This window comes from Pan paniscus, chromosome 6, assembly GCF_029289425.2.
Source record: "Pan paniscus chromosome 6, NHGRI_mPanPan1-v2.0_pri, whole genome shotgun sequence".
In the NCBI taxonomy this organism is placed as follows: Eukaryota; Metazoa; Chordata; class Mammalia; order Primates; family Hominidae; genus Pan; species Pan paniscus.
In genome coordinates, this window is record NC_073255.2 from 162,542,021 (window position 1) to 162,614,109 (window position 72,089).

Sequence of the window (72,089 nt, forward strand, 5' to 3'; positions counted from 1 at the left end):
GTTGAGAGAGTGCTTGTATCACCCCTTTTCCAACCCCAACTGCACAGGTAAATTTCTAAGGATTTTTACTCCAGTCCCTGGTTCCTGGATGACATCTTTGGACTTTCCCAGGGCCTGGGGAACTCGCCACCTTGAAGGGAAGTCTACAAGCCTGGCTGGATTGACCACCTGCTTATTGTAGAGCCCAAGGGACTTGGGTAAACATAGATTGTAGCCAGGTAGTGGTTATGGCAGGCCTTGGGTGAAACCTAATGTTGGTTTTACCCAGTGCAGTACCAGTTGTAGTGGACACAGGGGTATTTGTGTCACCCCATCCCCAGCTCCAGGTGGCTCAGCAGAGAGGGAGAGACTACATTTGTTTGGGAGAAAGTAAGAGAGGAAGACAAGAGTCTCTGCCTGGTAATCCAGAGAATTCTTCCAGATGTTATCTAAGACCACCAAGGAGGTACCTTTATAAGTCTACAAGAACCACAGTGTTACTGAGCTTGGGGTTCCCCCTAATGCAAATAGCTTAAATCACAACACCCAAGTCTGTTTGAACACTCAGAAAGCATTCCCAAGAAGGATGGGTACAAACAAACCCTGACTCTGATGACTAAAATAAATACCTAGTTCTTCAGTGCCCAGACACACACAGACATTTGCAAATATCATGATAGTGAGGAAAATATAACCTCAACAAATAAACTAAATAAGGAACCAGGGACCAATTCTGATGAAACAGAGATATGTAACCTTTCAGAGTTTAAAATACTTGTGTTGGGGAAACTCAAAGAAATTCAAGATAACAAAGAGAAGGAATTCAGAATTCTAGCAGATAAATTTAACAAAAAGATTTAAATAATTAAAAATTATTAAGCAGAAATTCTGGTTCTGAAAAATGCAAATGACGTACTGAAGAATGCATTAGAGCCTCTTAGCAAAATTGATCAAGCATACGAAAGAAAGTGAGCTTGAAGACAGGCTATCTGAAAATGCACAGAGGAGAAAAAACAAACAAACAAACAAAAAGAATAGAGCATGCCTACAAGATTTGAAAAATAGCCTAAAAAACCTAAGATGTATTGGCCTTAAAGAGAAGACAGAGATATAGGAATAGAAAGTTCATTTTAGGGGATAAGGACAAACATAGAGAAAGATATAGTCCCAAATCTAGAGAAAGATATCAATATCCAAGTACAAGAAAGTTAGAGAACACCAAGCAGATTTAACCCAAAGAAGACTATCTCAAGGCATTTAATAATCAAACTCCAAAAGATCAAGAACAAAGAAAGGATCCTAAAAGCAGCAAGAGAAAAGAAACAAAAAAACATACAATGAAGCTCCAATATGTTCAGCAGCCAACTTTTCAGTAGAAACCTTACAGGCCAGGAGAGAGAGACATGACATATTTAAAGTGCTAAAGGAAAAACAAAAAACAAAAAACTTTTACCCTAGAATAGCACATTCAGCAAAAATATCCTTCAAACATGAAGGAGAAAGAAATACTTTCCCAGAGAAATAAAAGCTGAGGGGTTTCATCAACACCAGAATTGCCCTGCAAGAAATGCTAAAGGAGGTAGTTCAGTCAGAAACAAAAGGATGTTAATGAGCAATAAGAAGACATCTGAAGGTATAATACTCACTAGTAATTAGTAAGTAATAGAATAGCACTGTCACTGTGGTGAGCAAACTTCTCATCTTAAGTAAAAAGACTAAATGATGAACCAATCAAAATTAATAATTATAACAACTTTAAAAACATGGACAGTATAATAATGTATAAATAGAGAAAACAAAAAGTTAAGTTGGGGGACAAGGTTAAGGTGTAGAGTTTTTTTTTGTTTTGTTTTGCTTCTTTTTTATGTACATAATGTTGTTATTATCAGCATAAAATAATGGGTTATGAGATAGGATTTGCAAGCCTCCATAGTAACCTGAAATTGAAAAATGTACAATGGATACAGAAAATATAAAAAGCAAGAAATTAAATCATACCACCAAAGAAAATCGCATTAATTAAACAGAAGGCAGGAAGGAAGGAAAGAAGAAAGAGAAGACCAAAAACAACCAGAAAACAAATAATAAAATGGCAGGGTCAAGTCCTTATTTATCAATAATAACATTGAATATAAAATGGACTAAACTCTGCAATCAAAACACATAGGGTGGCTAAATGGATTGAAAAGCCAGACTCAATGACCTTTTGCCTACAAGAAACACACTACCTATTAAGACACACATAGACTAAAAATATAGGGATAGAAAAAGATATCTCACGCCAATTGAAACAAAAAAAGAGCAGGAGTAGCCATATTTATATTGGACAAAAGAGATTTCAAGACAAAAATGATAGTAAGAGACAAAGAAAGTCACTATATAATGATAAAGGGGTGAATTCAGTAAAGGGATGTAAAAAATTTAAATATATATGCACCCAACACTGTAGCATCCAGAAATATAAAGCAACTATTGTTAGAGCTAAAGGGGGTGATAGAACCCAGTACAGTAATAGCTGGAGACCTCAACACCCCACTTGGAGCACTGAACGTATCTTCCAGGCAGAAAATCAACAAAGAATCATTGAACTTTGTCTGCATTATAGACCAAATGAACCTAATATATGTGTACAGAACAGTTCTTCCAATGGCTGCAGAATAAACATTCTTTTCCTCAGCACATGAATCCTTCTCAAGGATACCATATGTTAGGTCACAAAACAAGTCTTAAAACATTCAAAATTTGAAATAATAACAAGCATCTTTTCTGAACACAATGGAGTAAAACTAGAAATCAATGACAAGAGGAATTTTGGAAACTATACAAACACATGAAAATTAAACAAAATGCTCCTGAATGACCAGTGGGTCAATGAAGAGATTAAGAAGAAAATTGAAAAATTTATTGAAACAAATGATAATGGAAACACAACATACCAAAACCTATGGGAGATAGCCAAACGGTATTAAGAGGGAAGTTTATAGATATTATATACATATAGAAGACTATCTCAAGGCATATATATATATATACACACACACACACACACACACACACACACACACACATATATATATATATGGAGAGAGAGAGAGAGAGAAACTTCAAATAAACAACCTAATGATGCTGCCTTACAGAACTAGAAAAGCGAGAGCAAACCAATCCCAAAATTATTAGAAGAAAAGAAATAAAAATCAGAGCAGAAAGAAACTAAATTGAAATGAGGAAAGCAATACAAAAAATCAATGAATCATTTATTTTTATTTTTATTTTTTTATAAACCTAATTGAAAAGCCATTAACCAGACTAAAGAAAAAAAGAGAAAAGATTCAAATGAATAAAACCAGAGATGAAAAAGGGACATTATAACTGATATCACAGAATTTCAACATATTATTAGTGGCTACTATAAGCAACTATATGTCAATAAATTGGAAAATCTAGAAGAAATATGTAAATTCCTAGACAAACACCAAAATTGAACCATGAAGGAAAAAAAAAAACCTGAAGAGACTAACAACAAGTAACAAGATGTAAGTGTAATAAAAAAGTCTTTCAGCAAATAAAAGCCCAGGACCTGAAGACTTCACTGCTAAATTTTACCAACATTTAAAGGATAAATAGCATCAATCCTACTCAAACTATTGCAAAAAATAGACGGGGAGGAACTACTTCCAAACTCAGTTTAAGTGGTCAATATTGCTCTGATAACAAAACCAAAATACATTTAGAAAACTACAGGCCAATATCACTGATAAATACTGATGCAAAAATCCGCAACAATATACTAGCAAATCAAATCTAAATTTACAATAGCCACAAATACAATAAAATATCTAGGAATTAACTAAAGAAGTGAAAAATCTTTACAATGAAAACTATAAAACATTGATGCAAGAAATTAAAGATTATACAAAAATGGAAAGATATTCCATGATCATGGACTAGAAGACTCAATACTGTTAAAATGACCATTCTTCTCAAAGGAATGTACTGATTTATTTCAATCCTTATCAAAATATCAATGATATTCTTCAGATAAATAGAAAAAAGAACCTTAAAATTTATATGCAACCCAAAAAGACACAGAGTAGCCAAAGCTATCCTGTGCAAAAAGAACACAACTGGAAGAATAAAATTACCTGATTCCAAATTGTACTACAGAGTTATAGTAACAAAAACAGCATGGTATTAGCATAAAATCAGACACATAGACCCAATGAAAATAATAGAGAACCCAGAAATAAGTTGATACATCTACAGTGAACTGATTTTTGACAAAAAAGTGCCAAGAACATACATTGAGGAAAGGATAGTCGCTTCCATATACAGTGCTGGGAAAACTAGATATCTATATGCAGGAGAATGAAAGTAGACCACTATCTCCTGTCATATCCAAAAATCAAATAAAAATAAAGTCTCAAATCTAAGACATCAAACTATGAAACTACTATAAGAAAACAGTAGGGACACTCTTCAGGACATTGGATGGAGCAAAGATTTCATGAGTAATAGCCCACAAGCACAAGCAACCAAAGCAAAACTAGACAAATGGGATCACATCAAGTTAAAAAGCTTCTTTGCAGCAAAGGAAACAATCAATGAAGTGAAGAGACAACACACAGAATGGGAGAAAATATCTACCCAGTACCAGTCTGACAAGGGATTAATAACCAGAATATATAAGGAACTCAAACAACTCTATGGGAGAAAATTTAATAATATTAATAAAAAAATGGGTAAAAGGTCTGATCTTTTTTCCAAAAGAAGACATAGAAATGGCAAATGAGTACATGAAAAGTGCTCAACATCATTGATTATCAGAGAAATGCAAATCAAAGCTTCAATGAGATATCATCTCACCCCTGTTAAAAGGGCTTTTATCCAAAAGACAGGCAATAACAAATGCTGGTGAAGATGTGGAGAGAAGGGAACTCTTATACACTGTTGGTAGAAATGTAAATTAGTGCAGTTACTATGGAGAACAGTTTGGAAGTACATCAAAAAACTACAAATAAGGCTACCACATGATCCAGTAATCTCAGTTTCAGGTACACACCCAAAAGAGAGGAAATCAGTGTACTGAAGAGATACCTGCACTCCCATGTTTGTTGCAGCACTATTCACAATAAGCCAAGATTTGGAAGCAACCTAACTATTCATTAGCAGATGAATGCGTAAAGAAAATGTGATACATATGCATGATGAACTTCTATTCAGCCATAACAAACAATGAGATCTTGTCATTTGCAACAACATGGATGGAACTGCAGGTCATTATGTTAAGTGAAATAAGCCAGGCACAGAAAGACAAACTTCACATGCTAGCACAACAGTCTGACTGTGGTAGTAAATAATTTAATTATACATTTTAAAATAACTAAAAGAGTGTAATTGGATTGTAAGTAACTCAATGGATAAATACTTGAGGTGATAATACCTCATTTACTGTGATGTGATTTTAAGTTTTTCATGCCTTTATCAAAATATCTCAGATAACCTGATTATCAGATATTTTCATAAAGGCATTCTATATATAGATATATATATACACGCACACACATACATACATATATATATAAACATGTATATAAAATATAATATGTCAGAGGTAAGATAAAAGTTCATGTGAATAGATGATCACTAGAAGAGAGGAATTAAAATGTTCCCAACACAAGAAATGATACTCAAGTTGATGGATATCCTAAATGCTGTGACTTCATCATTACACATTCTATGCATGTAACAAAATAGCACATGTACTCCATAAATATGTATGAATATTATAAATTAACAAATAAAAAGAAAATATGATTAGGTCCTATTGTCTACATTGTGACTTTTCATTTTCTAGGAGCCATCTTAGTAAGAAAAAAATGTGATCAGTTATGTGAATGATCAGCTACAAAAAGTCCCAAAGATCAAAACAATGCAGTTGGCTATAAGAATTAAAATGCTGAACAATGAAAAACAGTTACTTTTGCTGATGTGTATACATATATTTACATATATTTTTGAATTATATACAAATATGTATATATAAATTTAATGCATATATGTATATATCTATATACTTATATTTACATTTAACTTTCAACAAAATAGCTGTCTATGAGAAGACTTCTTTTTCTGTAAATAGAATAACTAGAAAAAATGCTTCTGATATAGCAAATTATCAAAAATCAAAAACAGAATAAAGCAGTGAAGAATTGATGGGTCAAGATCGAGTAGAAAACTGAAATGTAAGACTTGAATTTGGATTTTGCTTTTTCTAAAAGCAGCTGCTAAATTCAGAAGAAGCTGAGCAGCTAAGAAACTTCTTTGACAGCCACTAGGAAATAGTGGTGCAAAAATGGACTGCAGAAGAAATGGCTGCCTTCCTAAATCCCAAGGATTTGGTTTCAATCCTGAAAGTTTATATCAGAGGGATACAATGGATAATACCAACTCTCACAAAGATTGAATACTGACTTTGAAATAACTCAGTTCACAAAAGTGGGTTGTGGTTATATAGATCGCCAGAGCAGACACATGGTGGAAGCTAATGTAACTCTTCTCTATGAAAAGATCCCTAACCTGAGGAAAATGAATCTGAATGATATTATGAGTTGAAGTGTGTCCCTCCAAAATCCATATGTTCAAGTTCCAGACCCTAGTACTTCTGAATGTGATCTTATTTGAAACTAGGGTCATTTGAGATGTAACCTGTTAAGATGAGATCATACTGGAAGACAGTGGGCCCCTAATCCAATATGTCTGACAATCTCATCTAAAAGGGGAAATTTTGACATAAACACAGGGGTAAGACATTGTGAGAAGACAGGCATCTACAAATCAAGGAATGCCTGAGACTATCAGAAGCTAGGAGAGAGACTGAGAACAGATCTTCTCCTAGTTCCTATAGAGGAAATGTGGCTCTGCCAACACCTTGATTTTAGACTTTTGGCCCCAGAAGTGAGATAATACATTTTTGTTGTTTTAAGCCATGTTGTTTGTGATATTTTATTTTAGCAGCCCTACCTAGGAAACCAATACAGATGAGCAAAAACATGGAATATTTGTTCTCACTAAAATCTCTAACTTGAATTGATAATTTTCTTCCATTAAGAATATAGGTAGAAATAACTATATTATTTGCAGTACATGAGACTTTGTCACAGATGAAAAATGTACATGTATCCATACTATTGTTCTATTTTATATAAGTTCTGGGGTACATGTACAGGATGTGCAGGTTTGTTACATAGGTAAAAGTGTGCCATGGTGGTTTGCTGCACCTATCTACCCATCACCTAGGTATTAAGCCCAGTATGTACTAAGAATTTTTCCTGATGCTCTCCCTCCCCCTGCCACCCGCCCTGACAGGCGCCAGTATGTGTCGTTCCCCTCCTTGTGTCCATAATAGTGTTGGAGATATCTATACGTAATACTTATGCACATCATTAGTTTATTTAGAGTAGTTATTAGAATGACAGTTATTTTTATATTAAATAAGCATATTAATCAAAATATGTATTAGTATAATTTTGTTAATGTGTTGATACAGTTTGACGCTGTGTCCCCACCCAAATCTCATCTTGAACTGTACTCCCATATTCCCAAGTGCTGTGGGAGGGACCTGGTGGGAGATAATTGAATTATGGGAGCGGGTATTTCGCATGCTGTTCTTATGATAGTGAATAAGTCTCATGAGATCTGATGATTTTATAAGGGGGAGTTTCCCTGCACAAGGTCTCTCTTTGCTTTCTGCCATCTATCTAAGATGTGACTTGCTCCTCCTTGCCTTCCTCCATGATTGTGAGGCCTCCCCAGCAACATGGAACTGTAAGTCCATTAAACCTATTTTTCTTTCCAGTCTTGGCTATGTCTTTATCAGCAGAATGAAAATGAACTAATACATATGTTAATAACTATTTCAATATAATTTGTTCCCTCTATAAATCTAAGTAACTTATAATGCATATTTTAAAAGATTAATCTGATAAATTTATGGGCTCGTAAGACTTTCAATAGTTCATTGTTATAAAAATTATTGAGAACTTTATGCTGAAAGAAAGAAATATTGTAGACTGCAAATTATTTCCACAACTATTTCCATTCAATACTTGACACTGAATTACAAACTAAAAGACACATAAAAATCAAAACAATAGACATACAAGCAAAATATGAAAAAGTAAGGCAGATGCAGTATATATTTAGCTAATAGATCCATCACACATTGCTTTGAAAACACATGTAAAATATTGACCAAAAAACGTTTGGGAATTTTAGAACCTAAAACCATGAAAATGAAAATATAAGTACTGAAAATGATATCTCAGTGAAATATTTTAATATGAGGTTAGGCAAACTTGAAATAATTACTTAGCCTTCAGAAAATAATATACAGAAAAAAATAGGGAAAGACAAAAAAATACATGAGAGTTTAGAAGATGTAAGAAAAGCACACCTAGACACATCTGGGTTAAACTTCCGATTAAAAGAAAACAACAGGATATCTTAAAAGCAGAAAGAACAAAGGTAAATTATCTTCAAACAAACAAACTGACTTCTCAACAGTATCAATGAAAGTCTAAAAATCAAGGATTGATTATTATAAACAGATAAAAGAAATTAATAGCTAACTAGGAAACTTATACACAGCAAAAAAAAAAACTTTAACAATTACTTACTACTATTCAAGATGGAATAACAGAGTTTTGCCTTCTTATCTGAAACTACTAAGAAATTGAATAAAATACAGCAAAAAACAATCTTCAAGATGGGAATATCAGACATCAAAGACAGTGACCTCTGAGAGACAGAAAACAAAGTGAGGCCTGCAATAGTTACAGCTCATTGCCTGGAGATAATTTTCAGGCTGAGGTGTGGGAAGTGGAAGCCAGGAAGAACCTGGAGTTTGGGGAGGCCAAAGACACTGTGTAGAGAGTGTAACTCAAGTCTTTAATGGAGTATTGAGCAGTGTATGCATGTGAGAAATTCTCTGAAGCCAGGGAAAGAACCACCGAAAGAATATGAGCATAGATGGGGTTCTCAGGGGTAGAGATAGTTCCTATTCCCACCAACCAGAATGGAAATCTTCATCTTCACAGGTGTAGGTAGAGGGCTCAGAAAGGTTTTGCCTCAGTATTCAGTGATACCTGCTTACAAAGCAAGGCTTAAAAAAAGTAAAACTGAAGAAATAAGCCTAAAGAAATAGAACTCTTAATAAGCAAGTAAACTTTTTTCCAGAACAAATCTAAAAAATATTAACAAGAATCTAAAAACAACCAGTACCAAACTAGGTCAAACCCCAATATGTAGCATCATTTCAGAATTTGTAATGCATGCAAAGAAGTGAGAAAATTTGATTCATTAATTAATCAAAACCATATAAAATCATACAGGTAATAGAATTGGTAGAAAGGACACTGAAATAATTGTGATAACTGTATTCTATATGTTCAAGAATCTAAAGCCGGGATAAGTATTTTTTTTCTGGAAAGAACCACATAAAATAAGAGGGTTAACAACTTTCACAACTATTAAACTATTAGCTTTGCTGTTGTAGCATAGATTAGAGAAACAGGTAGATAAATAGATAAAAACAAATATGGCTTTTTCTTTAAAAAAGGGCTGTGGACTGTGTTTAGTCTATGGACTATAGTTGGCTAAGGTCTGATCTAGAAGAAATATGGAGCATATTAAGATTAATAGAAGGTTTTTGTTTTAAATCAAGAGATAGAAACTACAATGCCTAAAATATAAAATACATGGTATAAAATTAACAAAAAATTAAGCTTAAAAAACATAGAAAACTATATGATTTGAAGCAATTTATTATATATGTAGCTGGAGTCCCCAACTTTTTAGGGGGACAGAAAAAAATGATTTGTAGTACCAATTATGACAAATTTTCCAAATTTGATGAAAACTATAAACATATAAACTTAATAAGTTCAAAGAACCCAAAACAAAAGAAACATAAAATAAACTATATGAAAGTTAAAACTTTAAAGGTTTTGGAAGAAAAGTCAGGTCAATATATTTGTGAATAAAGATTAGGCAAAAATGTGCAGATTGAAAGCAAGTAAAGTACTTAACATAAAAGTGATTAACAACTTGGACAACATCATACAAATTATAATTTTCTGTTCATCCAAAGACACTGTTAAAGTGAGAAGTCAAGCCACAGACTGGGAAAAAATGTTCATAATGCATTTGAAAAAGATTACATTCAGAGTATTAAAAAATCCCTACAAAGACACAATAAAACAAATATCAGTTAAAATGGAAAGAAAGACTTGAACGTGCACCTTTGTTTTGTTTTAAGAGAAGATCTTGCTCTGTTGACCAGGCTGAATTATAGCAGTGAGATCAAAGTTCATTGCAGTATCTACTGTTACCATTTATATTTAACACTGCACAGCTATGTCCTAGCCACTGCAATAAAGCAAGAAAATTATATATATATAAAGCAGGAGTCCCCAGCTTAAAGCACGGTACTTATCTGTGTCCTGTTAGAAAACGGGCCACACAGCAAGAGGTGAATGGTGGGGCAAGAAAGGATTACCACCTGAGCTCTGCCTCCTCTCAGGTCAGCGGTGGCATTAGATGCTCATAGGAGCATGAACCCTCTTGTGTACTGCCCATGTGAGGGATCTAGGTTGCAGCACTCCTTATGATAATCCAATGCCTTATGATCTGTTACTGTCTCTCATCACCCCAAATGGGACTGTCTAGTTGTAGGAAACCAAGCTCAGGGCTCCCACTGATTCTACATTATGGTGAGTTGTATAATTATTTCATCATATATTACAATGTAATAATAATAGAAATATAGTGCACAATAAATGTAATGTGCATGAATCATCCTGAAACCATCCACCCCAACCCCAGTCCATTTAAAAATTGTCTTCCATAAAACTGGTCCCCAGTGCCAAAAAGGTTGGGGACTGCTACTATAAAGGAAGAAATAGACCTGTCATCAGCTCCAGATTATATGGCTATGAACTTGGAAAACCGTAAGGGTTTTCAGAATAAACTATTAAGTTAACAAAATAAATCTGGCAAGGTTGAAAAATTAAGTTGCATTTTTATATGCCAGAAACAATCTCAAATTTTAATTATAAAATGTTATAACTAAAATCACTGGAATAAAGCTAACAAAACTATTGTATGTACATACATATATATTATATATAGACATACACATAGATATAATTGCACATTTGGGATAAATCAAAGATAACAAAGGGAAAATATCAGGTTTCAATAAGATTCAAGGTTTAAAGATGTCAGTGGTCCCAAATCAATATTTTCAATGAGTTTCTAATTAAAATTCAAAAGTTTTCTTTTTAAGTGTGGACATCAACAACCATTGGGAGATATACCTAATGCTAGATGACGAGTTAGTGGGTGCAGCGCACCAGCATGGCACATGTATACATATGTAACTAACCTGCACAATGTGCACATGTACCCTAAAACTTAAAGTATAATAATAAAAAAAAACAAAAACAAACAAACAAACAAACAAAAAAAGTATATAAAAATGCAAAAATCCAAATACATACAAAACAACCTTGAATAAGAGCAAGTTGATAGGAATTGCCCTACCAGTTACCAAGACTGTGTTCGTTACCAATTTACTGTCTCTCAGCTTCAAATCTACCCATCTTTTCCTGATTTGTGACACTAGCTGGAGCCCATAAATATTTCGTTTTTGTCAGCTGACTTGATATTAGGCTTTGATGATATTGGGTGCTAAAGGGATACTTCCAAGGCCAGAGAAGGAGAAGGTGTTTCCCTGGCTTTTACTGGTATTTGTGTTTCTTATTTTGGTTGTTGCTATTATTGCTTTTGTTTTTATTGTTCCATTTTTTTCTTTTTTCCCTGCATGGCAGCACTCAGCTAGCACTCTACCATCTTTTTCGCCACCATCTCCTCTGATACTTCTTTAGCCTGGAAGTTGTAGCTGCTTTCTGCATTTGCTATTTTTAGATCTTCTGGAACTCTTTTCATCTCTTTTATTTGTTAATGATATTTTACTTGTTAACAAATCTTTATGATAAATTCACCCTGTTTCCTGAATGGATCCTATATAAAAATAAATCATAAATGTACAGTAACTAACATGAGTCTTACTGGCTCACATATAAGCAAACAAATCAAATGAATAGCATAGAAAATCCCTAAGTTGATACCTGAAACTAAAGAATACTTGTTTGAAGCACAGGTGACATTTCCGAGCATTGAAAAATAGAAAATGTGGTCTTTTCAATAATTTGTCCTGGGGTTATTTGGAAATAAATATTCAATTTGACCCCTACCTAAAATTTCTCAAAAGTCAACATCAAGAGGATTATTGATCAATATGTAAAAGCAAATCAATATATCCTCTAGAAGATAATCTAAGAAAATATACCCATGAGGTCAGGTGAGTATTTCTTAAACAGGACACAAAAAGCACATTCTAAAATCAAATACAAAAAGGAGCCAGTGAGAAGTAACTGTAAACTATATTGACAATGTAACTAAACAATAAAAACACAATTAAAAAATAAACTTTGAACACTGTGCCCTGCTTTTACATGCTTGGATGATTTTTGTCAAACATAGATGTGAATATAAATTGTCTAATAATTTAATCAGAACATCAAAATCAACAGTTTTATTATAGTTCTAATGTTGTTGCTGAATCATGATTAAAAATTTTCTTCTGGACGAACACATTCACTAATATACTCTGGGATAGTCAAGTAATATTTTAGTTAATTTATTCAACAAATATTAAGTGCAAACTAGATACTAAGATTATAACTAGTCCAGTAATAGGCAGAAATCATTGCAAAGCAGTGTATCAGTTATCCATTACCACAAAATATATCCCAATGCAAACTACAAACTCTTTGTCACGTTAGCTCATTTGTCCCATGAGTTTGTGGATTAGCAGGGGTCAGCTGGACATGACTAGATGGCTCTACTTCAAGAAATGAGTCTAGGTGAGCTTTTCTCTGAAGTGAGGCTTTATGTGCACCCATTCTTTTGTCCTGGACTTGAAGCAGCAGCTACCCAGGAAGGTCTTCTTATGAAGATATCAGAGTCACGCAGACATAACCTGACTGCATGTGCACTTTTGCTATCTGATAGCATTCCATTGGTCATAGCACGTAACATGGTTAAACCTAAAGTGAAGAAGTGGTGAAACATCCTCCACTTATTTAGTGGAGGAACAGCAAAGTCACATGAGAAAAGACATAGATAAAGTGATGCTGAAGAACTGGAACCCTTCAGGCAATCTACTACAGGCCGTTAGACCACATAATATATATAATAACATAATTCTAACACCAACCATAGTACAAGAAACAGGACTTCAGTGTCTGTAGGGCTAAACATATGTTTAAATGTTTGTAGTAATAAGAATTTATTAGCCCATTATTTGGGGTGCTGGTTGTATTTTTTAATAGTTAAAATAGAGCTTGAGTAAATTGCATCTATCCTATTGTAATCCTTGGATAAATTGTACCGTGTTGCATTTTTCCGAGTTATGTTTATAGCTAACTGGTGTGTGGCATTGGTGACTCAAATTCAGCCACCTATCCTATCCAGTTTCTGTGATGAAGCAAAATATCTTTCTTAAACTGTCATATGATTTTTACTTCAACATTTAATTTTCTAATTATTTTTGCAATTGTGCTAATTAGTGCTTTTTAAGTGTAATTTATTCTTCTCATCCTACCTATTTCTATCACCACTGATGAAAAGCCAATATACCTAAGAAATATTTACTAACATCATAAAATCATAAAAACAATCAAATTGCCATATGGCATTGAAAGGAATGCCAAATAGCTCAGCAGTCTTTCCCTGGTCCTTTTGAAACAGAATAAATATCCAATAGATCTTGGGCTACTTTTTAAGAATTACATAATCCTGCCTGAAGGCTGGGGAATGAATTCAAGGAGGTCCGTGGCTAAAGTGATTCATAATAATAGAGTGATGGATGTGAACTGACAGCTTACATCTATTTTTTTCAGTTGTCATAAAAAAATAATTGGAAGTCAGTGTCTAGCATGGCTGCCAACTCAGTAAAATCAACAGGCAAAACATTAACAAAAACAGATGACAAATTCCCTGTGGAAATGCATTTGTTTGGCAGCTACTGTAGGTAATGTTGATGAACAGACAAGGCAGGAATAGAAGCTTGCAGGAAGTGATGCATGTGAGTGGGCTCCTTCACTTACTGTACTCTAGTGTGTTTCTCTTCAATCACAACATCTATAGCTTTGATCATAAATTTTATTTTAAATCAATCATAAAATAGCAAGCTACTGTGATCTAGTTAAAACTTGTCTCAAAATAAAATATCTAGTTTTTTGTTTGTTTATTTTTCCTTAGGAGGCAGCATGCTTGAATAATTCCTTTGCCTCTTCCCCTTTTCCCTAGGCTATGTCAGTTTCATCTTCACCACATTCTATTAAATGTCATGTACTGGCAGTAAATAAGATGATCTCGTTTGTTAAACTGAAAACAAGCTTTATCATTAGAAATGTAAGAGATAATTAAAATAGACAATTACTGCATGGACAAGTTAAATACTTCTGAACCCATTACTTTAAAAAATGTGAATTTTAAATTAACGCATTTAGTCTTGGTTAAGGGTTAGATATATTAACAGTCATTCAGTAACATAGAAACAGAACTACAAACATATTCCTGACAACTTTTCATCAACATAGCAAAAACATGCAAAATTTAAGTGGATTTGAATTTAAGCAACTATGCTTCAATTGCTTCTTTTATCAATGTTACTAGCAGAACTTACTCCAGATGATTGTGACCAGAAGTGAGATAATAAATATAAACTACTTCATGTGCTTAGTATTTAAAAATATTATTATTAGAATTCTTATTGTATATATTATTATATTATAATAAATATCGTGTCCCTCTTTTAAATTAGAATTTTTATTATCATTCTTCAAAATTTACAAGGCATTAATCAACGGTTGAATAGGAGCAGATCCTATAGAGTGCATCTATGTCAGATAATATGACTAGTGATCAGGTTTTTTAAAGAAATATTGTTACATATGCCATCTCCCTGAAAAACTTTAGCCAAAGCTATGACACACGCACACACACACACACACACATACAGACACAAATAATTTTTCTCTTATATACTTTTAAAATTTATTTTTGGTTTGGTTTTTATCTTGCAGATTAGCAGGGGTCATTTCTTTTGGCATTTCCCAATTCTCATTCTTTTGGCATTTCTCAATTCCCTAGCATTTGTAAGTAAACGAAAGAAACCATAGGGTTGGAATTTTGAGATATCAGTGATAGGGGAGACAGGGAAGTGATAAAATATTAAACATATGGAAAATAAATGTGACTATAATTAGAAAAAGGGAGGGGAGAGCATAGTTGTATACTATATACAGATATATATATTATATATATACACTTATCAGAAGTATATATATACTTTTATATATATGTAAATACACACATTCATATATACGTGTATATATATATAGAGAGAGAGAGAGACACACACACACACAGAGAGAAAGACAGACAGAGAGAGACAGAGAAAGAGAAGGAGATTTATTACGGGAATTAGCTCACTCAGTTGTGGAGGCCAAGAAATCCCACAATATGCAATCTGCAAGCTGGAGACCCAGGAAAATTGGTGGCATAATTCAGCTTGAGTCCAAAGGCCTGAGAACTGAAAGGGCTACTGGTGTACATTAGTCCCCCCTTATCTGAGTGGATGTCTGAAACTGTTGATAGTACCAAACTATATACTATTTTTTTCTCATATATATAGGCCTATGATAAAATCTAACTTATGAATTAGGCACAGTATGAGATTAACAGCAATAATAATAAATTAGAACAATTTTAACAATATGCTAGCATCCCTACTCTTGGACTTTGAAGCCATTATTAAGTAAAATAAGGGTTACTCGAACAGAAGCACAACAATACTGTGACAATTGAACTGATAAGTGAGCTAGCTATTTAGTGACTAATCAGCAGGTAGCTTGTACAAAGTAGATATGCGAGGAAAGGGAAGGATTATCATCCCAGGCAGTACAAAATGGGCTGCTACAGGACTTTATCACACTACTCAGAAAGTCATGCAAGTTAAAACTTATGAATTGGCCGGGCGCAGTGGCTCATGCCTGTAATCCCAGCACTTTGGGAGGCCGAGATGGGCTGATCACTTGAGGTCAGGAGTTCGAGACCAGCCTGGCCAACGTGGTGAAACCCCATCTCTACTAAAAATACAAAACAAATTAGCTGACTGTGGTGGTGCCTGCCTGTAATCCCAGCTACTTGGATGGCTGAGGCAGGAGAATCACTTGAACCCAGAAGACGGAGAGTGAGTCGAGATCACGCCACTGAAATCCAGCCTGGGCGACATCTCAAAAAAATAAAGTATGAATTGTTTTTATTACTGGATTTTACATTGCATATTTTTGGATCGTGGTTTGCCACAGGGAATTGAAACTGCAGACAGTGAAACCTTGGATAGACTATTGTAGATGTCCGATGTCCAAGCGCAGGAGAAGGTGGATGTCCTACTGTAAGGAATGGAGGATTCACTCAACTTGTTGTTTTGTCCTTGCTTTCAAAGGGTTGCATGGTGCCTGCCCACATTGGTAAGGGCAGGTGGGGGCTCTTCTTTATTCAGTGTAGTGATTTAAATCCTAATTCCTTTCAGAAACACTCTCAGAGACACATCCAGAAATAGTATTTCACCAGCTATCTGGGTATCCCTTAGCTTAGTCAATTTGACACATAAGTTAACAATTACAGTAGCTCATTAGCAAGATTGTGTTCAATGCTCATTTGTGCCTGTATTACTTTCCTATTGCTGCTGTAACATGTTACCACTAACGTGGTTGAAAACAATAAAAATTTATTATCTTACTGTTCTGGAGTTCAGAAGCCCCTAAAATGGATTCTTCAGATGGTGTTCTTTCTGGAAGCTGTAGGGGAGAATCTGTTTCTTTGCTTTTCCCAGCTTTTAGAGATCATGTGCATTTCTTGGCTCATGGATCCTTCCTCTATCTTCAAAGCCTACACTATAGTATCTTCTCTCCTCTATGGCATCTGCTTCTATCCTTACATATCACTCTGATTCTGATCCCCTCCTGCCTCCCTGTTAAAAGCACCCTTGTGATTACATTGGGCAATGCAGACAATCCAGGATAATTTTCTCATCTCAACATTCTTAACTTAACCACATTTCCAAAGTCTCTTTTTGCCCCAGAAAGGTAGCATGTTCACAAGTTCTGGTTTTCAGGATGTAGATTTTAGGGGGATTATTATTCATGTTATTATAGTATTTTATACCTTATAAGTTGCTATGGAAGGCAAAAACAAATAGAAATAAAAATATTTAAACAGCTGTTATCAAGCTCTCAGTGGAAATTGAGAACTAAATGTAGTATGAAGTTAAAGATATGGCAAATGTGAGCAGGAATAGAGATGTGTCCTTTGTCAATGAAAATTCAGAACACAGTCTGAAGATTAAGCTCTGAATAAAGCCCAGTTTATTTTAAAAAGGAAGGAAGGAAGATAGGAAGGAAGGAAGGGAGGAAGATAGGAAGGAGGGAAGGAAGGAAGGAAGAAAGGAAGGAAGGAAGGAGGGAAGGAGGGAGAGAAGGAAAAAAGAAAGGAAGAAATAAAGGAGGAAAGGAAGGAAGAGAGGGAGGAAGCAGAAGTAAGAAGGGGATAATCAATATTAAAAATATTTGTATAAATAGTGGCATGGCAATTGGGAAAATCTGTAATATGTGGACAATTTTTGAGAATTTGGGCAATTGTCAAGAACTTGTCAAGAACTTGGAATATTTAGTTTAGAAAATGTGAGCAATTTTGGAGAATTTGCTGTGATATATCCACTTGTATAATTTACCATTTTATTTTTCCTTGCATAAAATATGAGAAATATGACAACATAAAGACCTATTGCCTTTCTCTTTTTTTTTTTTTTTTTTTTTTGAGACAGAGTCTGGCTCTGCCGCCCAGGCTGGAGTGCCGTGGTGTGATCTTGGCTCACTGCAAGCTCCGCCTCCTGGGTTCAGGCCATTCTCACGCCTCAGCCTCCCAAGTAGCTGGGACTACAGGTGCCCGCCACCAAGCCCGGCTAATTTTTTGTATTTTTAGTAGAGACGAGGTTTCACCGTGTTAACCAGGATGGTCTCAAACTCCTGACCTCGTGGTCTGTCCGCCTTGGCCTCCCAAAGACCTTTCTCTTATGGAAAGTTTGCCTCTCTCAAAATAAGCAAGGTGAAGATCTGGAGTAGATGAGTAAATCTTCTAACTTCCCCAATTCATTCCTTCATTCTAATTCATTATGTCAAGGTGGAATGCCAAAATGGTGTACTAGTTTTTTATATATATATATAAAATATATGTGTGTGTATATATACAGTATATATATTATATATTATATATAATAACTAGTATACATAATACTGTGTGTATATATATATACTGGTTATATACTGGTTTTATATATATATACACACTATATAGAGAGCATTGTATATATAACTAGTGTATATATATACACTATACATAGAGCATTGTATATATAACTAGTGTATATACACATACACACATACATATATACATATATACACACAGTCATACACATATATATAGCTACTTATATATGTGTATGTATATATACACTTCAAATGTCATGTGAAATATAGATAGCCAAAAATGAAGTTTTATGAAGAGACATTATTTGACATAGTGGTTTTTATCACTAATCCAAAAAATATGTCCAGTGCAAATGTGGCAATACAATCTCATTGTCTGAACTTTGACATACTACTGTGTGTGTGTGTGTGTGTGTGTATATACGCTAGTTATATATACAATGCTCTATGCATAGTGTGTATATATATCCACTAGTTATATATACAATGCTCTATAAATATGTATATATATACACTGGTTATATACTGCTTTTATATATATATAGGTTATATATATACACACACTATATATAGAGCATTGTATATATAACTAGTGTATATACACATACACACATACATACATATATATACATATATACACACTCGTACACATATATATGTAGCTACTTATATATGTGTATATATATATATACACTTCAAATGTCACGTGAAATATAGATAGCCAGAAATGAAGTTTTATGAAGAGACATTATTTGACATAGTAGTTTTTATCACTAATCCAAAAAATACGTCCAGTGCAAATGTAGCAATACAATCTCATTGTCTGAACTTTGACATACTACTGTGTGTGTGTGTATATATATATATATATATATATATATATATATATATATATACTGGTTATATACTGGTTTTATATATATACACTATATATAGAGCATTGTATATATAACTAGTGTATATACACATACACACATACATACATATATTTATACATATATACACACACTCATACACACATATATAGCTACTTATATATGTGTATATATATATACACTTCAAATGTCATGTGAAATATAGATAGCCAAAAATGAAGTTTTATGAAGAGACATTATTTGACATAGTGGTTTTTATCACTAATCCAAAAAATATATCCAGTGGAAATGTGGCAATACAATCTCATCGTCTGAACTTTGTATTTCCCAGTGAGTAATATTCACTAAGAGCTTCCAAATGGTGAGGTCAAACCAGTTGCCATAGGGAGATTAGAAGACATCGAAATGTGAGTGTCATTATTATTTTCTGATAGAATATTAGAACAGAAAAAATGATCTTGTTAAATAGATAAATTATTTAATTTTCCATATAAGTAACTAAAACCAATATCAGTCATACTTGCCAAACACTTTTAGAACAAGTTAAATATATTTTTTAAAATTAAAAATATGTAAGAGCTAAACATTGTACTCCTAAATTAGTAGATTCTCAACATCTTTGAGGAATACATGTAGCTTTTTACTTGTGTTTATTCTTTTAAAATAACTGCTGTATTTCAAATTGTTGAGTAAATTTATGAATACAATAAACATCTATTTTAATATATCACCATGTCCACACTCTACAAGAGAGAAAATATTGATGTGGTTCAGTAAACACTGGATATACTTAGGACTGTAAATTTCTAGTTGTTTTTTCTTACATCTAACTTGTCATTTAAAATAAAGTTTGGTTTCATGAATCAAGGAAGACATAAGTCTTTCACTAGAAAATCCTGAAATGTTTCTATATAAAAACTCGGTATATTTAATGTTTTTCTTTCCAGTGCACACACTGTAATAACATACCAAATAATTTATAAATAAAATAAAGAAACAAAATGACACTAAAGCTTAATAAAGTAATGATGCAAATGAAAATTTAACACCACATCAAGTGCTTCAGCATACAAATAGATACACCATCAAATATACTGCTTTCTTTTGATCAACACAAGCAAACTTCAAGAGATTCATGGAAGGGAATGTAGTAGTTTTTTTTTTTTTTTTTTTGACAAGGTCTCAAGCTGGTGTGCAGTGGTGTGATCACCACTCACTACAGCCTTGACCTCCTGGGCTCAAGCAATCCTCCTACCTTCACCTTCCAAGTAGCTGGGACTGGAGGCATGTGCCACCATACTAGCTAATTTTTAAATTATTTGTAGAGACAGAGCCTTGCTATGTTCCTCAGATTGGTCTTGAATTCCTGTGCTCAAGGGATGCTCCCACCTTGATCTCCCAAAGTGCTGGAATTACAGGTGTGAGCCACTGTGCCTGGCCTGTAGCAATGTTTTAAAAACTCAATGTGATTTATTTTATTTTATTTATTTTATTTTATTTAATTTTAATTTTATTTTTGACACAGGTTCTCACTCTGTCACCTAGACTGGAGTGCAATGGCACGATCACAGCCCACTGCAACCTCTACTTCCTTAGCTCAAGGGATCGTCCCACCTCAGCCCCCTAGGTAGCTGGGACTACAGTTATGTCCACTGTACCTGGCTAATTTTTTAAATTTTAATCTGTTTTTTGTAGAAACAGGGACTCTCTATGTTGCCTAGGCTGATCACAAGCTCCTGGGCTCAAGCAATCCTCCCATCTCAGCCTCCCAAAGTGCTGGGATTATAGGCATGAGATACTGCCACTGTGCCAGGCCTATGATTATATTCTAGGCATTTATTTAGGGCCTTGAATATATTAACTCAAAATCTTCATAACGGACTATTATCCCCAGTTTGCATATGAAGAGAATAAAGTCAACAGAGGATAAGGAACTTGCTCAAAGTGATTCAAGTAATAGTTGAACTCAGGCAATCAGCTTTCAGGACCCATACTACTAGCTGTCTTTCTATTTAGGCTGTCCGTATACTGCACATGTACATAAGTAAAAAACAGTGGGAAATTTTATTGTATATTTATTATTATTCAATCTTGCTTAATATTGATAACTTCAAGATAAAATTTAAGGATATATAAAGAAATAAATATTATGTAATGTCGGCACCACTTTTGCTTTACCAACAGCATCTGAATACAGAAGCTGTGAAGAATTTTGTAGTCAGACATTCAGCATACTGTTTTATGTATCACGCATTTCTCTTTTCTATTTCTGCTTTGCCTACCTTGGATTCTGTCAGGTCAGTTGAGGCATTTAAACAATTTCAAAGTATAGTGAACCATAAACTGAATTTCCATAAATATTCTAGATGGAGAACAGGTAAAAATAAAGATGTGTAAAAAATTGAATCTCTACAGATATCTGAGATGTATGTACTGAAATGATTTAACACATCCATAGGCATTGGATTGCCTATGATGAAAAATCATTTTCTATGAAGAAAAGTATATCATTATGGGCTTATTCACGCTCAGAATTGGGAAGAGTTATTTCAAGATATGACACATATAATTTACACATCAATTTACATTTGCAAAAACATATGATGTACTTATATTTGTAGGTCACTGTAAGAAGGAGCCATCAATTTTACAGGTTGAAGTTGCATCTGTAGATATCCAGTGTACATTGTGATCTAATTATATGATGCCTGTAATATAAAAGCTTTTGTATAATCATTAGAGTAGATGTGAAATACTTCTCACTTTCCCCCAAAATCTCAAATTATTTACATGGCTCTATCATACCATCCTGTTGATGTTAGAAAGTATTAAAGTGTTTACTAATGTTGTTAATGAAAATGAAGATGTGATAAATGAAGGTACTTGTGACATGGATCATTGTTCTAATGATCAATATCCTTAAGTTCCTAGATGTTACAGCTCTTACAAAAGAAAATTAGCTAATGCCAATTACAATTTATCAAGGTGTCATTGCTAGCTAGTGTTCTGTAAATGCATTAATGATAGCTTACAATGGGTTTGAATGTGAAAGTTCCAAATAGCCAGTTTGGCAATGAGATGCTAATTTAAATGTAAAGTAGTATGCAAATACTAAGACACATGAAGTAGCACTTTGAAAGAAAAAGTTTATATATTATATACAAGTATATATTAAGTATGTAAGTATATATTATGTACAAACATATACATGTAAATATGTAAGCATGAAAAGTGTATATATAGACTCTCTATATTCCATACATGTTATCTCTATATATTTTCTCTATATACTCTGTATACATATATTTTATATATATATATTTCCATTCGTTATTTTATATCAATTTTTCAGACAGATTTGGTCAGAGAAAGTCAAGTTCTGTAAATTCGAAAATTTATTCAAAATAAAGATAAGTCAGGACTAGATATGTATTAAGATAAAACCTAATGTTAAAAAATATTTTTTTCTACAGAATTTCTTAAAAAGCTTTTTGGCCGGGCGCAGTTGCTCACGCCTGTAATCCCGGCACTTTGAGAGGCCAAGGCAGGCAGATCACGAGGTCAGGAGATCGAGACCATCCTGGCTAACACGGTGAAACCCCGTCTCTACTAAAAATACAAAAAATTAGACAGGCTTGGTGGTGGGTGTCTGTAGTCCCAGCTACTCGGGAGGCTGAGGCAGGAGAATGGCGTGAACCCAGGAGGCGGAGCTTGCAGTGAGCCAAGATTGTGCCACTGCATTCCAGCCTGGGCGACAGAGGGAGACTCCGTCTCAAAAAAAAAAAAAAGCTTTTTAAGTCATTGCTTTATGAGACAAGGCATATAAATCTATGCATTTTTGAAATATTGTCATGAAGTCCACTTAAAAATTGTTCTAATAAACAACGCTTGATATAGTTTTATAGTTTTGATTCTTGTCCTTACCCAAATCTTCTATTAAAATTTAATCCCCTTGTTGGAGGTGGGGCCTGGTAGGAGGTGAGCGAATCATGGGGCGGATTTCTCATCAATGACTTAGCACCAGCCCCTTGGTGCTGTCCTTGCCATAGTGAGTGAATTCTTGTGAGATATGGTTGCTTAAAGTGTATGCTACCTCCCACTCTCTCTCTCTCTCTCTCTTGCTCCTGCATTTTCCATGTGATGTGCCTGCTACCCCTTTGCTTTCTGCCATGATTGGAAGCTTCCTGAGGCCTCTCCAGAAGCAGATGTTGCTATGATTCCTGCACAGCCTGCAGAACTGTGAGCCAATTAAACCTCTTTTCTTATAAATTACCCAGTCTCATGTATTCTTTACAGTGCAAGAATAGCCTAAAAAATTCGACATAACATTTCTGGAAAGGGATAAAGAACATTAAGTTCAATGATAGCTCAGTGATATGGTTTGGTTCTGTGTCCCCACCCAAATTTCACCTCAAATTGTAATCCCTATAATCTCCACGTGTCAAGGGGGGAACCAGATGGAGGTAATTGAATCATCGGAGCAGTTTCCTCCATGCTCTTCTCACAATATTGAGTGAATTCTCATGACATCTGATGGTTTTATAAGGGGCTTCTCCCCCTTCCCTTGGCACTTCTTCTTGACGCCTTGTGAAGAAGATGCCTTGCACCGCTTCACCTTTCACCATAATTGTAAGTCTCCTGAGGCCTCCCCAGCCATGAGGAACTGTGAGTCAATTAAACCTCTTTCCTTTATAAATTACCAAGTCTCCGGCAGTTCTTCATAGCAGTATGAAAATGGACTAATACACTCGGATAATTGGTTTTATTTCTCGATGTATCCATATGTTTCCTACTTGGTTTCTCAGTGTTTACATAATGCATATAATCAGTTCCCTGATTATATACATTATACACATAGATATTATATACATATATTTACACTGAGGATTATACACATATACTCTCAGGAGTTTGTTTTACCTCAAATTGTTTCTAAATTTTAGTTAGCCTCTGACTTGCTATCAAGTTCTTGATATTAAGAGTAGTCCTAGCCTGGAGTGGTGACTCATGGGTGCAATCTCCACCTTTTGGGAAGCCAAAGTAGAAAAATTGTTTAAGGCCAGGAATTCAAGACCTGCCTAGACAATATAGCAAGCTCTCATCTCTACAGAAAAAATTTTTAAAAATTATCCAGGTATGGTGGTGTACACCTGTTGTCCCAGCTACTTGGAGGCTGAGGTGGGAGGATTGCTTGAGACCAGGAAGTCAAGGATGCAGTAAACCATGATCATGTCACTGCACTCCAGCCTGGTCAACAGAGCAAAACCCTGTCTCTCTCTCTCTTAAAAAAGTAGTCCTAAAACAGATACTTATTGTGATAGTTAATTTTGTGTGTTAACTTGACTGGAATAAGAAAATGTTTAAATAGCTAGTTAAAGATTATTTCCCAGTGTGTCTGTGAGGGTGTTTTCAGAAGAGAATGACATTTGAATTATTAGACTGGGTAAAGAAGAGTGCCCTCGCCAATTTGATTAGGTGTCATCCAATCTGTTGAGGGCCTGAATATAACTAAAAGGCAGAGGAAGGGCAAATTCCCTTTCTCTGTTTCAGTGAGACATTCCTCTTTTTCTGCCTTTGGACATAGGAGCTCCCAGTTCTCAGGCCTTTGGACTAGGACTAAATGGCACCACTTGCTTTCCCAGTTCTCCAGTTTGAAGATGACAGAGTCAAAGCATTAAATAGAATAATCTGACTGGAGCAGACCTATGGCATTTGTTAGTTAATCATTGTGCTCCTAGAAGTAGGATAGGAACCTATTATAGTCTTACTTGGTGTACATAAGCAGAAAGATTCTAGGTCAAGTGAACAAAAGTCTAACTTGAATAATAAAAACAGACGTCATATACCCTCAATCAACTTCCAGACTTGAGTCAGGTTGCAGACTAAGAACTCTTTGAATGAAGGGGAGGCCAGATATCCTCAAGAAAGGACTCTGCTACACAATTTGAAGATTTATACTGTTAATGTTTCTCCCACTCATCCCCAATGGGACCTATGGCTTTTTACCAGGGCAACTCTTCACGGAGGATAAGGAGATAATCAGCTATTTTGGGGTATTACTTGACACTGTCACTAATCAGACGATCATTCCTGGAAACCCAAAATGTCACTGTGGCCCTCCAGTCAGAGTAGATGCTTACAGAGATCAGATGATATATTAGTTCATTTTCACAATGCCAAAAAGAACTACCTGAGACTGAGTATTTTATAAAGAAAAGAGACTTAATTGATTCACAGTTGTGCAGGCTGTACAGGAGGCATGTTTGAGGGGGCCTTAGAAAACTTACAGTCATGGCAGAAGATGAAGGGGATGCAAGCATATCGTCATATGGAGGCAGGAGAGAGCCAGTGAAGGGGGGAAGTGCTACACATTTTCAAACAACCAGATATCATGAGAACACATTCACCATCATGAGAACAGCAAGAGAGAAATCTGCCCTCATGATCCAATCACCTCCCACCAGATCATCCCTCCCCCAACACTGGGGATTACAATTCAATATGAGATTTGAATGGGGACACAGAGCCAAACCATATAAGATGATCAATGGCGTTCTGTCTCAAGCACAAGGGGTCCCTGAACACATCCTGTGGTCATTTTTCCAGTCCTAGATGCACAATTATAATAGACATGCTTAGCAGCTGGTAGAGTCCCCACACTGGTTCCCTGACCAATGACTTACAAAGTGAGGACTGTTATAGTGAGAAAGACAAAGTGAAAGCTGCTAGAACTGCTTCCCCCTATAAAAATAGTAAGTCAAAAGCAATACCATATTCTTAGAGAGCTTGAGGAGATTAGCACCACCAGCAAGGAAATAAAACATGCAGGGGTGTTGATTCCCACCACATGCACATCATGCTCATTTAACTATCCTATTTGACCAGTCCATAAGACAGATGAATCTTGGAGAATGATTGGTTAGCGTAACCTTAACCAAGCAGTGACTGCAATTACTGCTACTGTACCAGATGTGGTTTCATTGCTTGAGAAAATTAACACGTCCCCTGACACCTGGTATGCAGCTATTGACCTAGAAGATGCTTTTCTTTACCCTGTTCCAAAAAGAACAATAGGAGTAGTTTGCTTTCAGCTGTCAAGGCTAAAGATACACCTTCACTGTCCTATCTCAGGGGAATATCAACTCTCCATTCCTATGTCATAATTTAGTTCTCAGGGATCTTTATCACCTGTCTCTTCCATAATATATCACACTGATCCATTACCTTGATGAGCTTATGCCAATTGAACTAAGGGAATAAGAAGTAGCAACTACTCTTATTGATAGGACATTTGCATATCAAAGGGTGGGAAATAAATTCAACTAAAATTCAGGGATCTTCTAACTCAGTGAAATTTTAGAGGTCTTGTGGTGTGAGGTATCACCCTTTTAAGATAAAGGATAAATTTGTTGCGTCTGGCTCCTTTTACAACCAACAAAGAGGTACAATGCCAAGTGGGCTTCTTTTGATTTTTTTTAAATATATATTTTCTCCCATAAGTTATTGGGGTACAGGCAGTATTTGGTTACATGAGTGAGTTATTTCTTTCGTGGTGATTTGTGAGATTTTGATGCAACCATCATCCAAGCAGAACACATTGCACCATATTTGTAGACTTGTATACCCTGTTCCCCTTCCACTCTTCCCCGCAAGTCCTCAAAGTTCATTGTATCATTCTTATGCCTTTGTGTCTTCATAGCTTAGTTCACACATATCAGTGAGATTATACGATGTTTGGTTTTCCATTCCTGAGTTATTTCACTTTGAATAATAGTCTCCAATCTCATCCAGGTCACTGCAAATGCTGTTAATTCATTCTTTTTATGGCTGTGTAGTATTCCATTATGTGTGCATGTGTGTATAGTGATATATATACATATATGTATATATATATGTGGATATATATACATATATATCTACAAACACACTATATCACTATATGGATAATATAATAAAATATACATTCCATTGTATGTGTGTATAGTGAGATATATATATATGTGTATATATGTGTATATATATATACATGTATATATATATATGTGTATATATGTGTATATATATACACATATATATATATATATCTCACAATTTCTTTGTCTACTCATTGATTGATGGGCATTTGGGTTGGTTCCACGATTTTGCTATTGTGAATTGTGCCCCTGTAAACATGCATATGCAAGTATCTTTTTCAGAAGATGACTTCTTTTCCTCAGGGTAGATACCCAGTAGTGGGATTGCTGGAACAAATGGTAATTCTACTTTTAGTTCTTTAAGGAATCTCCACACTGTTTTCCACAGTGGCTGTACTAGTTTACATTCCCACCAGCGGTGTAGAAGTGTTCCATGTTTACCACAGCCATGCCAACATCTACTGTTTTTTGATTTTTTTTTTTTATGGCCATTCTTGCAGGAGTAAGGTGGTATCACATTGTGGTTTAGATTTGCATTTCTCTGATCATTATTATGTTGAGCATCTTTTCATATGTTTGTTGGCCATTTACACATTTTCTTTTGAGAATTGTCTATTCATTTCCTTAGCCCACTTTTTGATAGGATTGTTTGTTTTGTTCTAACTGATTTGTTTGAGTTCATTGTAGATTCTGTATATTAGTCCTTTGTCAGATGTATAGATTGTGAAGATTTTCTCCCACTCTGTGGGTTGTCTGTTTATTCTGCTGACTGTTCCTTTTGCCATGCAAAAGCTCTTTAGTTTAATTAGACCTCAGCTATTGATCTTTGTTTTACTGCATTTGCTTTTGGGTTCTTGGTCCCGAAATCTTTGCCTAAGCCAATATCTAGAAGGGTTTTTCCAATGTTATCTTCTAGAAATTTTACAGTTTCACATCTTAGGTTTAAGTCTTTAACTCATCTTGAGTTGATTTTTGTATAAGGTGAGAGATGAGGATCCAGTTTTATTCTCCTACATGTGGCTAGCCAATTATCCCAGCACCATTTGTTGAAAAGGGTGTCCTCAAACAAATGGAAGAATATTCCATGCTCATGGATAGGAAGAATCAATATTGTGAAAATGATTCCCTATTTAATAAATGGTGCTGGGAAAACTGGCTAGCCATATGTAGAAAGCTGAAACTGGATCCCTTCCTTATACCTTATACAAAAATTAATTCAAGATGGATTAAAGACTTAAATCTCAGACCTAAAGCCATAAAAACCCTAGAAGAAAACCTAGGCAATACCATTCAGGACATAGGCATGGGCAAGGACTTCATATCTAAAACACCAAAAACAATGGCAACAAAAGCCAAAATTGACAAATGGGATCTAATTAAATTAAAGAGCTTCTGCACAGCAAAAGAAACTACCATCAGAGTGAACAGGCAACCTACAGAATGGAAGAAAATTTTTGCCATCTACTCATCTGACAAAGGGCTAATATCCAGAATCTACAAAGAACTCAAACAAATTTACAAGAATAAAACAAACCACCCCATCAAAAAGTGGGTGAAGGATACGAACAGACACTTGTCAAAAGAAGACATTTATGCAGCCAACAGACACAGGAAAAATGCTAATCATCACCAGCCATCAGAGAAATGCAAATCAAAAGCACAATGAGATACCATCTCACACCAGTTAGAATGGTGATCATTAAAAAGTCAGGAAACAACAGGTGCTGGGGAGGATGTGGAGAAATAGGAACACTTTTACACTGTTGGTGGAACTGTAAACTAGTTCAACCATTGTGGAAGTCAGTGTGGCGATTCCTCAGGGATCTAGAACGAGAAATACCACTTGACCCAGCTATCCCATTACTGGGTATAAACCCAAAGGATTATAAATCATGCTGCTATAAAGACACATGCACGTGTATGTTTATTACGGCACTATTCACAATAGCAAAGACTTGGAACCAACCCAAATGCCCATCAATGATAGACTGGATTTAAAAAACGTGGCACATATACACCATGGAATACCATGCAGCCATAAAAAAGGATGAGTTTATGTCCTTTGTAGGGACATGGATGAAGCTGGAAACCATCATTCTGAGCAAACTATCACAAGGACAGAAAACCAAACACTGCATGTTCTCACTCATAGGTGGGAATTGGACAATGAGAACACATGGACACAGGAAGGGGAACATCACACACCGGGGCCTGTCGTGTGGTGGGGGGGAGGGGTGAGGGATAGCATTTGGAGATATACCTAATGTAAATGATGAGTTAATGGGTGCAGCACAGCAACATGGCACATGTATACACATGTAACAAACCTGCACGTTGTGCATATGTACCCTAGAACTTAAAGCATAATTAAAAAAAAAAAAAAGAAAAGGGTGTCCTTTTCCCACTTTATGCTTTTGTTTGCTTTGTAGAAGATCAGTTGGCTGTAAGTTTTTGGGTTTATTTCTGGGTTCTGTATTCTGTTCCGTTGGTCTATGTGCCCATTTTTATACCAGTACCACACTGTTTTGGTGAGCATGGCTTTCTAGTATAGTTTGAAATCAGGTAGTGTGACGTCCCCAGATTTGATCTTTTTGCTTAGTCTTGCTATGGCTATGCAGGCTCTTTTTTGGTTCCATATGAATTTTATAATTGTTTTTTTCTAATTCTATGAAGAATGATGTTGGTATTTTGATGGGGATTGTGTTGAATTTGTAGATTGCTTTTGGCAGTATGGTCATTTTCAGTATATTAATTCTACCCAATCCATGAGCATGGAATGTGTTTCCATTTGTTTGTGACATCTGTGATTTCTTTCAGCAGTGCTTTGTAGTTTTCCTTGCAGAGGGCTTTCGACTCCTTCGTTAGGTATATTCCTAAGTGGTTTTTTTGTTTGTTTGTTTTGTTTGTTTTGTTTTTGTTTTTTGCAGCTGTTGTAAAAGGGGTTGCGTTCTTGATTTGATTCTCAGTTTGGTTGCTTTTGGTGTATAGAAGAGCTACTGATGTGTGTACATTAATCTTGTATCTGGAAACTTTGCTGAATTCTTTTATCAGTTCTAGGAGATTTCTGGAGGAGTCCTTAGGGTTTTCAAGGTAAACGATCATATTGTCAGCAAACAGTAACAGTTTGAGTTCCTCTTTACCGATTTGGGTGCCTCTTATTTCTTTCTATTGTCTGATTGCTCTGGCTAGGATTTCCAGTACTATGTTGAAGAGGAGTGGTGAGAGTGGGCATCCTTGTCTTGTTCCATTTCTGAGAGTGAATGCTTTCAACTTTTTCCCATTCAGTATTACGTTGGCTATGGGTTTGTCATAGATGGCTTTTATAACAAAAAGATATGTCCCTTGTATGCCTATTTTATGAGAGTTTTAATCATAAGGAAATGCTAAATTTTGTCAAATGCTTTATCTGCACCTATTGAGATGATCATGTGATTTTTGTATTTAATTCTGTTTATGTGGTGTATTACATTTATTGACTTGCATATGTTAAACATTCCCTGCATCACTGATATGAAACCCACTTGATCATGATGGATTATCTTTTTGATATATTGTTGGATTCAGTTAGCTAGTATTTTGTTAAGGATTTTAGCATTTATGTTCATCAAGGATATCAGTCTGTAGTTTTCTTTTTCGGTTATATCCTTTCCTGGTTTTGGTATTAGGGTGATGCTGGCTTCATAAAATGAATTAGGGTGGGTTCCATCTTTCTCTGTCTTGTGGAATAGTGTCAAAAGGATTGGTACAAATTCTTCTTTGAATGTCTAGTATAATTCTGCTGTGAATCATCTGGTCCTGGACTTTATTTTTTGGTAGTTTATATATATATATATATATATTTTTTTTTTCATTATACTTTAAGTTCTAGGGTACATGTGCACAACATGCAGGTTTGTTACATATGTATACATGTGCCATGTTGGTGTGCTGCACCCATTAAGTTACCATTTCAATCTCACTCCTTGTCATTGGTCTCTTCAGGGTATCTAATTCTTCCTGATTTAAGCTAGGAGGGTTGTATTTTTCCAGGAATTTATCCATCTCTTCTAGGTTTTCTAGTTTATGTGCATAAAGGCATTCATAGTAGCCTTGAATAATCTTTTGTGTTTCAGCAGCGTCAGTTGTAACGGATCTCCTGTTTTTTTTGTTTTTTGTTTTTTTCTTAATTAGGTTATTTGGATTTTCTCTCTTCTTTTGTTGGTTAATCTTGCTAGTGGTGTATCTATTTTATTTGTCTTTATATAGAACCAGTTTTTTGTTTTATTTATCTTTTGTATTGTCTTTTATGTTTTAATTTCAGTTAGTTCTGCTCTGATCTTGGTAATTTCTTTTCTTCTGCTGGGTTTGGATTTGGTGTGTTCTTGTTTCTCTAATTCCCTGAGGTGTGACCTTAGAATGTCAGTTTGTGCTCTTTCAGTCTTTTTGATGTAGTCGCTTAGGGCTATGAATTTTCCTCTTAGGACTGCCTTCACTGTATCACAAAGGTTTTGTTAGGTTGTGTCATTATTGTTATTCAATTCAAATAATTTTTTAACCGTCATCTTGATTTTGTTTATGACACAATGTTCATTCAGGAGCAGGTTATTTAATTTCCATGTATTTGCATGGCTCTGAAGGTTCTTTTTGGAGTTTATTTTCAGTTTTATTCCACTGTGGTCTGAAAAAGCTCTTCATATAATTTCAGTTTTCTTAAATTTATTAAGGCTCGTTTTATGGCCTGTCATATGGTCTATCTCAGAGAAAATTCCATGTGCTGTTGAATAGAATGTTTATTCTGCAGTTGTTGGATGAAATGTTCTGTATATATCCGTTAAGTCCATTTGTTCCAAGGTATAGTTTAAATACATTGTTTCTTTATTGACTTTCTGTCTTGATGACCTGTCTAGTGCTGTCAGCAGAGTATTGAAGTCCCCCACTATTATTGTGTCACTGTCTATCTCATTTCTTAGGCCTATTAGTAATTGTTGTATAACTTTAAGAGCTCCAGTGTTAGGTGCCTATGTGTTTAGGATTGTGATATTTTCCTCTTGGGCAAGGCCTTTTACCATTATCTAATGTCCTTCTTTGTCTCTTTTAACTGCTGTTACTTCAAAGTTTGTTTTGTCTGATATAAGAATAGCTACCCCCATTCACTTTTGGTGTCCATTTTCATAAAATGCCTTTTTCCACCCCTTTACTTTAAGTTTATGTGAGTCCTTATGCGTTTGGTGAGTCTCATGAAGGCAGCAGATGGTTGGTTGGTGAGTTCTTATCCATACTGTGGTTCTTTATCTTTTAATTGGAGCACTTAGGCCGTTTACATTCAATGTTAGTATTGAAATGTGAGGTACTGTTGCATTCATCATGCTCTTTATTGCTCTTGAAATTTCTTTCTTTTTTGTTTTTGCTTTTTAAACATATATTTTTGTTTTATAGCTCCTGTGTGATTTACACTTTAAAGAGGTTCTGTTTTGATGTGTTTCCAGGATTTGTTTCAAGATTTAGAGCTCCTTTTAGCAGTTCTTGCAGTGGTGGCATGGTAATGGCAAATTCTCTCAGCATTTGTTTGTCTGAAAATGAGTATATCTTTCCTTCATATATGATACTTAGTTTCACTGGATACAAAATTATTTGCTGACAATTGTTTTGTTTTAGGAGGCTGAAGATAGGACCCCACTCCCTTCTAGCTTGTAGGGTTTCTGCTGAGAAATCTACTGTTAATATGTTATGTTACCTGATGCTTTTGTCTCACAGCTCTTAAGATTCTTTCCTTTGTCTTAACTTTGGATATCCTGATGACAATGTGTATAAGCGATGATGTTTTTGTGATGAATTTTCCAGGTGTTCTTTGTGCTTCTTGGATGTCTAGGTCTTTAGCAAGGCCAAGGAATTTTCCTCAATTATTCCCCCTAATAGGTTTTCCAAGCTTTTAGAATTCTCTTCTTCCTCAGGAACACTGATTGTTCTTAGGTTTGGTTGTTTAACATAATCCCAGACTTCTTGGAGGCTTTGTTCATATTTTCTTAATCTTTTCTCTTTGTCTTTGTTGGATTGAATTCAAAGAACTTGTCTTCATGCTCTGAATTTCTTTCTTTTACCTGTTGAATTCTATTACTGAGACTTTCCAGAGCATTTCAGATTTCTCAGTGTGTCCACAGTTTCCTGAATTTTTTATTGTTTTTTCTTTAAGCTATTTCCTTGAGTAGTTCTCCCTTCACTTCTTGTATCATTTTTTGGATTTCTTTGCATTGGGTTTCACTTTTCTCCAGTCCCTCCCTGATTAGCGGAATAACTAACCTCCTGAATTCTTTCTCAGGTAAATCAGGGATTTATTCTTGGTTTGGATCCATTGCTGGTGAACTAGTATGATCTTTTGGGGTATGTTGGAGAGCTTTGTTTTGTCATATTACCAGGGTTTGTTTTCTGGTTCCTTCTCATTTGGGTAGGCTTTGTCAGACGGAAGGTCTAGAGCTAAAGGCTATTGTTCAGATTCTTTTGTACCATGGGGTGTTGCCTTGATGTAGTACTCTCCCCATTTTCCTATGGATGTGGCTTCCTGTGAGCCGAATTGCAGTGACTGTTGTCTCTCTTCTGGGTCTAGCTACCCAGCAAGTCTACCCAGCTCTGGGCTGGTACCGGGAGTTGTCTCCACAGAGTCCTGTGATGTGAATCATCTATGTGTCTCTCAGCCACGGATACCAGCGTCTGTTCTGGTGGAGGTGGCCGGAGTGTGCAATGGACTCCATGAGGGTTCTTAGCTTTGGTGGTTCAATGCTCTATTTTTGTCCTGGTTGGCCTCCTGCCAGGAGGTGGCACTTTCCAGAAAGCATCAGCTGTAGTAATATGGAGAGGGACTGGCAGTGGGAGGGACCCTAGAACTACCAAGACTATATGTCCTTTGTCTTCCACTGCCAGGGTGGGTAGGGAAGGACCATCAGGTGGGTGTGGGGCTAGGTGTATCTGAGCTCAGACTGTCCTTGGGTGGGTCTTGTTGCAGCTGCACTGAGGAATGCGTGTGAGATTCCCAGGTCACTAGAGGTGTGTACCTTAGGAGGATTATGGCTGCCTCTGCTGAGTCATGCGGGCTGTCAGGGAAGTGGGGGAAAGCCAGCAGTCACAGGCCTCACCCAGCTCCCGTGCAAACCAAGGGGCCAGTCTCACTCCCACCGTGTCCCCTCCAACAGCACAGAGTCTGTTTTCTGGTGGAGGGCGTGATGGGCTTGAAAACTTGCCCTGGACAATCCTCTTCCCAACTGCAAAAGAAAAGGGTTTGGTTCTTCCCCGACCTGTGGAGTCTGCACACCAGATTTTCGCCCTCCCATGAGTTGTGGCCAGAGGCTTCTTGCCCTGTTCAAATTGTTACAAAGTTCAGCTAGAGATTTCCTTCTCTCTGTGGAGTTTTACCCCTTGCTTCTCTGGTCACCCTCCTGATGGATACCTGTGGTGCCAGGCAGGAATGGGCTGCTAGGGGGTGCAGTGAGCCCCTAGGGTCTTTCTGCTGCTTCCTCTCATCTGTATTTTGCTTGGCTCTCTAAATTGACTCAGCTCCAGGTAAAGTCAGAAACATTTCCCACAAACAGACCTTCAGCTTCTCCAATGGTGGTGTGTGATCAGGAGAGAAGGGTGTCCCTTTCCAACTTCCACAGTTGGGGCACTTGCAGTATTTGGGGTATCTCCTGGGTCCTGCAGGACCAGTCTGCTTCCTTCAGAGGGTGTGTGGGCCCTCTCAGAATTGCTGGTTTGTTCCTGCAGTTGATCTGGAGCTAAAATTAATAAATGTGAGCTTCTGCATGCTGCTCTGTCTGAAGCTGCAATCTAGTCTTGCCTCCCATCCACCATGATAATCTTCTTTTGATTTTGGGGGCAACATGTTCTTCATTTGGGTGTGTTACTAGCCCATTTAGTAAATGACCTAAAACGCTGCTAGTTTTGAGGGGGCCCATAAAAAGAGATGATTATGAAATGCATCCAGGCTACTCTGTCACTAGAACCATATGATCCAGCAGATTAAATCGTGCTTTATATGTCAGTGGCAGATAAGGAATCTCTTTGTAACATTTGGAAAGTGTAGACCTTTAGCATTTTAGAGCAAAGCCCTACCATTATTTTCAGATAACTATTCTCTTTTTGAGAGACAGCTTTTGGCTTGCTTCTGGATCTTAGTAGAGACTGAACCCTTGATTCTGAGCCAACAAGTCACCCTGAAACTTGAGCTGCTCATCATGAACTGTGTGTTATCTGGCCCACCATGATATAAAGGGGCTACATGGTAACACTCCATCATCAGTTGGAAGTAATATTATCTGACCTGGCCTAAGCAGGTTCTGAAGGCACAAATAAGCTACATGAAGAAGTGGACCAAATGCCTAGGGACCCACTCCTGCTACAGTGCCTTCTGTACTCATGCTTTTATTCCTATATTGGATTGTTTACAATTTTTAAGAACACATTGAGGTCCCCCTTGTAAGTAAAAAAGAGGCATAAGCATGTGTCTCAGATTCCCATGCTACTTATATCTGCTGTGTTTTCGGCTGTCCTTCAATGTACACTATGTTACCATGAGGTGTTTCCTATGACAAATTGACATAAAAAGATATGTTAAACATGAATTACAATGAGTATGCATGGTATGATGGCATGAGAATAAAATAACTGCTCCTGAAGATCAGATTTATTTAAAATGTGTCTCTGAAGGACAGTAGATGAAAGAAAATTTTTCTAGTGAGCAGTACACCTGTTTGTGGAGGAGTAATGGCTCAGTGGTATGGATCTACACTGATTCCTTGGCAGAGGTTTGGAGTGTTGTTCAGGACTCAAGAAAGAATACTGGAAGAAAACAGGAATGAGGAACTGAAACATGATTAAAATATTCCCTTTTGACTTTTCTCATAAGCCAGGGCTGATGGTAGAAGAGGTCATGACATTAGCAGGCTCACTGATGACAATGAGAATCACAGAACCTTGAATTTCTAGAAGCCAGGTGTCAGTAGCTAATGCCTGAAACCTTTTTGTGGACACAATTATTATAAAGTGGGGAAATGGATCGAGGTGACAGAAAAAGGGTCTGGCCTACAGAATGTTATAAAGATGTTTGAAAAGACACAATAGTCCAAAAGGGAAAAAGAGATGGCCAGCCAATGAGTGTGCAACTAAATTCCACTACAGGAAGAAATCAATGATGAAATGCCAGGAGGCTAAGGGGAGTCACCCTAGTGAAATGTTACAATCCTTTTTCCGATTTCCTTTTTTCAGTTTTCACACTTGGAGACCTGTGAATGAAGAGGAATAGTCTTCTCTAGAAAAAATGGAACCTGCCATTCCTCTGCCCTTCTGCAAATATATTTATAGCTGTTCACTTGGGAAAACAGACCCAGGCATTTCAAAGACCACTGGATATAGGGTCCAAGTTGACACTGATACTCAGAGAACCAAAATGTCACCATGGCTCCTGTTAGAATGGGAATATGTAAGATTCTGCTAATAAATGAAGTTCTGGCATAGTTAAGCTTACAGATGTCCACTAGGTCTGCACACCCACACGGTGGTATTTACCCAATCGTAAAATGTATAATTGGGATTACACTTGGTGTCTAATGTAATACTTATGTTATTGTGGGTTATGAATTATCATGTTCAGGAAGGCCAAGTGGAAACTTTTCCCTTTTCTGAGCCATTACATTAAATAAAAAATAATATTATACAGAGGCAAGGTAGTGCTATCCTTTAGGCTATAAAGGATGCAGAGATGGTAGCCCCCATCATACCCCCAATTATATATACATTTAATACACAATTCTGGACCCTGCAGAAATCAAATTGATCTGGGAAGAAAAAAGTAGACTACTATGAACTCTCTCAAGAAGTAGATTCAACTGCAGCTGCCATGACAGGTGTAATATCTTTATTAAAGCAGATTAAGATGGTTTCTGACAAATAGTATGCAATTACAGATTGGAGAGTGCACTATTTTTTTACTATGATCTGAAAAGACGATCAGAAACAGTTCATACCTAGGACAAGAATATAGATTTAACGTTTTGTACCAGGGCTCTGTTGACTTTCCTGCCCTCTGTCATTGTATGTTCCAAAGAAACCTAAGTCAGAAGTCAGAAAACTATGGACTGTCACCTCTTTTTATAGGATATGTGTGCTAAAAAGTTTTTACATTTTAAAATGCTTAATATACAACTTTTAAAACACCATGAGCTTTTGAGTAAGAACAGTTGCTCAATTTTGCTTCTTTGGCAGCAAAGTCTAAAATATTTACCATCTTTCCCTTTACAGAGAAAGTTTCCCAATTCCTGATCTAGACTACTTTACCATACTGCAGAGTAGCACAGTGATCACCTATATCAATAATATTTTAATTTAAATGAATAAAATGTGTAACAATTTAGACAGATATAACTTTGAAAATATTTAGAAAATAGCCATTTTAAAATTTTATGTAAGACATAGTTAACTAGAGATAACAACTTTTTTATTGCAGTTTAAAATTTTTATTTACAGAACGTGATCCTGATTCTTATTATACCACTAGATTCAGTTACTCAAAAAGGCTATAAAATCTTGTTTTTTTTTTAGATGCTTCTAAAAGTAATTGTGACTAAACATATTCTGGAAAAATGATGCATTGCCCTATTTAGAAGCCTCTATGAAGTTTGTTATTTTTGTTTTAGCATACTTTTAAGATTTTAACCCACTTTTGTCTTCTTTACTTTCCCCCAGATATTCACATTTTACTTTCTGTTTCTCTTGCGAAGAGTTGATTTTCTAATTGTATTATATTTCATCATTTTAGAGGCATTGAAATATTGCTAGCTAATTGTTTTACTTTTTGTTTTGGTCTAAGTGTTAGCCAATCTTATTTTCGCAAGTACTTCTTACTGTAATTCTCTCATTTTGTTATTTTTTTATATTATTATTTTTGCAGGTTTTAATATATAGAAGCATTTAACAATATTTTTTCAATGTTTTGCAGTTTTCTTCTTTGATAAACTTTGCTAATACATACACACAAACACACACAATATATGTGATATGATACATATGTATATATATTTTTTTCTTAGTTCACGCGGTATCATATTGAAAAGAACATTCTCCGTTTTAATTAGTGTGTCTCACCATACTTCAAGATATGTTCACCTGGCCAGGTTGCTTTGCGTCGCAATTATATCTGCTTTTTCTTCCTCTCAGATGATTTTTAAATGCTACAAATAATCTTCATCGAATCCAAAAACAATAGTAATTAATTTATTTGTATAAATTCTGTCATTGGAGGTAATTTATAAGAAATAAATGAGTAAATTTGCAGTTTGAAAGCAAATGGATTAAATAAGGCACAAAACAATAGCTGTTGTGATTAAATGGATAAGGATGATGTTAAATAAGTTAGTAAAATAAAATAATATTCTAGTTTCTTATTAAGAAACATCAAGCTATAGTGATCTTTAAAAGTCGGCAAATCCTGCAAAAAAGAATATATTGGTGAAATGGTTGTAAACAACCATGCATGTCTCCGCAGATGATGAGATAAACAATAAATTCAGGAGCAAGCTTTCATAAAAACTGCTAGCAATTTTTTGTTAGGAATAGGGAAGTCTGTGGCATTTTTCCTGGTACTGCCCCAATAAATCCCACTCAATTCAGGCAGCAAGAATGGTGGTGTTACAAGTGTGGACCTGGCCACAGAAATCAGGCACCTGGCTGCCATAGGGGATGGACTCCATTTGGGGTGATGACTGGAAACTCGCACTTGGTGACATTGCCAGTAAAATTTGCGAACTTATAGGAAATGATTAAGAAAAGGCACAGCCCTGCTAGCCTAAAGTCACAGTTGCAGTTGGGGCAAGTGGAAGATCAGCCTGAAGGTTAATGGGGAAAGCCTGGAAATGAGAGCTCCACAAAACAGCTTTTCATATTTGTTTGCCTGACTGACTAGAAAACTCCACTCATGTGCAAGGAGAATTGAAAGAACTTTCTATATAAAGCTAAAGCAGATTGGAAAACTGACTGAAGTTTACATATGAACTCTTCAACAGAAACACAGTGCTGAGGTTTCTAAGCACAATATCTTTCTAAATAATCATCAGCTGATCACTAACATATAAAATGAATAAATAATGTAAAATAAATGACCAAAACTAAGGAAAAAAATTCAATAGAAACTGACTTCTAGTAAACCATATATTGGATTGAGCATACAGACACATCAAAGCAGTTGTTATAAATATGTTCAAAGTGTTCAACGGCACCACGTTGGAAAAATTAAAGAAAAATAGGTTTACAATGACTTAACAAATTAAAAATCTCAATAGAGAAATAGACATTTTTAAAAAAATGAATATTTTAGAGTTGGAAAGTACAATTCTAGAGTTGAAAAATACACTTCTAGCGTTGAAATAAATATCTGCTTAATGGGTTCAACAGTAAATGGGAGATAGCAGAAAATATAATGAACGTGAAGATAGATCAGTAGATATTCTTTTGTCTGAAGACAAAAAGTAAGACATTTGAAAAAAATGTAGTAGGTAGAAACATTTGCTATCTCACCTTTGGATTAGACTCTCTATAAGGTACATTTTGCAAATTCTTCCAAGATTCTCAAGAGGGATTCAGGTTTTTGATAACATTATTTACTGGTTGTCTTCCTATCTCACTTTCTCAATCACCTACCCTTCTTCATAGGAACATCCCCCACATAAACTAATTGCCCTCAAATACTTCTCTTTATAAGCTTTTAGAGGGTCTCAAACCTGCATAATAGTATATAAAACAATCTATAGTAATACATAAATTATTTGCCTACATATTTATTGTCTTTTTTTTCTACCAGAATATAAACTGTGTAAGGGAAAACATCTTGTTTCTGTTAATCCATTGCTTTCGCCTCAGCAGTTAGAACAGTCCTTGGCATTATAGTAAATGCTTCACTAAATATTGGCTGAATAAATGAATACATAGTAAATATCGACATGCATTTTTATTGTGCTTCCTCCTGTTATTCTATTTCCTCTCTTCTTTCCTTTTTGCTCTTTAAAATGAGGAAAGGTAAAATTTATACAAAGTCGGTAGATGGCCTATGTTTTAAGTGTGTTTGACGCACTGGCTGTTGTTGGCTTTAGCTTTTAAAGTTTCCTTTCAGCCCCCAAAGGTTCTATTCCAAAGTTAGATGATTCTTTTATCTTAAAAAGTAATCCTCAACAAAGGTTTTGCAACCCCAATCTAAAAAATCACAGCTTGATGGAGATATAAAGGAAAATTCTTCCTCCACAGGCAACTCAGCACTTGTGAAAAATAATGTTTTATCTTCTTAAAGACTGATCATCGCTATGTGATAAAAGCTCTGTAATTAAAATGTGTGGTTCTTTCTGTAAAAGGCAAAACTACAGGGGGAAAAACAGACAGTGTTTGCTGCATTGAGTGGTTGGTGTTCACTACAAAGAAAAACATGAGGGAAGTTTTGTATCTTGATTGTAGCAATGGATAACAAGACTTTATTTGCTTGACAAAATTTGTACAACTGTACATTAAAAGAAGCAAATTTTACTCAGTTTGCATCTCATCTATTTATTTATTTATTTATTTTGAGACAGGGTCTTATGTCGTCCAGGCTCAGCTGCAGTGGCACAATCATGGCTTACTGCAGCATTGACCTCTGGGGCTCAAGGGATCCTCCCAACTCAGCCTCCCAAGTAGCTAGGACTACAGGCACTCACCACCATTCCTGGGTAATTGTTTTTACTTTTTGTAGAGAGAGGGTCTCACCATGTTACTCAGGCTGGTCTCGAATTCCTGGGCTCAAACGATCTTCCTTCCTTGGTCTGTCAAAGTGCTGAGATTACAGGTGTGAGCCACCACACCTAGACCAACTCAGTTTACATTTTAAAAAGATGGTGTATAATATTTTGTAAACCCTCAAGGTTGTCAAGTTTCTTAATAAATTTGAAAAAAGAAACTGTGGAAATTATTAACTAAGGTTACTTCAATGAAATTCATCAGTTTTAGAAAATAGCCAGGAGCTGTTCTAGTAAAAGACATTTTGAACATATTTTTATGTATTAAATGCCATCATCAATATGAACATTTTAAACTGGATTGAATGTATTCTCCCTTAACTTATTCTGATTCTCTGACTCCCACCATATCCATAATGTTATTGATTATAGGGGTGAAACAGCTAAAAGGGAGTAGATAATTTCTTCACTTCTAACAACTGTATACAGCTTCAATTCTCTATTGAGAATAACAGGGATTTTCTTCCTAATTATATTCCAGGACATTTGGAAACATTTGAAACCAGCCTTAAGTAACTTATGTTATATCTTTCTTTTATCTCTCTCTTTCTCGATCTCCAACTATCTCTTTCTCTCTTTATCTGCCTATGTTCTCTGATTTATAAAGAACAAAACAATCACAATATTCATGAGGTATCACTTTAAGCAAAACTCAGAGAAAGCCACACAGAAAAAACAAAAGAAAGAAAAGAAAAGAAACCACTGTTAAACTAAGATCTGTTTCTAAGTATCTTATAGTTTTAAAATGGGATTATAATAGATCCCAAAGGGACACACTGGTATTTAGCTGTCAAGGCCAATAGGAATTTCAGTTTAGGTGATGTTGTACCACATGGAATAATTTCTAATAAGAGAAATCACTAAAGCACAGATCTTTGGATATGAGGCAATTTTTTCCCCTAACTTTATAGTTCTATGATAATCTTTTTATTTTTGTAATTATAAGGTTTCCATCAGCTAGACTTCTCTAAAATACCTGGGACAGCGCAGTGGCTCAGGCCTGTAATCCCAGCACTTTGGGAGGCTCAGGTGGGTGGATAACCTGAGGTCAGGAGTTTGAGACAGGCCTGACCATGTGAAACCCTGTCTTCACTAAAAATAAAAATAAAAAAAAAATCGAGCAGGCATGGTGGCGCATGCCTGTAATCCCAGCTACTTGGGAGGCTGAGGTGGGAGAATCGCTTGAACCCAGGAGGCGAAGGTTACACTGAGCTGAGATCATGCCACTGCACTCCAGCCCGGGCCACAAGAGTGAAAATCCATCTCAAAAATAAAATAAAATAAAATACCTGGGACAACTTTGCGGAAAAAATGTGTGAAACAAAGATTCCATATATTTAGCTTTACTTAGAACGTTTTCTAAGAAACTATTGCTAATTATTTTAAAATTATTCATCACTAGTGATTCAGTTATCTATTGCTGCATGAAAACGACTTCACAATTTAGTAGTTTACAACAACAGTCTTATCATTTCTCCTGATTTCGTGGCTTGGTTGGGCAGATTTCTCCTGCTTTTAATCTGTATATGCTCATGTCGCCGTATTGAGTTGAAAGATGGCTGTGCTGAAAGATCCTTCACACATCTGGCAGTTGGTGTTGAACATGCTCTGGGACACCTTCATTTCTCTATATAGCCTCTTATTTTCTAGGGGGACAGACTGACTTGTTTAAATGGCAATGTCATGTCAGCATTTCAAGAGGGTGCAGACCCCAGCAATAGTGCCTCTTGATACTGAAGCTTTGGAACTTACACTAGGTTATTTTTGCCAGTATCTTTTGCCCAAAGCAAGTCTTGAGGGCATGGTAATTCAAGATGTAAGCCAGTAGACTCTTCCCTTGATGGAAGTTGCCAAAAAATGCCATGGCCATGCTTTCCAGTCTAGTAACTCCTCAGCAGATTTCCTCAATAATAACCCACAGTCCCAGAGATTCACCTAATTTAATTTTATGAAGGGTAGTCTTTCATATCTTCCCTGTCATTCTTATTAGCCATGTACTTCATTCAATTTTATTCATGATTTTTTTAGTCAAAATAACTTGACTGGGACTCTCAATATAATCTTTTTTATTACATCAACAAATATGTTTTAGGCATTACTATTTGAAAATTTATTATTAGAATATCCTTGGTGCTGAGACTAGTAATCTACCTAAACAGTATTTTATGTCAGTCACTTGGCATGGACAACTTATTCATGACCCTGAGAGATAGATACTAGCATCTCTATTTCACAGTTGAAGAAACTGAGTTCTGGAGGTATTAAGGAACATCTCCAGATTGGCACACATCACCATGGTGGAGGTCTCTCTATCCTCCAAGTCCTTGCTTTACAAAAGCATCCTCCATGCTTTACAAAATAACACAATAATATACCTCCACTTCATAAATAAGATTATTGTTTTCATAAATTGACTTATCATTTGTTTCCAATTTTATAGTCAAAATCACTCTAAACACAAACTTCTCTCATTGTTGATGCCCTCCTGTATTTTCATTATGCGTGGTACTTGTGACTACACAGAAAAACAAGCATTCTTTACATAAATCAATGCTAGTTCCAGAAAGGCTAATTCCATGTGAGCATGGATGTATCCAGTGGGGTGGCAAAGCGGAGCATTTCTTGTGAGAGATCCCTAAAATCCTAGGCAAAGTAATGACAGAGGCAGAGTCAAAAGAAGCCACAGAGTCAATAGAAGATTGGAGTGAAAGTGAGAATCAGGGAAAAAGCCAAATCAAAAGCCAAAAGCCTGGGAAGACTTAAACAAAGGAAAAGAAATGCCATATTTTGAAGGAGAACTAAGAAACTAAGATTGTTTGTGAACCCCTTTAAAAGGCAAGAATTTAAGCAGGAGATTGAATTACAGCATGAAGCTAAGTGGACTCCCGACTTCTGTGGAAATTGAAATCTCTTTGAAGAGGAAGCAGTCTCTTTTATAGCCAGTCTTAAATAGGATGCTCTTTCACAGAAAAAGACAGGGACATTATGTGTTTTGCAACTAAAGGCTCAATTCCCTACTATCCTTTATTAATATGTCTTGCAAGAATCATCCGTTATTTTGAGAACAGGTACTGGCAGGGAAAAATGAAAGAATTCTAAAAGTACTGAACACACATGTGATTGACAGAGCCCAAAAGACTCTTAAGACAAGCTTGGATAGTCTTGAGCTCTACAGTAGTTTTCAGAAAAGGACAGTGATGGCTCCTTATTTCAGGTCTTTCAAAGCAGATTTTGGTAATAAATACTGGTGTTTATGGACCATGAGTCTGACCCAGTAATGCCACTCCTTTACTCTGTAGAGGATCTGCTGGCCAGCTAGTTTATGAGCTCTCAATAGAAAATAAATGGCCCAGAAAAGATATTCCTTCCACTAAAAATCAAATAAAAGGCATATGCGGAAAATAGATGGCTACATAAGTTCTGGAATGAGGAACATATACAGTAAATTGTTGGTTATGGTTAATATGATTTGGTCACAGAAATCTCGTGCAAGTGGTCAAAGATATGTGTCATACTTCACTAACAAGGCAGGTGGGATTAATTTGAGATTTTATCTTCCTATGATTTATATATGGAGAAGTGAAAGGAAGTGTGGGAGTCAGGTTTATTCATACTACTGTTCAGAGAGGGATTGCTTTTGTTTTTATTTTCTTTAGATAATGTATTTACATTTTGTTAAAATATTCTTCAACATATATGTATGAAATGTGTTACAAATTTGGTTGTCATTATCATACGTAAAATTTCCAAACTTGGCTGAAAAGGCAATAGTTGTAGTATAAATATTTCAGTGCCCATTTCTTTTGAAAGAAAAGAAAGTACGACATAATTTTCTCATCTTTACTCAGAGGTTTGTGATTTCAGAAACAGAATATTGAGGCATTCATAACCTGTGATTATGACCTCAAATTTATTGCACAGAATTCAAGATGGATAATTCACATTCCTTGAACCCTGACTTCTAAACTAGAACTGGACACCCTCATTATAAGGCCAAACTGGCATCATGAGGCACATACTTTCAGTAAGTTGCATGCCAGCTCCAAAGCAGGTCACTGCTAGCATCTCCCTGATTCTCTCAGCATCATTCTCCTTGTCCCTTGAGAAGGTCTCATGACCACACATCCACTATGCTTCCTGTGCAGCCTGCAGAGCCGTGAGCCAAATAAACCATTTTTCTTTATAAAAAACAAAAAAAAGAAGGTCTCATGACTAGGTCATCTCTCTATAGTCAGGGTTCAATTCCAGTTCAATAATTTTGTGTATGTTAATTTTTTTATCATTTCTTTAAATGAAAAATCCAAACCCTAGCCCTAATGTGACTTAAGGATCAAATCTTCAGAAATGTGGAATAACGAGTTTCTGATAATTTTCTGAAGATTCCATCATTAGCAATGTTTCTGTGGGACAAAAGGTTGTGTTCAGGATGAAGTAGCTATTTGGCAAAATCGAGTATGTGTTGATTACTTTCTGTGTCTCGAGAAGTCAGCTTTAAGGCACAGATTGTAATTAACTTGAGTTTCATGGGGCAAAGATGAATCCATTTCCCTTAGCTCTGGGTAGTTTCAGAATGAGACTTCAAGTTACAAGACAGCCTCAGGTGTTCTAAGTTCATTGTTGGCACCCATGATGTGTGCCAAAATACAAAATGACACTCTCCTACCACCCTGCCCTGTTCCTCTTTTCAGAGCAGAGCATGTTTCTTTTGGTTTAGAGTAAAAATGATTTTAATTAATGAGAGTACTAATGCACTAGGTATATAAAAGAAATAGATAAAGCTGCCAGGTGTAAAATATTAGGGAGTAGTATGTTCTGTTTAAACTGGAGTGTATGCATTAAATAAAACACTCAAGTCTTGTGTTTTTTTAAGTATTATTCTAATTATTTTTAGTTCTTTTTCATTTTTGTTTTGTTGTTTATTAAGAAAGCCAAAAATTTAACCTATAACAGAATATTGCACATGGGTCAAGAATGAAAAACTCATCTCAAATTGATAGTAATAATTATTCTTTCAAGAAAAAAAACCTGTAAAGTTTGTGACATCTAAACTGAACATGCATTTTAAAAGAAGAGCTGTTATGGAAGGAATAAAGGGTGGCAGGTGTGATGTCCAGCCACGAAGGTGGCAAAACTGAGAAACAGGCGAAGGAGATGGATGAGGAAGATATGGCTTTTAAATTAAAACAAAACAGGAGCAGAAGAAATGGACATGAATAGATACTTCTAGAAATAAAATATACAAGCAGTCAACAAACATGAAAAAATGTTTCACTTCACTAATCATCAGAGAAATGGAAGTCAAAACACAATGAGATATCATCTCACACCAGTCAGGATGAATTATTATTAAAAAGCCAAAAAATAACAGATGCCGGTTAAATAACAGAGGCTGTGGAGAAAAGATAATGTTTATACACTGTTGATGGAAATGTAAATTTGTTCGGTCACTGTAGAAAGCAGTATGGAGATTTCTCAAAGAACTTAATAGAGAACTACCATTGACCCAGAAATCCCATTACTGGGTATATACTCAAAGGAAAATAAATTGTTCTACCAAAAGGACACAGGTATTTGGGTGTTCATCATGGTACTATTCACAAGAGCAAAAACATGGAATCAACAAAGTGCCCATCAGTTTTGAATTGGATAAAGAAAATGTGGTACTAATGATACACCATGGAATACCATGCAGCCATAAAAAGAACAAAATTATGTATTTTGCAGCAAAATGGATGCATCTGAAGGCCGTTATCCTAAGTGAATTAACTCAAGAAAAGTAAACCAAATGTTACATGTTCTCATATGTAAGTGGGAACTACATGTTGAATGCCCATAGCTATAAAAGTGGAAACAATAGACACTGAGGAATATCAGATGAGGGAGGGAGGAAGGGGGTGAAAAAAACCACGTATTTGGTACTATACTCCCTACCTAAATTATGGGATCATTTGTACCCCAAACTCCAGCATCATGCAATATACCTGTGTAACAAATATGCACATGTACCCTTTAATCTAATATAAGAAAAGTTGAAATTATTTTTAAATAAATCAATAAACTTGAGGAGCTAAATCAAAAGCCATGATGAAAGGCCCCCTGGCCATGCATGGAATTAAATAATCTGGCAAAAATAAGCTTTCCCTTGTGCCTGAGGCAAGAGCGAACCTTTTCTCCGTTTCTTCTTAAACATCTAAATTCACTGCCAGAACACTTTTGCCACTTATAGCTAGAATGTCTTGGAGCTTGATGTGCATTATAAAATACATTTTTGTATAAATAAATAAATAAATAAACTTGAATGGAAGGACGGAAGGGTCAGAAATACAGTCTATCCAGTTGAGTAATCTACTTATGAAAGTACCAACTGGTGTTGTTCTTTGGGATACTATAATATTCATGATTCCAAACTAAATTTTTAGGAATAAATCTTGAAACAATTCTACATCTTTAAATATATTATTTGATTTGATTTTTGTGTTTTTCCATGAGAGGCAGGTTTAAGACAATAATGATTCTTTATTATTATGTCCCTATTTTAAAAAATCATTTATTTTCCATTTCATGTTTATGGTTAGGAGGAATTTTTTAATGTTATACTTCAATTTATATTCTACTTTTTCATTGCCATACACATACTTTTCACATTGTTTATTCTCAATGGAATAAGAAGACTCACTTTACTCATTCATTTTAGAAGACATTGTACCTCTATTTCCTAAACTACAGAAAGGAAACAAAAATGGCAATTACTTAATAGAAATTAAATTAATTTTTTTAAAAAAGATAAACCTGAATAACCTGCTTGGAAGACTGCCTGAAACATTGAGTCCAAAATTGTTAGTCAATATCATTGTCATTATCTCTGAGCCTATTTGTAAAAATATACTATCTAGAAAATGTAGGAGGTGCTATGTTTCCCCATTTGGAAACACTGACAGCCTGGCTGTGAATTCTATAAGGACTTGGCAGACTTTTGCCTGTCCTGCTGTCTGACATTCTTCAGCACTCTGAGTCAGAAATGCTGGGAGAAGCCATTCCTTATACTTCCATCATGGTGTGTGATGCCTCTCTGTTCTCTAGTACATCCAGTTGGATATAAAAGTAAGCACCATCCTGAATGGAATCTAAGCTGAGATAATATATTTACACAGTCAACCTTACAAAGGTTATAAATAAACACAAACCACCCTCTTCTTCTAAAACAAGACAATAAAAGCACCTGGTCAATTTAGAATTAGGTGAACATTTTAAAATCTAAAGATACATTTAATATAACCTCTTGAAGCCAGTGTGTGTTGGGTTGGCAGTGGGGTTGGGTAGATAGGATTCAGTGAAATGTGAGCCTGAGCACCTTTTACTCCTACCAATGAGTTCAGACTGTCCTGGAAGAAACAGCCCATCTCACCATGCCTCTGGTCTGTTTCCTTTTATGCTTAAAGCATGACACACTGGCCAGCCAGTGATTTTTCTCACAACATTCTGTTCCTAGGAACCATTCAATCCCTGGGGATAAATTCACTCATATGCTTGCTTTCTTTTTTTCCTTTTTGTTAAATCTGTTAAGATTTTTTTTTTAATTGCCCACAGCAGAGTTGTATTTCACAGCTGGCATATCAATTTTAGTGTGAAGTTTTAAGGATATCTGCACTATAAATGGTTATTGTGTTCTATTATAAAGTAGTGCCACTGCGCACAGACATCTCTCTCTTACTACCTCTCTCATTCTTCCTCGCTGGATTCTTCTCTCTCTCTTTCTAACTCATTCTCAATTCTGTTAGCTCAGTCAATGGGAGAAGGGTTCCATGTCAGACATACATGTGTACAATATCATGGGTGGGACAGAGCTAAAAAAACTGTAGGCCCCAGATGCTTCTGGGTGGGCTGGGAAGGGAAAAACATTCAACACTGAGGAAATTTTATTAGTACAGACACAAGAGGATTTTTTTCATTTACGTTAATTAATTTCTTATTTCATCATTTCTCTGGCTACATCTACGATCATGTTCCACTTAGTTGAAGATGAAAGCCAATTTACTCGCCCTCCAAATTGAGAACTACAGTCTTTAAAGCTGATGATATTACAATGTAATTAAATAACATAATTCATACCTTGAGTATTATTTTTTCTGTTGTCCTCAGGTTATAGGTAATTCTTCAAGACAGCAGTCCCTACTTCCACCTAGTTAATTACATGTTGTGGTTGATATCCTAAAGGCTGGTCAGAAAATTAATTGATTATGTGGGTGCTACCAATTTGTAGTCAAAGGATGAGTTGTTGTTTTGTTTAAACTAATGGATACTATCTTCTTCTGGAAGCACAGAATATACCAAAGAGTGTTTGTAAAACATGAGCAAGTAATTGTGTTTATTTATTATGAACAAAGGTGATGCATCATGTATAATATACATACACAAACACACACACGTACACACACACATATACACACTGAGACAAACAGAATTTTGGATGATGTTTTAGTATTTCTTTCTACTGTTTCAATAAGAAATGAAAGTGTTGATCAAGCTAATGGATAAAAAGGTGTTTTTAATATGCCTAGATATTGTAAGAGTTTAAAACCAAAGAGAGAGAGAAACAGAAAAACTATAAGAAGAAAATATTACCAAAGCACATTTCATGGAATAGTCACCATGTTAGACATCTTACATTTTATGTTTACATTTCAATATTTGTAATCTTATTTTCAAGATATTCTCCTCATATTATAGAAAAATTAAATAAGATACAGAAAAAGTAAAAGCAATCCAGAAACCTCAATGTAGGATATACAATATACTGGCATTGGCTGGCAGATCAAACAAGACAACAGACACTGGGACTAACTGATGGTCATGTAGTAACTAAATAATGGGCATATCAGCTAGATCACAGGCCTTCTGGCCCTTAGCCCAATTTTCTGTCCACACTAATATATGATATTCTAATATATACTACTTTTTACCATTTTTGCCCATAAGAGATTTACAATAAATTTGGGCATTCAGATATAAATATTTGAAATACTATTATATTTCCTCAAGATCATTGTAGGTTCTCGGAAACTGTGACTTTAAACAAAATGACATATAATAAAACCATTTTTTTCTCAACAAAATTATAACTATGTTGACCGAAATGTTATTCAAAGACATGCTGTACATTGTTTTGCTTAAAGTCATAGTTTCCAAGAACCTATTGATGATGTTAAGTTAGGATGTATTGTAATTTGAATAAAACATACAGTATAATAACATGCTCTATGTATAGCAAAAATAAAACGTTCGATTAGTAAAAGTTTCATTACAGATAGAAAGGCATTTGGAATAGTTTAACCAGTGGGAACAATAGTTTATAATATAAAAGCAATTTACCAAATGGCTAGTCATGATTAAGCATATGCAGTAGCGTATACACATATATGTTGGGTAGTTAATGATAGAGGCCACACTTAAACATCCGTACTAAGATCCTGCATAAATGCTATGCAGTGATATGCTCTGTCTGTATTTTATTGATGCACAATGAGTAAGTGTATGAAGTGTGCTATAATGCAGCAATGGCACAGAAGCTGCAGAACTGCATTGAAGGATTGTATAAGATTAAATGAGATATTGAGAGAACACATGTGAAAACATTCTGTAAACTATGATATGTGACACAAATTTTAGGTACTATATTGTCCATAGAGTATATACCTTAAGTGAGTTATAATATAATTCTATTATCTTATTTTGTGTTTAATGCGTGTTCACTAATTGATTGCTATTATGAATACTTTTTCATGGGTGAGGAAATAGGTACAAAGAGATAAAAGAAGTGTTCAGAAATCAGAGAACCAGTAAGTGGAGAAGCAACAAAACAAATATATATGTATGTATGTATGCACATGCACACATATATTCAGATTCCAAGCTTGGCTCAAAATTTAATTGAGGTAACACACTTTAAAACTTAGGTATATTCTTCTATTAACCTTTCTAAGAATCAGAAATTTCGGTGGTTTTGGAATAGGTAGTTCAACTAGGTAATTTCTAGAGTAGCTTGCAGTCACCAAATTAGGTGGTTCAAAGTTTCCATTTAGTCATAAATAAAATATAATATGTAAGCTTGTGTTATTTGCCATATGTACTTTAAACACAGATATTAGACATGGAATGTCCATCATTAATATCATAAAAACGTAACTTTATTCTGTAAACTAAAGATATTCAGATTCAGTTTTCATGAACATTATTGAACATTTACTATGTACTATCTATTGGAAATTTTTTTTGGTCTTTAACTTAAAAACCAAAACTTAAGTATGAAGAAAATTGCTAACCACAGAGTATGGATTCCTTCTCTCAATCGTTCTAAAAGACAGAAGAATTAGTGATGGCAAAATCTATAGTTATCTATTCCAGTGTTGTCTCTCAGTTTATGTAAGTAAAAGACTGAAGGGAAGTGGGAAGAGATTCATGGGTGCCTTTGGCTTTTGGGTGAGTTGCAATCCTTGTTGTGAGAGATCAGTCCCTTTTTATTTCCTCCTGTAAAAGAAAAGTAAAATGTTCTTTTCCACCCTTTTCCTCTTGGTCCAGTGAACAGGGGAAAAAGTTTGTTTGTTTGTTTGTTTGTTTTGAGACAGAGTCTCACTCTGTCGCCCAGGCTGGAGTGCAGAGGCGCGATCTTGGCTCACTGCAAACTCCACCTCCCGGGTTCACGCCATTCTGCTGCCTCAGCCTCCAGAGTAGCTGGGACTACAAGCGCCCGCCACCACACCCGGCTAATTTTTTGTATTTTTAGTAGAGACGGGGTTTCACCGTGTTAGCCAGGATGGCCTGGATCTGCTGACCTTGTGATCTGCCCACCTCGGCCTCCCAACGGAAAAAGTTTTAAAAAACAATTGTAGAAATTGTAAGTTTCTATAAGAAAGGGAGTCTGAGATTCCATGTGAGATTCTGGATGAGCTGGTTAGCTGAAAATCTGAGAGATAACATGAGAGAAAGAGGTTCAATTGCTTAGCTTGCGCTGCACTATTTGCAGTGATTAGGAATGCAAATTTCTTATGGGTCAAGTGGACAAAGGGAAGAGTTAATGGATTTGAGCTCTCTTTAGGTTTTTCCCAATCTGGAGGACTAAGTGAGAAAACCTTAGCAGTCAAAAGTTGCGATGTGTAAAGAGTAGCAAAGAGTAGATATGTGTATTAGGCCATTCTTGAATTGCTATTAAGAAATATCTCAGACAGTAATTTTTAAACAAAAGAGGTTTAATTGGCTCATGGTTCTGCAGGCTTTACAGGAAGCCTGGTGCTGACATCTGTTCTGCTTCTGAGGAGGCCTCAGTAAGCTTACAATTATCATGGAAGACAAAGGGAAAACAGGAACTTCACTTGGAAAAAGCAGGAGCAAGGTGAGAGAGAGAGCAAGATGCCACGCATTTTTAAACTATCAGGTCCTGTGAGTCACTCCCTATTGTCTGGGCAGCAACAAGGGGATAATCTAAACCATTCATGAGAAATCTGCCCCATGATTCAATCATCCTCCACCAGGCTCACCTCCAACATGGGGAATTGCAATTTAATATGAGATTTGGGTAGGGACAAGTATCCAAGCTATATGAAGAAGGATTCTCTGATTTGAAAATAATAACAATAATAACAATAACAATACAGTGAGAAATCCCTGCTGAGGCTTCAAAAAATGTACACATACCCAGGGATACTGGTAGCCCATAGGTGGACTTTGTAAAAATTAGAAAAAGGTACTTCTTTCAAACAGATACCACGAAGTGTAAGGGTATATATCTAATTGAGCAGAATACCAGCTGGATATTAGTTTCCTTTCATTTCCATCTGGATGTAATTTATGTGGGTCACAGCCTGCAAAGCTTTACATAACCTACTGGTATTATGAACTCCTAAAAATATTGGCATCAATGGTCAGAAATTGTCGTCCGCAACACAGAGACACCCAAAAGAGAAAGGTCAATATTTAAGATCATTTAAATAGTTACATGCCCCTATTCTTCTTACTGTCCCTTGACTATCATGATGGAGAACGTATTCCTGGGAGGGATGTACTGGAAGATAGAAAGTATTCCCATCATAAAGGCAGCCCATGCCCACAATATCCTATCCTTGTATTCCAAACAATTGGGATCCTAGTGTATGTGGACTGAATGAGAGGAGGAAGAGGAGAGATTAGATGTATTTGGAAGTCAATCAAAATTATGAAATCTATCTGAAATGTTGAAAGGAAAAGCCAAAACTTCACCACTGTGAAATACATGTATGTAAGAAATCTGCACTTGTACCCCTTAAATATATGAAAATTTTTTTAAAAGGGAAGGGAAGAAAAAGCATACTTACCACATTATGTTTATAGGTTTTTCTTTGAGAACTTTTACTAAATTATTTACTCCATCACAACCATCATCATTATCATCACCACCATCATCATATTCTTAATATGCAAACCTTTAAATCTGGATTATCTCCACTTTCCATAAGAGGAAACAGAGCTCCAGAGAATTACATATGCTGGTGGAATGGACAGAATCCAAATGTAAGCCTGACTCCAGGTCTGTTTATAAAAATAATCCTTCAAATAGTCCCTCTGTCCCCTAGCAGTGTCTGACAGAAGAGATCAAGCCTTTTCAGAATGTCTTGACAAGTCCAAGATATTCTTTACTGCTCCTAGATATAAACCTGGAGGTTTTATGGAAATATGTACTTAAAATTCCTGTTTAATTTTTGCCCTTGGCTGAGGTTACTGAAGTTCTAACATTATAATGAGCCACACTAGTAAGATTTAGAGCCTCACAATTTTTAAGTAATGTACTCATAAGTTATGAACTGCTACCTCATAATTAAAGAGTGTCAACTGCGCCACAAACCATGGGCATTAATTAATCCTTATGTATTGTACCAGAAAAGCTTTGAACAAATAGAAGTAATTGTCAGTACATAGAGAGAATATATAATAGTCTTTGCTTCTAGAAAATAACTGTTAATGTTTATGATAATTTTCTTTTTTTGATTTGGGACACCAACACCTTAAACCCCTTTCCCATGTTAAAGGAATCTTGTATGAGTCTCCTTCTCTCTGTAGAAGTTGAAATCTCCACATTCTGTCTTGTGCAGTTTCCCCAAAAGCTACAGCCTCAGCATCAGATACATGTTACACTAGTCAGATGGACCTGCTCTGAATGATGAATCTGGATCTAATGACATATGGGAGGCTTAATCATGCAGAAGTTATTTTGTTGATGGGTCATAGGAGTTCTTCCAGTTTCCAGAGCCAGTGGCACCATCTCTTACAGAGGAAGAGTGCAGTGCCCAGTCTCAGGGGTATGGATGGTGCAATTTGCAATGTTTTGTTTTATGGCCCAAGGCTTTGATGTGTTCACTGGGTTAGTTTCTTGCAAGATGTTGGGCTTTGCTTCCAAGCTGGATTTTCTGGCCCTTAAAGTGTTGTTAGGCTGTGAGCTAACAACACTTTAGGCAAATTCTTAAATCACCCAATCAGCCTAACTAATGAAAGTTCAATTACGGAATGAATAGGAAAGTATAGGTTATTCAATATCTATCATGCAAATTGGTATGTGCTTCATGCTTTTATGTACCCTAGTTTCCTCAGTGATATAGGGTTAGGATGAAGAAAATGATCTCTAAACTTGATTGTCAAAGTGTATATTTAAAATGAATTTACATTTTATCAATATATTTTAAACATATATATTTAGAAAAAATGATGCATTTTCAAGTGTAATATATGAAATGCTCAAAAATCATCTGAAATACTTTGATATAGATGCTTAAATGTGCAAACAAACATTTACACCTTAAAGCCACTTATACATTTGAAGTGTATTTGCACACAAAACTATTTTAGGTGTTTGATCTTTATTTTCAGTTAAGTTAAAATACTGAAGATATCTAAAAAATATTTACATAAATTATATCTGTAATATTGGTAAGATTATTCTTGTTCTTCAGATGTTATGTCTAGTAACACAGTGTGAGATGATTTATCATTGCTATTTGTTAGCTATGAGTTTACTTAACTTACAGTAAGACTATCCTAAGTTGCCATAGGCGATCTGCAAATTCTTACTAATGTCAGGCTACAGAAACACACACACACAACACACACGATAGCAATGGTAAAGTGAGCCAATTGCCAAAGCTCTTATCTCTCTCCTCTAATCTTAAAGTAGTGGATTGTAGCCATTTCCATGCCCATTCTTAGTGTGGACATAATTGAAAACTTCTGTGATGGAAGCAGGTCAAAACAAAGCAAAATAAAAACCATGCTAAAAAAAATAGGAAGGGGAAGAAGAAGGAGTAGGAGGAGGAGGAGGGGAAGGGGAAGAAGAGGAAGAAGAGGAAGAAGAAGGAGGAGGAGGAGGAGGCGAATGCCTCTAGGACCAGGGCCTGGCTGTTGTCCAACACCAATTTTTTGGGGGGAATATTAAGGGATAAAGCACTGAATCACAGCTGTCCTGGAAGAAGCTCAAGTGTGCACATTGACTGCCCCACTTCTTCATATTAGGCACCCTTCCCCACCCCTGCCCATTAGAACAAAGATAGAATTTCACTGGTTCCTCTCCATTACGGCCATCCCATCAGGAGTAAATTCCCTCATATTTATTGTATCATTTACTGGAAGGAAGATTTGCCAATGAAAGAAAGCAAAACATTGTAGCCTGGTTAGTCTAATATAATGAAATAGTTGATCAATTATTATCAGGGGAACCAGCTTCCAATATTTCAATGTAGGTTCTTTCTATTTTCCCTAAGTGTTGGCTGGTCTGAGATATAAAGAGAAAGCGTACAAAGAGAGAAATTTTACAGCTGGGCCTCCGGAGATGTCATCACATATTGGTAGGACCGTGATGGTGACTTCAAGCAGCAAAACCAGCAAGTTTTTATTAGGGATTTTAAAAGAAGAGGGGGTGTACGAACAGGGAGTAGGTCACAAGGATCACATGCTTCAAAGGGCAATAAAGATCACAAGACAAGGCAAAATTAGAATTACTGATGAGGTCCTATGTCTCGCTGTGCACGCATTGTCTTGATAAACATCTTAACAGGAAACAGGGTTCGAGAGCAGACAACTGGTCTGACTAGAATTTACCAGGCTGGAATTTCCCAGCCCTAGTAAGCCTGAGGGTACTGCAGGAGACCAGGGCATATTTCAGTCCTTATCTCCACCACATAAGACAGACACTCCCAGAGCAGCCATCTATAGACCTACCCCCAGGAATGCATTCCTTCCCCAGGGTCTCAATTATTAATATTCCTTGCTGGGAAAAGAATTCAGTGATATTTCTCCTACTCACACATCTGTCTATGGGCTCTCTGCAAGAAGAAAAATATGGCTGTATTCTGCCTGACCCCACAGGCAGTCAGACGTTATGGTTATCTTCCCTTGTTCCCTGAAAATCACTGTTATGCTGTTCTTTTTCAGGGTGCATTGATTTCATATTGTTCAAACACACATATTTTACAATCAATTTGTACAATAGTGATCCTGAGGTGACACACATTCTCAGCTTATGAAGATAACAGGATTAAGAGATTAAAGACAGGCATAAGAAATTATAAGAGTATTGATTGGGGAAGTGATAAATGTGCATGAAATCTTCACAATTTATGTTCAGAGATTGCAGTAAAGAGAGGCATAAGAAATTATAAAAGTATTAATTTTGGGAACTGATAAATGTCCATGCAACCTTCACAATTTATGTTCTTCTGCCTCAGCTCCAGGGACCCCAGTCGGGGTCCCTGACTTCCCGCAACAAATTATATATTTATAAAGATATTTTTATGATGCAATCCTTAAATATAAACTGTGTTTTTTTCTTTGGAAATTCATGATTGGGGGTGGTGGTATAAAATTTATGCCTTGAAAAATAACTACATTTATAAACTGACATTAATGGTTTATCTTATTAAATATGGGTATACGTATAACACAATCACAATTTTTTAATGACCTTAACAGTTTTACTTTCTCTCATAGGTAACATACTACTTTAACATTATATAAATAAACAAACAATTTTAAAATCAGAAAATAGCCTTGCTACTTCAAATTACATTTGACATAACAAAATTATAAGTATAATAATGATACTTAACTATCCTTTGAAACCTAAAATTTTAACCCATACTATTGTGTTCTTGTAAATACAAATTAAATGTTTAATTATTTTCAATGGATTTTATCTTACTTACAAAAAAGCAGTACATGTATTTGTTGGGAATTGACTAAAAATAAAGTTCATTAATTGATTGTCTTAAATTTTAGAAAAGTTATTGTTTTTGTTGCTTCAGTCATCAGAAATTATTTATCATTACAAAGAATCACTGTTGTCTTAACTTCCACTGCAATTATTTTAATAAAAACTTATGTCCACAGTGTTTAAGTCAATAAATATTTTTAGTCTAAATTTTTTAGTCTAAAGCAGACCTTTCAAAAGCTTTTGATTTTGTTGACCCACGGATCTCTCGATCTCTTGGTTTTATTGAATCATAATTCACCTAAAAAAATTGACCAATTCCACTCTATGATAATGAAGACACAGAATATTTCCGTAACTCCAAAAAGTTCACTTGTCAACCTTTGCAGTAAATCTTCTCCACTCCTCTACCCTCCCTGGCCTTGAGCCCCAGAGAAGCATTAATGTGCTTTATTTCATTATTATTTTATCTTTCTCTAGAATATCTCATAGATGGAATAATTCATTGTTTTGTCTCTGCCTTCTTTCATTTAGTACTATGCTTTTGATTTTTACCTATGTTGTTTCATATGTCATTAATGTGTCACTTTTTTGCTGAGTGGTATTTTATAATGTGCTTAACTCTTCTCTAGATATTTGGGTGGTTTCTAGTTTTTTTGGGTAAAATACTGGTATGAACATTTTTATACAAGTACTTGCTTAGACACATGCCTTCTTTTTCTTGGCCAGTTTCTTTTCAAATACTCTTTTTCTTTGCCTTTCATGGCATTATTTTCTGATTTTATTTTTCTCTGTTTGCTTTGCTTTCTAATTTCAATGTTTTCTCGTCAGACTTTATGTACTAAAAGTCATCACATTTCAACCTTAGGTCTTTTCCTCCTTTCACATTAATTAAATTTTATCTGCATCATGGGTTTAATTATCCCTCATATGCAGTTAACTCAAAATATATCCTCAGCCTAGAATTCCTAAGCACCGGTTTATTTATCTATCTAACTATTTGACTTCACCCACTGACGTTCTCTGAGGCATCTTCAAATCAATGCATCCAGAAATTTTAAGATTTTTCATCCCATTAAACCCATTTCTTTCTAATCTTTTCCTTAGTTGTACAATTTAGATAACAATAAAGATCTTCACACCATCGTCCTGTGTTTTTTAGAGATTGTGCTTTCTCAGTAGTATCTGAAGTCATCTCCCCATTTCCACTGCTTCCTTCCAGTCTTTTTTTTTCCATGCAGCTGAGTGATCTTCAATCAGAGACTGACTGATCATGTCAATTTCTCATTTCCCATCTTCTGCTTAAAGTAGATTATTGGTTTCAAATAGCTTATATACTAATAACCAGTCTCTTTATTTTGTCTTATAAGGTTTGACATAGAAAAGTCCCCCCTAAAATTATCCAGACTAGTTTTGAAATAGTTTCCAGTCTCATTCTCCACACTGCCATCTATCATTATCTCAAACCTAACACCCACCCCTGGCCACAGAGCCTTTCCATCAGGAATAACATGACACATGTTACATGAAACATTTCAAACCTCTCTTTATCTGCTTAAGGCCTATTCTTTTTAAAATGTTTAACTGAAAAACAATAATTATATGTATTTATGGAGTTCAACGTGATTTTTTTTTTTTCTGAGACAGAGTCTCGCTTTGTTGTCCAGGCTGGAATGCAGTGGTGCCTCCGCCTCCCAGGTTCAAGTGATTCTCCTGCCTCAGCCTCCCAAGTAGTTGGGATTACAGGTATGCACCATCATGCCTGGCTAATGTTTGCATTTTTAATAGAGATGGGGTTTCATCATGTTGCCTAAGCTGGTCTTGAACTCCTGATCTCAAGCGATTCTCCCACCTGGGCATCCCAAAGTGCTGGGATTACAAGCATGAGCCACTGTGCCCAGTCATGTGATGTTTTATTCTAGGTACACATTGTGGAATAATTCAATAAAGCTAATTTTCTTTAAATTTAAGTATAAGGTACCACTTCATAAGCAGAGTTTCATTATATGCACTAGGTGCACTAAAAATTCTCCTTCATATACCTGTTGTATTACTGAACTTTTTCTGTTAGATTATTTGATTAATGTTGGTCCCTCAAACTAGTCCATAAGATCTATGTTGTCAGGAATTATGCAGGTTTAAGTTATCCTTCCATCTCGCCATATATCAAAGTTGATGCCATGTGGTAAGGACTTAATAAGTATTGTTTGAATGAGTACATTTAATTGATTGAATAGGATTTGATGAGTGTATAAACATGGCAAGCTGATCTTGATGAATGTTTCAAGTTTTATGGTTTGAGAAAGAATAAAGAGCCACAAATGGTGGCAAGTTATAGAGGACAAATAATAGGTTCAGAGAATTAGAAAATGAGTGACATTCCCTTGTATTATATCTTAAATGCTACAACATTATCTGAAATAATGTTTTCTATAAAATGAGGGGGAACTTAAATGAATAAATTTTCTTATATAGCAAAGGTGCGTGAGGTGTACTTCCCAGAAGTAACTTAAAATTGCTCTTATATCTTTTTTCCTTTCACTTTTTCCTATCTCTACTAGTCTTTCTATGATATTAAAAATATATACATCAAGCACAGGAAACTCCTCAAAAGGTCACCATTAAATGAAGACATAATTAACACATGGGATAAATAACTGACAAGTAAGTCACCGGGGATAAGTGAGACGTCAAAGACGAGACAGTGTTTAAAGACCTATTGAGAAGCCAGTAAACAGTATCAATCATATTGTTGTCAAGAGGAAGGTGATCAGCAGAGGCCAATTTTGCAGAAATAAAGGAGACCTGATGCTGAAAAGTCTAAGTGTCTTATGTATGCTTTGAAACATGTAAGGCAGTAGTTCCCAGTGGAGGTTTTCCCTTGCTCAGGTGCAACAGAGTTTGAAGAGTTTGTGCTGCTTGTTGAAGCATCACAAATGGCACGCTTTGACAGCTGGGGTACCTGTTGAATGATTTCTCTGTCAAATATTCAAAATAAAATGGCACAGATGTTAAGGTGCATGAATATGCAGCAAAAATATCCTCCTGAAGGACAACAAAAAGCTCTTTAAAAGTTTGAAAAGATAGAATGCTCTGTTACTTCTCTATAGTCATATTAATTGTTACCCTTTGTTTTTAAATTTCTATTAAAATTGAAAGTTCTGGTGATGTTTTAATTTCCAATGGAAAAAAGCGGAAGCTTTGCTATATCTTTATTTCTACCTCAAATTCAACAAATACCTTCCTTTGATCAGCTTTCAAAGTGCTGTTTATGTGAATGTAGCAAACCTGCATATGTACCCCCTGAATGTACAATAAAAATGGAAATTATAAAGTGAATAAAATAAAATAAAATATATATTCCAAGGGTAACTATCAAAAAGAAGAAAGAGAGGTGCAGGAAATTTCAATTCGGGGTTATAATAACTACGATGGGGTAAAAACTTCTCACTTGGTAGTACAGAAGTGGAACACTCCCTAGACCCCCGAGAGCTCAGAGAAGTATTGATTTACACATGATGTAATACTAAAAATAAACCCTGAGGGATAATTAGGAGGTTAAAAATAATCTTGGCGAAAGAAGTGAAGAAGGGCAGAGAATGTATTATGTGAAGGCCTGAATGTTAAGAAACCAAACACTAGAAGATCTTTAAATTGTCAAGCATTGTTTAATATAAGAAAATAAATGGAGAGTTGCCTCAAAAAAGGAGGCCAGAGAACAAAGCAGAGTCCAGATTAAAAAGTGTCCAGTTTGCCACATTAGAAGGTTTGGCTCTAGGGTGTGGTGGCCTGTGCCTGTAATTCCAGCTACTCTGGAGGCTGAGGCAGGAGAATCACTTGAACCTGAGAGGTGGAGTTTGCAGTGAGGTGAGATGGCGCCACTGCACGCCGGTCTGGGCAACAGAGCGAGATTCCATCTTAAAAATAAAAAATAAAAATAAAATAAACTATTTGGCTCTAATCTTATACTAATTAGATGCCTTTTAGAAGTTCTAATAAGAAGAATGACATGATCAAATTATTCTGGCTTATAACATGTTAAATGACATTGAATGAATGTAATAATTACTATTTAGTATAGCTATGTCTAAGAAACTAGACCATACTGGCCTAAACCTATGAAGGTCTTTTATTGAACAAAAAGCAAATATATTAAATATCTGTTATTTACTATATATCAGATATATGATGTATATCATATACAAATATATATTTTCATTTTAAATACTTTATATAAATAATATAATGTATAATTATATAAATATATATTATATATTTACATTAAAATATGTATTTTAAAATATCTATATATTATTTGAACGTTTTTATTGCCAAGTTTTTATGGGAATTTTATTAAGAGGGTGAGTTCTGGTCCTCTACATCTCTTCAGTCTGGCATGCTACAAACATGGTTCTTGATGTCCTGATTCAAGACAGTGTTGTAATTCTAGCCACAATATCATCCTTTAAAGAATCAGGGAAGGCCAGGCACGGTGGCTCATGCCTGTAATCCCACCACTTTGGGAGGCCAAGGCAGGCAGATCACTAGGTCAGGAGTTCAAGACCAGCCTGGCCAACATGGTGAAACCCTGTCTCTACTAAAAATAGAAAAATTAGCTGGGCGTGGTGGCACACACCTGTAGTCCCAGCTACTCGGGAGGCTGAGGCAGGAGAATCACTTGAACCTGGGAGGTGGAGGCTGCAGTGAGCCGAGATTGCACAACTGCACTCTAGCCTGGGTGACAGAGCGAGACTCTGTCTCAAAAAAAAAAAAAAAAAAAAAAAAGGAATCACGAGAGAAGAAAAGGACTGAACCACTTATCACCACTTATCAGTAAGAGACTTCCTAGAAGTCTCATACAATGTTTCTTACTCATATTGGCCAGAAATTTGTTCCATGATGTCCCAAGCTCTGTGGGTGAGCAAACAAATTACTACCCTGAGAAAAAGTGAGCTTTTGAAATAAAAGGGGAAGGAGGGGTGGATTTGGGATAGGCAACTGTCCCCTTCTTACACATTCCTTGGAAGAAGGATTGTCCTTGGTCTCTCCTGAAAGACAGAAGATTAGCTAAAGGGCTTTTTAATTTTTTTGGTAATGTGGACTGGAGAACATTAATTAGTACTGAGTGAAACATTGGAAAGGAATTGAAAGACACTTATGAGGTATGATAATGATGGTTTAGTAATTAGTTGAACGTAGGGAAGAAGTGAAAAAGAAAGAAGATGCCAGAATAATTCCTAGGTTTCCATTTTGAGTATTTAACTTAAGGAGTTTCTGGAGGAGCTACTATGATAAAGATGATTAATTCAGTTTAAATGATATTTCATCTGAGGTAACTTGGAATGAATTGTAGATGTTTAACACATGATTACAAATATAGCCATTCCTCAGTGTTTGTAAGGGGTTGATTACAGAATCCCTGTGGATATTGAAGTCCGCAAGTGCTCAAGACTCTTATATAAAATGATATGATTTTTGCATACAACCTATGCATATTCCCTCTCATACTTTAGATCATCTCTAGATTGCTATAATATCTAATAATGTAATGTAATGCTATGTAAATACTATAATGTAAATGCTATGTAAATAGTTGTCATACTGTATTGTTTAGGGAATGAGAAGGGAAAAGTCTATACGTGTTCAATATAGATGAAACTGTTGTAGGCCTAACTATGTTTTCAGTCAGTTGAATATACAGATGTGAAATCTTCAGATATGGAAGGCTGACTGTACAGGTTTAGAAGGGTAAGTGGGAGGTCAGGGAGTGATATCACAAGTACGGATGTTATGTTTAAAAACTTCAATGCTATTGGTGAAAATAATATAGAACATATCTGGAGGGGAAGCAAGATTTAAATAACTTCCTTATTCTTATGTGTGAAATATGTGGAGGTAGGGAGTGGAGAATAATTGAAGACCTGTAAATGTTGACATCACCAACAGAGAGGAAGATACTAAAAATAAAATGAATAATTAGGAGAAGCAGTCTTAAGAAACTGAAAGGTATGTATTTCATAGCATAATAATTGGACTGTATGAGAGAAACTTCTCTCTTTGTAATGGGAAAGGGCTGAGGTGAGAGAGTAAAAAACATGTGTTTGTAGTTGTAAGAACAGAGAGCACAGAGCTCGTTATTATTGGCTTCTATTTTCTCAGTGAAGTATAATTCCTTGCTGGCAATGATCAGAGAGAGTTTTGGAATATCAGATGTTCTATTTTTGGTTATTGTTGTTACCCCAAATGGTATAAAATTGAATTCTATGTACCTAAAGTTAGGAATGAGGCAAGGAAGCCTACTCTTACCACCTTTATTTAATACTATATGAGAAATCCTAGCCATTGCAATCAGGCAAGAAAAATAAGCAAAGAGCATAAAGGTGAGAAAGGAAGAAATAAGTGTCCTCATTTACAAAAGGCATACTTGTTTAATAAAAAATACTGAGATCTTAAAATCAAACTCTAAGACATCAAGTCAGAAAACATAAACTACTCATTTTTAATTGTAGCAGTAATTTTAAAATAATGTTAAAATTTAAACAAATGTAAATAAAATTTAATAAAAACTCTATGGCATTTTAAAAAACAAACACTTAGAAATACATTTCATAAAACTCATGTAAAACCTCTACACAGAAAACTATAAAACCTTGCTCAGAAAACAATGATTTATAATGAAGACCTTTATCATGTTTATGAATTGGGAGACTTGGTATTTCAATGTAAATTGTTTCCTAGTTGTTTTATGAATTTAACACCATGCAACTTATAGTCACAGAAGGCTTATCTTTTAATAGAAATCGACAAATTTAAAGTGACTTATGAATATGTATAATAATGCAAGAGACCAAAGAGTGCCAAAGTAATTTTGAAAAAGAAGACCAACATGGGAGCCTTACATTACTTGAGTTTAAGAATCACTACAAATAAACAATAATAAAGATATTGTAATATTGTCATAAGAATAAAGAATATCAATGTAACAGAAAAGATAGCTAAGAAATAGCATCACCTTTATGCAGTCATTTGAAATCTGAAAAATGCTGTAGAGCAACCTAATGAGGAAAGCCAAGTGCTTTCAGCAAATGATTTTGGAATAGCTAGTATCCCCATAGTGAAAAGATAAATTTTGATACGTACTTCATACCAAACAGAAATGTTAACTTTAGATCATGCATCTAAATATTAATTACAACCACAGTATTAAGAGGTAAACATAAAAATACTTTCAGACGTAGGTGTATGCAAAGAAAGATTTCTCAAACTGGACAGAGGAAAAACCAGAGATAAAAGTTTAGACTTGAACCAATTTAAGCACTTCTACTCACCAAAAGACACTGGATTAGTCAGAGGTTTCCAGGAAACAAAATCAATAGGATATCTACATATCAAATACACAGAGGCACACATATATATGTGGGGGAAAGAGAGATTTATTACAAGGAATTAGCTTACCTGATTATTGGCATTTAAAAAATGACAAGTTCAAAATGTGCAGAGCTTATGTCCTAGTTGGAGTCCGAAGGCCCACAGCCAGAATTCGCTTTTACTTTGGAAAGGATCACCCCTTTTATCTGTTCAGGCCTTCAACTGATTGGACGAGGTCCAACCATATTAGGAAGGGCCATCTACTTTACTCAGTCTGCTTAATTAATTAAATCAAATTAAGTATATTTAATTAGATTAATCAATTAAATTAATAAATTGATTAAATTAATATTGAATTATTGGTGGTTTGAGCAATAGACTGATTGATTTAATTAATAAATGAATTGGGTTGGTTAATTAAATTAATCTGCTTTACTCAGTCTACTTTACACATCAGTCTCATCAGAAAACACCCTCAAAGAAACACTCAAAATAATATTCACATATGTACATACTATTTTGGAAATAAACACACATGCAACAACAATGATGTATCTCATAGATGCATGCAGACTTGGAGAAGGTCGATTTTAACAGCGAGTTAATGCGATTAACCTAATATAATCTGTACAAAACTAATCTGTGTTGAAAAAACATCAGAACACTGGTTAACTCTGTACAAAAGGAATTAAATGAGAAGGGACATGGGGAAACTTTCTGGTATAAAGTAACCATCCTATGTATTGAGATGGATGTGCATTGCATGAGTATTTATTCATCAAAATGGAACTGTTAAGATCTGTGCCTTTCAATTTATAGAACCTTCACTTAAAGAAATGAGAATCGGGAACTACTGCATGTGCAGAGTTTAAATAAAACAAATGGCAGATGTTCAATATTTGTTAAGGGGGGATGATAGATACACTGGAGTTCAATATGGTATTTGGGTTACTTTATACATGTTTGAAATATTCCAAGATGTGAATTTAAAATAATGTTTAGGAAAATGAGAGTGCAAAATGCCAATGGACCTTGGCAGTTACCATGGAAGCCCAGAGAGGTTGGTTGCCATGTTTGTAGAATTTCTCTGATCTGCCTAAATGGAGGGTTCATGAAAAGTGGCTAGGAAATTCAATCAAACCTCAAGTTTCTGTTCAGTGATTAGAGAATACGGGATCATGGAATATAGTCTGCAGAAAGAGGAAAATTAGCCTCCCTCAGGCTGATTGATGGAGAGAAAATCCTAAGGTATTTTGGTCTTTGAGGCTAAACCATCCATTTGTGGAGCAAAGCTCGGTGAGAGAGCTGGAATGAAATGATATGGTTGTCAGAAAGTGAGAGAATAAATTGTATTATTTCAGATGAAGAGGGTAATCAAGGGTGAGAAAATAAGGTATACATTTAACTCCACATACAAAATTGGTTTCTAAATTCATACCCAAGTTTTAAAAAAGTTGTTTTATTTTTCAAGCACTCTATCCTTTAACCATAAACATAAATACAAAGTCATTAAATAGACTTTAAAACAAAATATAAGAAAAAAATTCCCTTGAGATAAATGCTATAAAAATTCCAGGGATATATAGCTGTAAAGAAACACTTTTATGGATGATAAGGTATTGGCAGACTATAAATCATCTACAAATGCTGCTGCCAGTTTGTGAAAAGTTTAACTTATTCTGCTTTTCAGAGTTAAGTTTCAATGCATATCAGATGGCAGAATTTGGCCCCCAATACTACTCAGAGTGTTTTTCTGTGTGGTCAATAATTCAGATTGTCACAAAGAAAGTGCCCTTGGCAGAGATGGTAAATCACATGAGTATGTAAAATATAAACCAGGCACAAGAATGCTGCTTGATTTGCATTTGTTTAGGAACCATAGGAGATGAAATGGCAAAATTTTAACCAGCACTAATTAATTTCAGTGTACAGAAGAAAGATTACCAATCCTTATGAAGTGGCTGTGTACAGAAATATCATATATACTTTCTCATTTTACCCTTAAAATAGATTTGTTAGGTTGTCTTTGTCATCCTTACTTTGACGATATGTGTTCAATGACTCAGAAAACTTAAGTGATTTTATAAAGGTTAAATTATTAGTAAGATAACAGAAATATAAATCCAAGTTTTTTAGATTCCAAAATCTGTGCACAACATTCCATTGGGGGGAGGATTAAAAGGGAGGTCCTAAATATCTTTGGTGAGAGCAAATCTGTGTACACAGCTAAAAATGAGAAGAGTTCATGTGGAAATTTAAAACTTTATTTGAATTTTATATGTTTTACCTTCTTCCACCTGGATATATTTATAATTCTAGCTCCATGTATTTTTAAATTTTCATCCAAAACAATTAAATAGTCCCTTCTGTCTTCAAATATTTTTTTCAGGCCTCTCTTGGTATAAAGGTATGATTAGCAAGTTAAAACTGGGAAGATTCACCTTGACCCAACCTGCTTCATAGTTTAATCAGAAAATGGTAGGCAGACAATTATTTGGGGATTTTGTTGATTATGGCTGATTTAGCAAACAGCATGGAAGGGTTTCAGAGCACAGGCTAGAAATATGAAAAAGTCCTGCAGCTACAAGAAGCATGGAGTTGCCAATTCCTTCAGCATCATATAGATATGTTTACCTGGCTGAGAATGTACTTGATATATCATGGATTACACTGCAAAAGAGTGACCTCACTCTCTGCCATTCTTTTTATATGTGGGGTTTTTATGTGTTAATAAAACAGTCTTGCAAACTGGAGCAGAAATCCAAGTAGTAATGTTGCTTAGTAAAGACACATTCCCATTTTTGGTATGTCAACTGAAACTATATAGGTAACTGTGGAAAGCTGGGACCACAGAACCCCTTCACCTGTTGTGGAGAGAAATATTTGATTCCTGTTAGTTCACTGCTAGGCAGCCAGGGAGCCACTGAAGCAATTCAGTGGACAACTCTATTTGTCTTTGCAAAAATGATTTGTATAATTCGGTATTCAACTTATGTATGATGCTTGGATTCTGGGTGTTGTGAAGAATACCTATGAATATAATCAAGTTTATTTGTGCCAAAAATTGGAGAGCACTTCAGTATATCCATAAATTTGCAAGAATAATGCATGAATACCAAGTGGCCACTAGAAGAATAAAAGAAAGCAGTAGATGATACAAAAAAAAAAAAAAAAAAGAGAAAAATCAAAGTCTTTCTTTTTTTTTCTTTTACCCTCTCATTAAAAAGAACTCTGTTCCTGTTCCTGATAAAAAGATGTAATTGAGAATTGGATAAATTAGAATTTGTTAGACATATGGTCTTATATAGGGAGTGGCTTCACTTAGCTGGATTTTTATGAATGATTACTTCTGTAAGCTGGATTTGGTGCTTTATATTATAGCCTACCGTGATGCTGCCCAAAAATGTATCATAAGGTTAAAAATTTCCTAGATAGCTAGTTGTCTATATATCTTTATTACAGTCAGTTGAGGAACCAGAGAAATTATACAAGAAAGAATAAACCATGGTTAACATTTTTTTATAGCTAAATTTAGTTACCAGCAAGTCTGGTAATAATTTTGTTTGGGAGACAAACTGACATATTCATGTAGTGTAGTTATAAGTAAGGTTGCTTCTATCAAGCAGAATCTAACTGTATTTTTACTGACTGATTGTATAAAGTATGCTTACCGTCTGAATTCCAAGTGTTAACCTGGTATTTGGCTATGGAAGTAAAAACTGCATAGACAAGACAAAGGACTACTAATAAGAGTGATAATTTGAGACACTTTCAAGTAATTAAGCACGGGAGCATTATACTGAAAATAAATAAACCAGTGAAAGAATAATAGAAAAATAAAGTTTATTTATGTTACATTTTAATTTTTGTTAGACTTAGATTTCACTTTTCTTGTTACTTTACTTTCAACTCACAAGTCATTTTGTAAAGCAAATAAAAATATACAGAAATAAAAAAAAACAGTCCTATTAGTAACTTGTTCTTCCTACATTGAGTGAATAACAAATAAGCACTGAATTCCATTAAATCAATATACTGCTGATGTTCTCTTTGATACATTGTATGGTTCTGAATGACTCTATTCATTTTCTATACCAGTGGAATTAGAATAAGAAAACATTCTCTTTTGTGGTTAAACTGTCTAGAACAATAGAAAGTTAACATAGAAACTATGGTTTTAAGAGTATTATTAATTTAGAAGGAATATATTTTGATTACTTGACTGAAAAAAAACAAAGAAATCTTTGCAGTCCTAAATAATGTGAAGATCAGTGTCATATTGTTAAATTTTCTCAGGTATCATACTGGTTAGTAGGATTAATGAGATGAATAATGCCTCTAAATTTGATGAGGGTTGAAGATGTAGTGATGTACTTTGAAAAATATATACCTCTAACACACACATACATGAAACATATCTTAAATATATTTAGTGTATTGTATTAATATATGATAAAAAATACTACATCTATTTACCAAAAAGTAAAAATTAATAGGAAAATGAGTTTAAAATCATTGAGTAATATTTTATGTATTGCTTATGGAACCTTAGATGTTCATTGTTATTTAAAATATTAAAAATCCTTGTGCTTCAGAATAACTGAGTGTATCTATATTTTGATTTGATGTTAAGAATATAATAAGAAATAGATGTGATTGCTAAGCCTATACACATTTGGTGGTGCAGACATAAAAATACTTTATAAAACATACGTCTAATCCAGTGAGCCAGAAAAAATATAGTCAAAGACATTTTGACCAGCACACCATGCCAGGAGGACGCTATTATGAGTTTATCATATGTCTTTAAATTCCTTTATGTTTATATTTATACTTGCATTAACATAAATAAATTCACTAGTATAATAAACATTACTTGTGTCTTTTAAAATGTTTAATTTTTCACATGTCTTGGTAAATTATATTTCTATATTCTGTTTAAAGAATTTTCTGAAACTATATTCTGTTTAAACATTATGTTTCTATATTCTCTTTAAAGAGATATACATATACCTAAATAATTACTTTAAACTATGATGTAGTTTCCTATCCTCCGTTTTGTAATTTACCATTCCACTAGACCATTGTATTTGCTCCTAAAGAGGATTGTAGTAAACATTTTTGTAAAATGTCTCCTTTTTCACATGTGGAATATCCTCTAGCATACGTGCATATGCAAAATTGCTTAGTCTGGTATTTATGCATGGATATGAATTTTACTAGCTGCTAACAACTTATACTATAGCAAGGGTAGTATTTGAGAGGTCTCACTTGTCCAAATTCTTGCCAGCACTTGATATTGCAAGACTATAGTTTAGTACAAATTTGACATTTATGAATTAAAATCTTATTTTTAGTTTAATATATATTTATTTGAATATATATTAATAGTATGTTAATAGATATTTTATATGTTTGCAATATTTTTAATGAAAAATCAGAATTCTGTATGGTGCATTGATGAAGCGATTTTGTTCCTTACTCCCAAATGCTTGTAAAACATCCAAGTATGGTTCCTTTTTCCCTATCCCTGGATAAACATAAAACATGACTTGACCTAGGGCAAGTCCCTTAACTTTTATATAATAATTGTACCTTTGTCTCTTCTAGTTTCAAAAAACTCTTATTTCGGCTGGGTATTATGGCTCACACCTATAATTCCAGCACTTTGGTAGGCCGAGGTGAGCGGATCACCCGAGTTCAGGAGTTTGAGACCAGCCTGGCCAACATGGCTAAACTCCATCTCTACTAAAAAATGCAAACATTAGCCACTGCATTCCAGCCTGGGCAACAGAGTGAGATACCATCACACCATCTCAAAACATAAACACATAAACACACACACACACACACACACACTCCTCTTATTTCAGTAATTAAGGTTCATAGTGGTGGAAAGAAAATAAGAAACAGGAATGGTTGATTTGAATAAAACTTCATGGATTTGGCAGTTGTCTAGATCAGACTCTCATGGGGACCTCCTAATTTTCTGGAAGGTCTGCTGCTGTTGCTGAGGATCTCTCATCTTCAGTTAATATTGATAATATTTCCTTTGATCAGCAGCCTATGACCTCAGTTTCAGCTCTTCATTTGTGTGGCACTTTTAGCACCAGCTCTTGATGGGTGTCCAGTGCTCCTCTTAATGACCATTTGTAACCACTGACAAAATTTGGACTGCAGGTTTGCCCCAAAGCAGTCTCCTTTTCTGCATCTGCAATCAGAGCAGCTAGCTAGCTACGGTTGTTCTCTAGCTAGTATTTGTCTGGCTCCATTTAGCTTTGGTACTCTTGAACTATGAAGTTGCTCTGAAAGTTTGTGTTCCATAGCAAGCAGCATGTTCAGCAAATCAATACTTTTACTAATTTTCACTACCCTTTTATTTTCAATATGAAGATTTTTATGACTTTGTTGTAAATAATAGACTGTCTCAAATACAGACTTTCCTTCCCCCTATTTTTAAAATCTGCTTTAGAGTGTCAAATTTGCACATATAGCTTGAGAACTTTGGGCAAACTACATAAAAAGAGAAAAAAGTTCATTATAAAATTCTGTTAGAGAATTTGAGTTTATTTTTCTGTAAGCTGTCTTTCTTTTAGGATATATATATATATATATATATATCTCCTATATATATACACTTTCAAATGAATATGTAAACATCTTTACTTATACTTATTCTGGAAACAAATGACACTTCTATTATATTTATTGCAAATAGGTTCTCCTAGTTTGCAGACTAAATGTTGTTTTTTGTATCACAAGGTATTTTATCTAGCCAAATCTATCACATTTTTAAAGTTTGCATTTTCTCAAGATATCAAATCCTTTCTTACTTTGTTATATGAAAGAAGCACTTATTTCAGAGGCAATCAAAACATTTCAATAAAATGTTTTCAGTACCAATTATTATTATTACTCATAAAAATATTTGTACCTATTACTAAGAGAGTAAATTTCAAATGTTCTCACCACCAAAAAGGATAATTTTTAGGTGATGGATACATTAATTGGTTTGATTTCATTACTGGACATTGTGTTTTTAAATTACAACATCACATTGTACCACAAAAATATATTCAACTATAATTCTTCAATTTAGAATTTAAAAATCAGAAAATTATATTACCCAAAAATATATTGTCTGAAAAATCAGAAAAAACATATTATCTTAGTTTCTGCCAAAAGTTTAAAGAAAGAGATATGCTTATCAGGCAAGTAGAACTGATTAGTTAAAATTTTTAAGGATCTACTAAACACAGGATTGATTGCAGTGAAGTGTTTTACACTGGAAACCATAGTAATATATTTCTAATATGTTTTATCTATCAAATTATAATATCATGAGACATATTCTCAATGAGGCAAAAGGCTTATAAATATAGAAAATCATTCATTTATCACATAGATCTTGTAAATTTTACTGAGAAATTTCCAGCATTTGAAAAGCCAAATCACTGTCTAAATATTGACTGCACTAAAGTGAGAACAGTTGTTGA